General features: G+C 44.5%; 1 protein-coding gene across 1 annotated transcript; it reads right to left on the bottom strand.

Moving 5' to 3' along the window:
• Positions 1 to 15,912: 15,912 nt before the first annotated feature.
• On the bottom strand, positions 15,913 to 42,957 carry N4BP1 (NEDD4 binding protein 1). The gene is made up of 7 exons (XM_081201147.1): positions 42,493 to 42,957; positions 29,537 to 31,218; positions 21,624 to 21,754; positions 20,576 to 20,672; positions 19,440 to 19,547; positions 18,087 to 18,194; positions 15,913 to 17,010 (listed from the first exon to the last, which is right to left on the bottom strand). Exons 1-7 carry the CDS (start codon positions 42,790 to 42,792, stop codon positions 16,677 to 16,679), a joined length of 2,760 nt encoding a protein of 919 aa, XP_081057273.1. The 5' UTR covers positions 42,793 to 42,957; the 3' UTR covers positions 15,913 to 16,676.
• Positions 42,958 to 72,089: the final 29,132 nt, after the last annotated feature.

The raw sequence follows: 72,089 nt of genomic DNA, 5'->3' as shown, positions 1-72,089 counted from the left end.
ATGAGGCATGGCTCTGCCTAGGGAAGCTGCCTTATACTGAGGCAGGCCATTCATCCATCTAAACCAGGGGTCAGCAACCTTTTTTCAGCCATGGGCTGGTCCACCGTCCCTCAGACCATGTGGTGGGCCGGACTATTTTTTTTTTGTGGTGGTGGGGGGAATGAACAAACTCCTATGCCCCACAAATAATCCAGAGATGCATTTTAAATAAAAGGACACATTCTACTCATGTAAAAACACGCTCATTCCCTGACCGTCTGTGGGCTGGACTGAGGCGGCAATTGGCCCCATCCAGCCCACGGGCCTTGGGTTGCCTATCCCTGATCTAAACTGAGGAAAAGCACATCATCTAGGCCAATGAGGGGGTGCAGCCTGGAGAGAAAGGGTGTGGCCTGGGGAGTGGGCATTGCCTGATGAGATACCTGAGGGTCAGATGAAGGGGCCTGGAGTTCCATATTTGGACCTAGGCTCACAACCTCTAGTGTACATAGTTTAAAGGAAGGAAGGAAAATGAAATAAAGGAACAAGTAAGTTGTATGTTGTCAGCTGTCTGGCATCATCTCCTATTTTGAGCTCTGATAACAAAACATCTGATAACAAAAATATTACTTGACAAATGGATTAACAGAGAAATTGATTGACAGAAATTACATGGTAAGCAGGTGGATAATCTATGACAGAGCTGCTGCCGCTTTCCATGCCCTGCTGGGTCCCACTGCCTAGGGAAGGAGGTTGGGAGCCATCTTTTCTCCTAAGCCTGATGAGTCATAACTCAATGGTAGAGCACAGACATGGCATGTATAACGTCCCAGGTTCAATCCCCACAATTTCTGGGTAGGGCTGGGAACGTCCTTTGCCTGGAGAGCCACTACCAGTCAGTATGGACAATACTGAGCTGGGTGGACAAATGGTCTGACTCAGTGCAGTTTCCTGAGTCGATATTTAATTACATCCTTTATTCAGAACCACAAGGACTAGAATAATTTTGAAGGAAGGGCCATCTGCCTTGCATGCAGAGGGTCCCAGGTTTGATCTTTGTCATCTCTAGGTATGGCTGGTAAAGAATCCTGTCTGAACCCCTGGAAAGCTGCTTCTAGTAGATGGACCAGTGATTTTACTCATTAGAACGCAGCTTCCTTTGCTCCTAAAGCAGAGCAAAAAAAAGAGTCTGAAAGCCTGGACATCCAATGCAAACCTGGTGCAGACCTCGTTTACTCATAGATACTAGGGGAGCAACTACCATCCTTGAAATGTATGAAGTGGGTGTTGGATAAAGAGAGTTTGGCAGATTAGTTTGCTGGCTTGTATAACCCTTTTACTCATGCTTGGAATCCCATCCTAGAATAAAGGAAATAGCTACACTCTACTGACTTTCAGATAAGCACAATTGGGACTAATTGGCCTGCCCCAGACTCATTGAGCCCAGACTCTTGGCAGTCTCCATGAAAGGAAGATGAAGGAGGCTGTTGGAAAGCAACTCAACAGCTCTGGCTTCGAGTCCTTTGGCTGGGCCTCAGATATAATCTGTAGCCTAAATTTACTTGCTTTTTGTGATCCTTCGTTCTTCCTTGTCCTGCTCTGAGCCTGCTAATTACCCAGAGTTCCTTCCCAATATCATAGAAACATTAGTCCATCTAGCTCAGGATCATCTGCTCTGACTGGTAGTGGCCCTCCATGAATTCAGATAGGGGACACCCCCTGCCTTACCTGGATATGTTTCTGGGGACTGAATTTGGGACCTTCCGCATTCAAAGCAGATACTCTACCACTGAGTTTTAAGCATTCCCCATCCTCTTCGTTGGGTCATATTGGAAGTAGAACATGAACTTGCTAATCCTCTTCTAAAACCATCCAGGTTGGTGGCTATCACTGCATCTTGGGGAAGCAGATTCCATAGTTTAACTATGTCGTATGTGAAGAAGTACTATATTTTGTCCTAAATCTTCCAACCTTCAGATTCATTAGATGGCCTCAGATTCTAGTATTATGAGAAAAACTTCTCTCTGTCAACTTTCTTCACACTGTGCATCTATCATGTCCCCACTTACTCACCTTTTTCTAAACTTAAAAGCCACAAATATCGTAACCATTTCTTATAGACAACTTGGTAGTATCCCATGAGTTTCAGAAGGGTACTCACTATGTGAGGATAACTTACAGTGGGTCTGCATTAATACCTGGAAACAGCAGGAGTCACAAGAACTTCAGTAGCTGTATTTATGAATCAATAAAAGGTCAACATCTGCATAGATCAGCTAGTGCTTGGTACATGGGTAAGACTAAGAGCTTGTCCACACTTCTGCTTGTCCCATGCTTTCTAGGTGTGAGTTTGGGCAGTTTCTCATTTGTCCCACCATTCTCCTCAGGAAAACCCACTGTTTACCACAAAAATGGGGGGGAAGTAAATCTGCAGAAAAACTGATTGGCATTTGTTCTGATTTAACAATAAACAGTGGGTTTCCCCAGCAGAAAGTGGCAGGACAAATGGAAGTGTGGTCAAGCCCTATGGTTCCAGCTAGTTCCCACTGAGCTACGGAGGGATGTACAAAATCTCTCAATTTCAGTTTCTTTTAGTTTCTCATTTCTGTTCATTTTTCCTGCATTTCCACATCAGTTTGCTAAAAAAAAAAAAAAAAAATTCATGAAAATTCATTAGCGTTTTAGTTCAAATTTAGTTCAAAGTTCTGCAAGAGGGACAGGTGTCTCCAAGCAATTCCTAGCACAGCACCTATTATAGGCTATGACTTCTTTGGCAGAAGCCACAGCTGCTTAAAGTGATACCATACAGCTTTAAATGCATGGTGTGAATGTGGCCTGTATGTGGAAGGGGACATTCCCATTGAAACAAAACAAAGGGCCTTCTCTGAATTTAGAAAATAGAGTGTTAGGTAGTGAGGTATAGGCTGACTTTCTCTCTGAGACCCTCGTTTGCTCTATCAACAAAGCCAGCCTACTCCCTCGGCAAACAAATCCTTATTATTCCATATATACCCTGACTAATGCCTTAATTTTCCCATAGCAGAATCCTAAAAGGGTTTCATTTCTTCATTTTCCCTATGATGCTTAGTGCTTAGACAATTGGAGACAGGGGCGTGTCTTAAACAAATCTCAGCAAAGCTAACTGATAGTAATTTTATCTCCAAAGCATAATGCAAATGGAGCAATCTCATAGTCAGGCACCTACAAGATTGTCTTGGCAAGATGCCAGCTTTGACTCACAAATGTTCCTTGGCTAAATTGGATCCAGATGTTTACATGACATAAAATATTAACAAACATTTCCCAGGGGCAGCCAATAGTTATTGAGCTAGTAAATTAATAAACGAATCCAAAAAAGAAAGAAAAGAAAAATCATTAGGGTGGCACCCAAGTCTTTAGCCAAGCGTCAGCTTTAGTTTATTTATTTTAATAAAAGAAGGATGTGTTATTCTAATTTAATTAATTACAGCCATTTAAAAGTAATGTTTGCCTAGGTTATTACTGAAAGGTTATGCAGGATAACATTTAGGAAAGCAACCCTTATCCTGTTTATGTAAGTGATTAAAATTGTACTGCTTGTTCTTTTCTCAAATGTTTCCATGCCCCCACCCCCACCTCTCATGAAGAAACAGAGCTGAATTAACAATTATATTGAGTATGCTGCAGAGATGAGCCCAACTCATGTGGTTCCTGCCATGGTTAGGTGGAATGTCATTGTTGCAGAGATTGTCTAGAGGCTCATGGAGAAGAATAGCGATGGCATGGTTGGCGGTTCAAATCCCCGCGGCAGGGTGAGCTCCCGTCGTTCGGTCCCAGCTCCTGGCCACCTAGCAGTTCGAAAGCACCCTTAAGTGCAAGTAGATAAATAGGGACCGCTTTATAGCGGGAAGGTAAACGGCGTTCCGTGTGCTGCGCTGGCTCGCCCGAGCAGCTTCGTCACGCTGGCCACGTGACCCGGAAGTGTCTGCGGACAGCGCTGGCTCCCGGCCTCTAGAGTGAGATGAGCGCACAACCCTAGAGTCTGTCAAGACTGGCCCGTACGGGCAGGGGTACCTTTACCTTTACCTTTACTAGACATGATGACTATGCTCTGCTTCAAGGCTCGGAGGCAGTAATACTTCTGAATACTAGTTGCTAGAAACCATAGGAGGGGAGAGTGCTCTTGTGTTCAAGTCCTGCTTGCAAGTTTCCCACCAGCATCAGTCGGCCATAGAATGCTGGTCTAGATGGGTCATTGACCTGACCCAGCAGAGTCCTCTTATGACCTTATGGTCTTCTTGTTCCTATCCTATTCTCCGAAGCAAAGCTGAGAATATAGTGGCAGTCAAGCTGGAGAGGGCTGTGGGGAAAGTTAAATTCTAAGCAGTTTGTCTGGAGGCTATATACAGTTCTGTTTATAAGGAACAAGATCACACCTTTCTTTTAGTACTCATGAGTACAGTCGTACCTTGGAAGTTGAATGGAATCCGTTTCGGAAGTCCGTTCGACTTGCAAAACATTCAGAAACCAAAGTGAGGCTTCTGGTTCGCTGCAGGAAGCTCCTGCAGCCAGTCGTAAGCTGCAGAAGCCCTGTCGGGCGTTCGGCTTCCAAAGAACATTCGTAAAGCGAAACAGTCACTTCCGGGTTTGCGATGTTCAGGAGCCAAAGCGTTCAGGGGCTAGACTGTTTGACTTCCAAGGTATGACTATTATGTCAAGTCAGGACTGTTGCTGGGCAGGGTCAGCCTTGGGCTGCTTGCACACATTTTATTCTAGAATCGATGGAGCCTGAGTACTTGCTTTTCGTACATAGTCCACACACAATCTAGATCTGTTGAATTTCTTCTTCTTGTTGTTGTTGGCATCCGTCTATCGAGAGACAATTGAGCGTGCCTCCTGGGGTGAATCTCTGCAGAGCACAAGCCTGGGCAGTGTATATGGAGGTCCTAGGCTGCCCAGTTGTCAAGGGCCCACCTTGGTCTCACTGATGAGGCCTTAGGGACTCTACTCCGGATTTATGTAAGGTTTACTCCTTATCCTTTCCTTCTCTCAAAGGTGTACCACAAGGGAGAGGGTACAGATTTTCCCTCAGGGTTTACCCCCAAAGCCTTTCTCACAAACGAGTATAACTGCATGATGGGAAATGTAGTTCAACAACATCTGGAGGGCCCAAGGTTCCCTATTCCTGGGATAGAGACACTGTAATCCTTTGCTGCCCAATGCTGTTGTGGTTGGTTCTCCTCCTGGGTAAAAACCTTGATCTTTTTCTTCTGTAATTAGCCTCAAACTGGTACATCCAGTTTAGGCAGGTGTTCCATTTGGTTTCCACTTTTGCAATAACCACAGCAGTCAGTTTGGGATTCAGCATGACTTTGCATCTTAAAAATGCAAGATACAGTTTGCACTATGAGAGTGAGATGTTATTGGGAACTGAGCTTCACTTTTTGTTTTGTTTTTGCTTTTGTTTAAGAAAGTGTGTGTCAGCATTAAGTCACACATCAGTGATGGGAGGAAGAAGGCAATAAATCTAAAGTTTATTGGATCATTTGCTGTAATTTCATAAGACAGGAATACAGGAATATGAGGGTGACTGCTTCAGTGTTGCTAATTTGTGACCTGCGTGTTATCTTTAAAAGCCAGTGCAGGCCTGATTTATATATTAATTTTTTAAACCACCACATTTTAAGCAACACTAGGGGCTCAGCTATACAGCTGCAAATAAAAAGTTTTAAGTGTGTTGCAAAGTGCAACATACAAATGTGACACTAGATGGCAGCAGTGAGCTATGGACAATTCAATGTATTTTTCAAAACTTTTTAAAAACACCATTCTCACAGCATTTTTTAAGGTGTGTAGATTCTACATAGGGTAAAAAAGAATATTAAACTTTCCATATATGGTTTCCCTTGATCTTTCTTTGTTTTGGTACTTTTAATTCTTGTTCCCAGGTTTGAGAATCACTGTACCAAAAGGTGCCACTAGGGGGGAAAAACCCCAAACACCCCAAACCAAGCTAACATGAAGCATGCTATAACTATATCCTCACACATTCAGAAATTTATCCAAAATACCTATGACATAAATGCTTTTCAATTTCAAGCAAAAAGTGGGAGATTAATTTAATCATTCCCTTATTAAAACTGGAATGTAAATAAAAACAATCATATTTGCCATTGTATTAACCAATTACAGTCATTATAGAGAAAAGTAATTAGGTTCCCCTTAATAGAGGAAATATTAAATTGGCTTTTAATGATGCCCCAATTAACTGTTGTTATTGCTGCAATCAAATCAGGATTTTGTGCACTTATTAGTGTAACAGACCTGAGTCTAGCAGACCTAAGAAAAGCAATCTTAGTCGTATCCAGATACTGTCCAGGACAAATCAAGTCTTGGACAGTGTCTGGATAAGACTGTGATTGCTTTTCTTAGGTCTTCTAGAGCAGTGTTTCCCAACCACTGTTCCGTGGCACACTAGTGTGCCGCGAGATGTTGCCTGGTGTGCCGCGAGATGTTGCCTGGAGGGAGGCGGGCGAGTCGGGCGGTGAGAGGCGGGGCGGCGAGGAGAGGCCGCCCAGCGCGGGGCTCTCGCCGTCTGCCTGCCTGGCTGCCTGCGAGCTCGGCGGGCAGCGCCTCCGTCCGCAGCGCCCGCCTCGCGGCTCTCATTCCCTGCCCCTGCCAAAGCTCACCTAGCCAAGCCGCGCTCTCCTTCCTGCCTCGCTTTGCTGCCTCCTCCCCCCCCCCACCCCCAAAGCTTGGAGGTTCCCCGGCAAGGGGGAGGGAAAAAAATTGAAACTTACACTTTCATGCGTCCCTCCCGGCGTGACGTTGCGTGCTGACGTCACGGGGCTGTAATGGTGGTGTGCCTCGAGATTTTTTTCATCAAACAAGTGTGCCTTTGCCCAAAAAAGGTTGGGAAACACTGTTCTAGAGTCACCAGCAGTGTTGCCTGAAAGCCATTTCATCATCATCAGTAGTAGTATACCACCCTTCATCTGAAGATCACAGAGCGGTTCACAATATAAAAATATAAAATAAGAACATAAAATACACAAGAAAACAAAAACAAGCCCAAAAAACCCCTCCCTCCCACATTTTAAAGGCCATAGAATGTTAATCAGCCAAAAGCCTGGTTATAGAGAAACCTTTCCACCTGGTGCCTAAATATAAGGTGCCAGGCAAGCCTCCCCATGGAGAGCATTCCACAAACTGTTGGGTGTGAGCTTTGCTGAGTTCTATGGCCCTAGCAGGTGTGGTGAACCTTTTGCATTCCAGCTGTTGCTGAAATGCAACTCCCACCACCCACAACATGGTCAATGGCTGGGGATGATGGGAGTTGTAGTTCATCAACATCTGGAGGAACAGATGTTCCAAACACTTAGTTTCCAGCAATAGCAGAGATTCTCAAACTCTGGTCTGTGGACATTGGTGGTCAGCGAGCTTCATACAGGTGACTCACAGAACTGTCAAGGCACTTGCTAATTGTTTGTTGCTATCTCTGCAGCTAAGCTATCAATTCATGTACAGTAATCACTTTTAAGGCCTCTCTACCAGTGTCCTCTATTAGCCTGAGAACTTAATGTGGTTGCAAAATAAATTGGCGGGGAGATAAAAAAACACTGATTGACTGCCAATGCAAAATCACATTCTCTCTATCCAGCATTCTGCAAGTTCCTTTACAAAATACTTGGGGGGGAGGTCTGTCTGTTGATCTCTTTTCTTCTTGTTTTTTAACCCATCCTATAAAGGCAATATTCAGATCCTAACCATTTGGAGGGACGGGACAAAAAAAAACAAACATTCCTAATTAACTGGGTTATCTATGCACTCTTTGTGATCTTGACATTTCCCATGATTGCATGGCATGCGGCAAAGCATATCCCAGAAATAGAAATTTCCATTTACTTTCTTCTGTGCTACGCAGGAATATCTTGGCATCAGTTCATAATACATTAGCTTCTCAGTAATGCAATAGCAGAGCTGGCTATCTGGCCTCAGCTAAGGCTATTTCTGAAGCTTATTTGATTTTCTTTTTAGCAATATTATAAATAAAGAAACCACGCAGCTTAACCACTGATAAGCAGATAATCTGCTTGGGCAAGCAACTTGGAATCTTGTTGAAATTGCCTTGTAGCTGAACCTCAGGATCTCAGACTCTTGCTTCACTCCCCACTCCCTAGATTGTAGTGGGGAACCTTTGGACCTCTGATGGGGAGGAGAAATGGGATGAAGAACTCAATCCTGGGGAGGGTTGATGTGGTTTAGGGGGCACTGATCCGGATGCTAAGGAGGGGCTGAGGGATCTGGCAGGGAAAAGTCTTGCCTTGGTCATGTTGGACATTCTGGGAATGGAGGACGAATTGGGTGATGCAGCTGCACCTCTGCCTCCCATCATCAGAGCATTTTGCACCCCCAGGGAGGCATCCGAGGATGGATAGGACAGTGAGCTGATCAACACATCTCCACTTCCAGGTATACAATGCTGGCTGCACCGACTTAAGCAGACCCAACCTACTCACAGGAGGGTTCGTTTGTTTGCTTGCCTGAGGCTCCGGACACCAACCATGTAAATCACTGCACCCACCCTACTCTTCAAAAGATGAGCTCAGGGTGTGTGTCAAGTGTTGGGGACAATATGTTAGATTACGCCTAGCCACATGCCATAGTGCTCTGACTTGCGTACCTTGTAACCTGATTTATGTTTGAGCTGTGTAGTGAATTCTAGAAAGAAAAGCCTTTGACAGTAATTGAGCTGAGAGTACTGCACCTACAAGCGCCTCAGCCTAGCTTGAGGAGCACAGGCCAGGCCACGCTGGACATTTCACCTCTGCCCACTCCCCACCCCTCTGCATGTGCAGCCTGAGGCAGCTGCCTAACTCTGCCTAATGGTAGGGCCAGCCCTCTCACTGCCGCTGAACTCAGCAAAAGGGCTTTAATTAAACAACTTAAATGAAAACAAGAGCACCATGTTCCAATAACCACAGTTCCAAAGGCAAAAGAGTATTTATTTGCTTACCCTAAGGTTACCAGACGTCCCCATTTCCCGGGGACAGTCCCCGGATTTACAAATCAGCCCCCATACAAAATCCATTGAAGTTGAAAAGTGTCCCCAGATTCCTTGGGGGAAAAAATCTGGTAACCTTAGCTTACCCTCTTTCGAGTATCATTCTTGGGATAAGTGGGGGGGGGGTTGTGTGTGTGTGTAACATCTAGAAGCAGGGGGTGGTTTTGTCCCAGGAAAGATCCTGGTGAGCTTGCATAGGAAAGGCTCCATGCCATGTTATGTAAGGGAGATATTCCCAAAGCAGCAGCCCAGGGCCCCATCCCGTAGATTGCATAACAAGTTCAGGGAACGAGCCAAATGTTCTCTCTGATGCAGGAGTGGAATGTTGGTTGGGCGTTTTGACAGCCACCGCTGGCGTTTCTCTTTGGTCTTTTTGGAGTAAACAAGGCTTTCAAGTGCCCTCTGTTAGTTTACACGTGCCAGATGATTGCGGCTGGATGCTTTCCCTCTTCCAATTTCACAGGCTAAATTGAAAAATTAGTAAAACACACGCTTATCAAAAAAAAAAGTGGCGAGGATAGAAAATGTAAAGTGGTTGGGGCGTATTGGGCACAGTCTGTAACCTTGTGGCTTTAGCACTTAAGACAGGGGTGGAGAACTTCTGATTTTGGGGCCAAATGTGGCCCTCCAGACCTCACTGCCTGCCCCCCTCAGGACTCCTCCTAGGCCACACCTCTCACCAGCTCTGCTTTCCATCCTCCTTGAGGGTGAAAACCACCAAACAGTAAAAAACAACAACACAATTAATCATTAGTATGATCTCTCTCTCTCTCATCTATCATCTATCTATCATCTATCTATCTATCTATCTATCTATCTATCTATCATCTATCTATCTATCCATCCATCCATCATTACAATAAAAACATCAAAGTACCAGCCCTTTCCTTAAAAACAATCGGTCCCCTCTATCACATATCTTCTTTATTTTCACCAACTCCATTCCCTGCATCCAGTAGTGTTTGAAAATGGGGGAGCAATTAAGATAAAACAAAATATAGAAGGTTTTGTTTATCAATAACTTGCATGGGTGGCACCAGGGAAGGCAAGTACCTGCCAAACAATGAGCTTGCCCCTCACTGTTGGACCTCTGTCATTAAAATATACTGTTATTTTTATTTCACAGATCTTAACATGCCCACCTAGAAATACAGTGGTACCTTGCAAGACGAAAATAATCCATTCCGCGAGTCTCTTCGTCTTGCGGTTTTTTCGTCTTGTGAAGCAAGCCGCTTAGCGGATTAGCGCTATTAGCAGCTTAGCGGATCAGCTGATAAGCGGTTTAGCGGCTTAGCGGATCAGCTGATAAGCGGCTTAGCGGATCAGCTGTTAAGCGGCTTAGCGGATCAGCTGATAAGCGGCTTAGCGGCTTGGGAAAAAAGGGGGGGAGGAAAAAACCCCCGCAGGAACTCACAAGACATTTTCGTCTTGCGAAGCAAGCCCATAGGAAATTCGTTTTGTGAAGCACCTCCAAAACGGAAAACCCTTTCGTCTAGCGGGTTTTCCGTCTTGCGAGGCATTCGTCTTGCGGGGCACCACTGTAGACTTTGCCTCATCATGTGTGTTCCCTCAGAACTTTTCAGGTGTCATCACTGATAAATTGACAATTAAGTGAGTTAGGATTGCACAGCTGCATTTCATGTTCACTCAATGTTTTAATATAAGGACGATTGTAATACAAACAGGAGGCCAAGCACCCAGCACCCAGAGGCATTTGTTGGGGGCTATGCACACCACTGTGGGTTAAACTACAGAGCCTAGGGCTTGCGGATCAGAAGTTCAGTGGTTTGAATCCCCACAAAAGGGTGAGCTCCCGTTGTTCGGTCCCTGCTCCTGCCAACCTAGCAGTTCGATAGCACGAAGTGCAATTAGATAAATAGGTACCGCTCTGGCGGGAAGGTAAACAGTGTTTCCGTGCGCTGCTCTGGTTCGCCAAAAGTGGCTTAGTCATGCTGGACACATGACCCGGAAGCTGTACGCCGGCTCCCTCGGCCAGTAAAGCGAGATGAGCGTTGTAACCCTAGAGTCATCCGCGACTGGACTTAATGGTCAACGATCCCTTTACCTTTATGTACCCCAGGGCTGATGCCTGGTTTGCCCTCCCAAGCACCTGCTGCTGCTTGACTCACAGAGGCTGCATTGCTGCAGCTTCCAACCTCCTCTTAATGCTTGTGTGAGAACCTAAGAAGAGTCTGTTAGATCAGGCCAATGGCTCATTCATTCCAGCATCCTGTTTTCATAGCAGCCAATCAGGTGCCTGTGTGGAACCTACAAGCAAAATCTGAGTACAAAAGCACTCTCCCTGTTTGTAATTTCCAGCAATTGGCATTCAGAGCCATGTAACCTCCAGCAGTGGAAGTTGAACATAGCCATTGTGGCTATTAGCCATTGATAGCCTTTTCCTAATGTTTGCCTGTGCCATCACCAGGGCACCAAAGTGGCAACAGGCAGGCTGCCGAGGCTACCCCCTTCTGAAATATCTGTAACCAGGCCTGACAATCTGGCGCCTAATGCTTAGTTTAAACTAAAAAGAAACCAGCATTGTCGAGGGTTTATCTCCACCTACTGGTGGAAGGTTACACCTGTTTTTTTCCAAACCCTTCTGCTGTAGGACTTCCAAAGCACGCCTTGTTTCTTGACTGGCTGAGGCACCCTGCAAGTTCACAGCATCTATCTTGATAAAACACTTCCTTTCACACAGGCAGGGAGAGGGTCAGGTCTGTCAAACTGGCCCTTGGAGCTGTCCTAAGGGCGCCTACCCTCCCCAGCCTTGCTTCACACCTTCAGTTTCCCTAAAGAGAGCAAAAGAGTGTGGAGTCCAGAACCAAGATGCTATGGAATGGATTGTATGGGAAGAATTAGGTCATGGGTTGGCATTGTGCAAGGAAATGACTTATTTGCTTGCTTGCTTGCTGCCTTTTTATCTTTCTTTATAGACAGAGTAAGTTTACACAAAAATAGCAGAGACAAGAGACAGAAAGACCAGCCTTACAAACAGGCTTACAAACAGGAAGAGAAGTGGAGGGAAAAGGGAAAGGCAGCTGTGGCTCAGTATTTCACAGCTGGAACAAAGCGCTGAGCTATAAGCATTTATAGCTGATCTTCCCTTAGGAACACAGGAATCAGCCTTACGCCATCAGATAACTGATCACTCTAGCTCAGCCTTGTCAACACTTTGAAGACACTCGAACTCAGGATGAAAGGGAGAAACGTGCTAAGAGGAAGGCACATTTGGCAAATGCTCACCGTGATCAACTGCTGCCTGGAAACCTATGACCTTACTGTGGAAGGATGTGTGGATCCATAATTTGGCCTCCACTCACTTACGGACTCACTGTTAAGACTGTTTTATGGAAGTCAATCTTACTCAGCTATAAGTGATCGCCAAAGAAGTATCAGCAGCAGTAGTTTTCCAGGGTTTGAGGTGTGAGTCCTTCCTAACCCTGTCATGCATTGAACCTGGGGCCTTCTGCATGCACCGCCCACTGAGTATGGCCCTTCCATCCAGTCCTACCTTTGGTACTTGCATTTTAAATAGCCACCTCTGGCTGCTCTGCCTTCCCTGTTCTGCAGTATATCCTTGTTGGGGGACACACTCCTTTATTGGGCTGAGGCTTCACTAAGCAAAGCTTTTAGTCACATTTGTTTGGGGTTGTACAGATGTCTGTCTTTCTTTCATCACTCCATCCTATAACTGAATTACATGCTAAAATGACTCTGGGATAAGGGAATCAGTGGAAATTGTTGCTTCAGATTGATGGTCCACCACTGACAGAACACTCATGATGCAATATAAGCAGCATACAAGCAGTATCACTCAGAACACCATGCCATGAATCTTCATATCTAGGAAGTCCAATGAGGAAGATGCCACATAAACACAGCTAGACTTAAGTGACATTATTACCAGGCTACAGTATTATTTTTGCAGGCCTGGTTTCCAGCAGCTTGAGCTGCTAACCAATTAAGACAGAGTACTTGGAACAAAGCCAGCTGAGTCAATTAGCTTAACCAAAGACCTGGACTTAAGCTGCTCTGTAAATCATCTTGTTCAAGTTTCACAAAATAATGCAGCCCCTTTGTGGTCGCAAGATGCCGGGCCAAGCTTTCAATAGATGAGGTTCATTACCAAAGCACAACAGTACAGGAATGTGAAATGCATGTATGAAGAAAGAGGAAACTCATAGCAGAACCTGCGTTCTCCTTGAGCTGACCTGCCTGAATTCACTGCACTACTTGCTTGGGCCTTAAAGCTCTTCCCTTTCCCTTGCGTATCTTTGAGATGAACTCACAGCACCTCCCAGAATTGTGCTTTCCAACTGCCACCATCTTCTTCCTCTTCTTGTTATGATTTTGCAGCAATCTTGGTTGAAACTGTTTCATAAGCTATTTCCTGTTGATTTGTTTGCTCGAGTATTTTGACCATTTTCATTCAGAGGATCTAGAGCGGATGAAGTACTGGAATGTCAAAACCAGTATTGTTGCCCTCGACAAAAGTTGAGGCGAGGGTGGGGGAAGGCAGGCCTCTAAATTCCTTCCTAGTAGCAATGACAAGATGTCCATTGCCATGCCCCATCTCACTGGCTGCTCAGGGGTGCATGAATAGGGTTGCCAGACCTCCAGGGCTGACATGAAGTCTCTAGGCTTGCCAGGTCCCCTCAAGGCAGCAGAGGGAGGACTTGTGCCTTGCAAGCATCATCCTGGCAGGAGCTGGTTGCAAATTATTGCATTGACTCTCTCATGAGTCTTCCTACCTCCTCTCTCCCAATTAACCTGTCTCCAGGGCTCTGTGGTGTGAGTGCAGAGGAAGGATCACGAGGTACCACTCCCCATGACACCCACAAGGGACACCCCAAAGTCTCAGGGCTGGGCACTGAAATCTCAGGGTCTGGGGTGCTCCTGACCTGGAAGTCCCAACAAGAAGAGGTGTGTACAGAGTTCTGTAAGCACAGCACAGTTGGAAATGAAAGATAACAATCTCATTGGTAGGATGGATACAGTTCTTGTGTAGCAGTTTGTGTTGGGTTATGAGCCAAATAGGAAATAAAACTGGCCTTTTCTCACTTGTATTTTCAGACCAACTACAAGAAAGGGGGGGAAATATGGGTTCTTTCCCCTTCCGCTATGTTGCGGTCACCAGCTCTGGGGAAGTTGTACTGAAATGTCCACTGCAGGATAGCAGCAAGCCATTGTGAGAAATGGAAGTAACCTGCCTCGATCGGAGCAGCACTCCCAGGGTTCGAGAAGCATTTCCCCCACAAGAAGGCCACTACAGCACCCTTATGTGGAGGGCTGACCCCTCAAGCCTGGTGCAGGCCTTTCATGGTATAAGGAATAAAGCCCCATTACTGAGAAATCATGCAGATTGTCACTTGTTTGATTTTTTGCTAAATTCACCATGCTTGCAGCAAACGTTTCAAAGGGCTATTTTGCTGGTGTTATTTGTGGGTTAGAGAGATGGGCATAGGGTGCACCAGAGCTCACCAGCACACTTCCAGTGAACTTGGTTACCACTAACACTTTTTAGGGTTCTGGCAAAGTATGGTGGATTTGGGGACCTTGGCCTTACACAATAAACACAGGGTCTTAAGCAAAAGCATACAGTGTCACTTAACACAGATTTGTTATTCCTTAGGCAAGGGTAGCAAATGTGGAAGGTATGTTGGACTACAACTCCCATCATGCCTAATCATGGGGTCTGAAGGCACAGCAGCCACCACCTTGCTAGGGCCCAGTCAGTGTCTGGAATGGGTGACTGCCTGAGAACCACATGTATACCCTGTTGGGTCCCATGATGGAAATAAGGTAGGGATATGAATGTAATAAAGAAAAACCTGAAGGGTATCATGCTGCCCATCCCTGCCTTAAGGTATGCTGAATATACAGTCTAATTGTAAATTTAAAGCATCAGTGGCAGTTCTAGTAAACAGTCAGCCCATTCCTGCTGTGAATAGCCTCTGTTGACAGCTCACCCCTTAATGACTTTATTTCACGGACCATTAAAGATCAGCTCTTGTATTTCACCATTAGCTGGAGCTTCTTAATTAAATGACTCAATAGCTGTCACACACTCCACAGAATCTCCATGCAGAAGCTTTTGCATTCAGCCCTCAGAAAATTCCAACAAACATTTGTGCTATCTTAACATATTCAGCATGGCTGTTTCTGCAAATTCTTCTTGCTCAGTGGAGGGAAGGTGGGTAAATAAACAGAAGCAGCTGGTAGACATGACTGTGGTTAAACAGACCGGTTTATCATTCTTTCAAGCGGAGGGGAATTCCTGCAAAGCCAAGAACACTTGTCAAGAGGCTTGTTTGACAACTGTTGGTGTGCTAAAATGGGGTGGGGGAGCAATGGAACTGTTCCCTTGACGATTACTTGTGCCATCTTCCTTCCTCCCCCTTAAGTTGAATTGTTAAGAGATGGTGTTCTTTAACAGTGCAAGGCAAAGTTGGTGCCACTCCAAGTTTACTTTGCTCCTTGCATTCCTAAACATGCTTCTACTACTGGAAGCATGTGTGCACAACTACTCATTCTATGAAAGATGCTGAGATACATTTTAAAGGCAGGTTCTCCAACCCTGCTGTAGATGCCCTGGTTTTTCAGTGAGGGCCCATTCTAAGGTGGTTGTACATGTGACTTTCTTTCCCCGCTTTTCCACCCATGAGGTCACGGATATATTCTCTCAGGTCAAGCCAAAGATGTGGTTGCATATTGTACCCCAAACACACTAAATCAGTGTTCAAATGGTACTATGTGAACCCAAGCGTTGAAGCACCTTGTAGCTTCTCACAAAGGAAGGAGGAGCACTCGGCTTGAGCAGAGCCACCTTCAAAAGCTTCCTACCAGTACAAATGCTCTACAACATCTTCATTGATATCAAGTGGTAATGCCATAAAACAATTTGTTTTTATTGCCCACTATAAGAAGTTGGGAAGAAATGTTTCCTTCCAATGTTTTTTTTCCCAAACTGAGAAACAACACATATTGTAATAAAAGCCAGCAAACTAAATTGGACTACAATGGTTTTCAGGAAGTGACAAAATTCTAACATGTTCTTCCTGAGCATTCTCCAGAAGCTTCATTGGCACAGCTATCCCCATTAGCCTGTATTTGGACTGTGTGATATTGTAAAAATTCAGCCAATAGCAAGCCAAGGGCTTGCATGCAGTAGTCAGGAAAGTATTTTGCCTTAAGATGGAGACCTCCAGCACTTGCATGACCAGGATATATGAAATGGCCATAATTTGCTCACTGAAAATTCACCTCTGTCTATTAAATCAGGCAATGAGAGAAGAAATAATGCCCATTAAGAAACCTGCAAATATGAATTCCATTTTAAGCAGAACTTAGATCTGCTGTCAGATCTACTTATTTCCCAAATAACTTGAAGTTTTGTAAACAATTTTCAAGCCAGTCAGAAATAAAGACTTGTTTTCTTTTTTTTTAAAAAAAATGCATCAATACAATTTTGTAAAAGCAACATAACTTAGATGAATAAAAAAGGGGGATCAGTGAATCATCCAAATATTAACAATTTTTTTATACAAAAGGATTAAGTTTTGACTATTCACAGATGGCCTAACACCAGCTCGTATGCATCTTTACATTAACAATCCAAACTGCAGAATCCAAAGCTTTGGGGTTGTGTGCATCAGCCCAAATCAAGCACCATCGCAGACAGGGCATTCATGTCCCTCATGTGGGGATGCTGGGCAAGTATCTCTTCTATCTTCTCCCTCTGCTCGGACGTAGGGAAGATTTTTCTCAAGGCTTCTCTTAAGTGGATTGTTTCTGCAGTAGATCTTGGATGCGGGGGGAGGGCTGGGTTAGCATGAGGTGCTGGTGGAAACATAGTCAAGGCAGGTACGGCACCAGGTAACGGGCTCTTTGGCAACTGTCCACTACCATCAGTTGGCATCAGGAAATGCGATGTCCCAAAAGGAGGTGGGCCGCCACTTCCATGGCCATGTTGGGGTGGAACACCTCTGGAGAACAAAAACAACATTTCAAACTAGGAAGGCAAGAGAACAACCATCTCCCATGTTTCCATGGGGTCTAAAAAGAAAGATGCTCTAAAACAGGCATAGGCAAACTCGGCCCTCCAGATGTTTTGGGACTACAACTCCCATCATCCCTAGCTAACAGGACCACTGGTCAGGGATGATGAGAATTGTAGTCTCAAAACATCTGGAGGGCTGAGGTTGAGGAAGCCTGATTTAAGGTTTAAATTTGTTAAAGAACTCTGGATGACACAGTAATTTATTTTGCTTTCAGTAGAAAGTAACACTGATTTGACATTTCAAGTTGTCTCTTTCCACATTTGTCATTTAAAATAAAATAATCATCATCATCATCATCATCATCATCATCATCATCATCATCTTGATACGGCTGGTGATAAGGGAGATTGCACACATTTAATCATAATAAAATATTCCTCTGCATTTGATGGACTTTTACAAGTCACCAATACAATTACAGAACTTTCTAACCTTGAAGTGCCATAGCATAGAAACAGGAGTTCAGATTAGACCTTGCTTTGCTTATGTATTCAACATTTTATGCAAGTCATTTTTACCTTACCTTTAAACACAATAAAGCACAATAAAGCTTTACATGATAAAGGACAAAGAACTGAGCCCCTCCCAGATGCAGACTGGACACAGGTAACAAAGCATGTGTCCACTGCAACCAAGCAGCAGATCTTCTAACAGCTGATGCAGCAAACCAGCTATTCATGAAAGTGCATCACAGCTCCAACTGCAGTGTGTCCAATGTCGTCATGTGACCCACCACAATCTAACATCAAAGGATGTTACCAGAACACTTGCCTTCCTTTTCTCGGTGTTACAATCCAATGTTATACAAACGTATTTGGCATCACCACACAGAGATAGCTGTGGTAACTGACGACAAGCAATTCCTCCTGCAAAACCACTGCTTCTTCCTATTTAAGGTCTTATGTGGTGTGATTTACATCTCATGACCTTCTCAGTCACACGAAGGGCTTTGATTCAGTGGTGGCATCTGTTTCCCCCTTAAGCCCCACAGGGTACTCTACCTGAAACGGGTTTCCTCCTGAAGGAAACGTTCTATTCCTGGTCCATTTCGTCCCAGAGGATCATCGGGAACCATGAAGAAGTCTCCAACGAAAGTGTACGGCAGCAGCCTGCAACGCCAAAACAGGCAGTGAGGAAAAGTAGTAGGAAGGAAAGCAACATTCAGATTTATAGACAGAAGTAATCTCAACATTCACACACTATACAAACATACAGCTGGTGTTCTTTGCGGGGAGGGCTCTCTGGCAGGACACTATCAAATCATGAAACAGTCCTAAACCTGATGAGACCATAGGTTTAACTAGTCCTCCATTCTTTACCCTTCCCTAATCTGATGCTCTCCAGACAACCGGAATCCAAGCACATAAGCCCTAGCCACTATGGCTAATAAGGATGATGGGAGTTGTAGCCTAACAACATCTGGAGGGCACCAAGTTGGGGAAGGCTGCTATACTCTAACTGGCAGCAATTCTCCAGGATCCTGAGCAGAGGTCTTCCCCAGCTATAGTATCAAAGATCCTTTTAACTATAGAGACACACAGGGGTTTGAGCCTGGGACGTTCTTCATACAACATGTGCACTTTACTACTGAACTTCTATGCTTGTGGGCAGCACAAATTCAGCGGGCGGAATCCAGCCTCACAGAAATCTACTGCAGTTCTAATCCTAGGAGAGCTTTAGTTCAAACACTGCTTTGTTGAATTGGGTCTTTTCCCAATCACCTGTTCCAGATTGTATTGCAAAGATATATGCCATTCACAGTCTCAGAATCTAAAAATCCACAAGAAGTCTCAACAGAGTGATTTCAGGAGTTTGCCTGTGAGACGCTGGGGACACACGATGGCCAAGCTTCCCTCTGCTCTATCCGGAAGTGGCTCACTAAGTATGAGCTCTCTCAGGTTATAAAGCTGGTGAATGTGTGCTGATGGGGTTTTGCCACCAGGGAATTCATGTTCCAGCCATGGAGGAGTGGATTGGAAATTCAATTGCCCTGTGCCCCAAACCCAAAAACAAACCTGAGAAATAAAGACGCAGAATTGGATAGGGAACACCAACCACCTCAAAATAAAACAGGAGCAGGGAACCTGTAGTTCGCAGGGTGTGGCCACACTACAACTCCCATCACCCCTGACCACTGACGGTGCTTGCTGTGGATAATGTGTGTTGGAAGTCTGGAGCCCAAGAACTATAGGGTTACAAGGTTCCCCATCTCTGGCAAAATCAATAAGACTATCCAAATTAAGTGATTAAGCCAAAGCAACCTTTATCAGTCCCCGCCCCCCAAATATTGTAACCGATCACTTGTCCACCTGCCCACTGCACATTTTTGTAACTGAACAAAACTAACACATTACCTCTTTTGAATAATCTCCCTCCAGGATGTGGACTCATCCACAAATTCTCTGAGATTATCATTGGTGACAATAACTCCTCCAGTCTTTTCAGCGAGATGTAGCAAAAACCTACAACAACATTTGTTGGAAGAATCAGCATCCTTGCACTGAATAAATTTCTGGGCAACAAAGCAGCCATGTGCTACTGTGGATCGAGTAATCCTGGTTTTGTGACCCGCAGGAAGTCACACAGGAAAGCAGCTGCTGTGCTTCCTAGGTGGCTGATGATTTGGCCACCTTACTAAAGCTAAACAGGTCTGGGTATGGTCAGGGCCTGGATGGGAAATGAGGATGATATTATTACTACTATTATTATTACAGTGCTGCAGACCATATATTGTTTTGGGGATGCCTAAATCTAAGCTGGCCAGCATACAAAAGAACCAAGCCTCTGTTGTTTCACAGAAGGCTTGGGACTAAACGATATGCAAAGTAAATCTTTGGATCCTGTTCCAGGCATTATATCCATTAGGAAACTTGGGCTATAGGTTTATAATTAAATTCATTATTAATTCTTAAATTAAGGCAAGATAACAATGAATGTGTTCCAGAAAAGGTTTCTAAATAATGCAAATGCATCATGTATGAAATAACTCAAACATTAAAAAAATAAAATAAAGAGGGTGATCAGCAACATTTTGTACCAACTTAGAACTGGACACACACAGGGACAGTGCTCAGTCTGCAGAACAACAGGGCAAGTCTACACTACACAGTTTTCCTTGAGGGTGAGCTGAATCAGATGTGCATGAATGACGTGTGGCTGTTCAACACTTCAGCATATGCAGGAAAAAGAGGTAACAAAACTGTGAGATGGTCAAGTGGATTGAAGAAGGGAGCACAGCTCAGTGGCAGAGCCCACTCTTAGTATGAAGAAGTCCCTAGAATAGCTTCTTCATACATTCACATTCAGAACCTGGAGACTTATATTAAGTGGAACACATCTCACAAAGGTATGCTATCTTAAAAGCAACACAGAATAATATGTTAACAGGACAAAACAGATGTGTATCCCATTTCCCAACTCAATAAATGGCTCCTCTTGAGAAGAACTAGGAGTCGCATAACTGTCCATCAGGTACACAAACTCTTTTTACCTGTCATCATGAGATGCAATCCTGGCTCCAAATACAACCCTTGCAGGGGTGAGTGCCAAAATACCAACATCCTGGAGCTGGGTTAAGAAATGCTGTTCTATTAAAACGAAAACAAAAAAGAACACATTGAAAAGAACTGAGTTTAGAAAGAACAGATGTTTTGTGCAGGATTTTATTTTGGCAGAAAAGTAACTATTGCAATGTACTATTATATCAAGTGAATCAGAGCATTCAAAGAGTGCCCATTATACTAACTTTTACAAAGGTCTGTTTTGTTATCCCTGAGTTGGGGATGGGGGGGAGGGGAGGGGAGGGGAGGGGAGAGAGAAAGGAAGGAAAGACGGAAGGAAGGAAGGAAGGTAGGAAGGAAAAGAGGCTGAAAGAACAGCAAGCCGTTGGAGCTCCTCACTAAAATGGTACAGCCCCATTCATTCATTCATTCATTCATTCATTCATTCATTTGTACAACCTCCCCAGAATCCAGTTTTTTGGTCATGCTCATATAGGACAGAATGTTAGGAAGATGTGCCATTTTATATATAAAAGGTAAAGGGACCCCTGACCATTAGGTCCAGTCGTGACCGACTCTGGGGTTGCGCACTCATCTCGCTCTATAGGCTGAGGGAGCCGGCTTTTGTCCGCAGACAGCTTCGGGGTCATGTGGCCAGCATGACTAAGCCACTTTTGGCGAACCAGAGCAGCACATGGAAACGCCGTTTACCTTCCCGCCGGAGCAGTACATATTTATCTACTTGCACTGTGCTTTCAAACTGCTAGGTTGGCAGCAGCAGGGACCGAACAATGGGAGCTCACCCCGCCGCGGGGATTCGAACCGCCGACCTTCTGATCGGCAAGCCCTGGGGCTCTGTGGTTTAACCCACAGCGCCACCTGTGTCCCTTTTTATTTTATATATAAAATTAAACAAATCCAAATTGTTTACTAGGTACCAGCTTACTTCCAGTAGTGTCATTTTGTAAATAAAAATTGAACACAGGAGATGGGAATTGTGAAACTCCAAAGCAAGCACAACCCCATTAGATCTTTTACCTGTAATGTTAGAATCTCTCCTTGTTCGCCACTGTGGGACAAACACAGTGATCTTTCTGTGGCCACGTTTCCAAAAGTGATCAACAGCAATTGCAATTCCCCGACATGAGAAGATCTTCTGTAGACCATGGCTGCAGAAAGGAAAGAAAGGAGCAGAGTAATGTTTGCTAATCATCAGAGTCTGCTTTACAAAAAATCAACTGCTAAACATACAAGATGAAAAAGCATGTAAAGGTAAGAAGTGAACTGTTTGTACAAATGAAATGATGCAGTCCACCAATGGTACTCCTCGCTGATTTATTGGTGGGGGGGGGGGGGTAGCCAATCTAAAGGTCTATGGAATTTGGATGCTGGAAGGACATTATATCAAAGTCATTTATATCAAAGTCAGTTGGGAAACATAAGTAGAAAAATTCTGTAGGACCGCGCCTCCCTCGGGCACCACGTCTTGCTTCTCCATGTTCAGTCATGAAGGCTTCCCATGCAATTAAGGACAACCATCTTCCAAGGTCCTTGATCACGCAAGAAACCCCCATGAGTAGAAAAGGCTCCCTGCTGCAGCAGCTACATGGGAAAGCTCAAAAGAGCCATGGAAAACTGCCCTCTTTTCTACTTGTCTTGCCCCTTAATAATTTTTCTCCTCCCCTTGTTTGTCCTGCTGCCGCTAACCTGTGACAGAGAAACATTTAGGCTTATGTAACCAGTCATGTTTGTGCAGGAACTCCCTTGGCAAAGCTAATACTATGTTATGCCGCTCAGTGCTACATAAAAACAGAGTTGTTTTCTCTTGTATTGTCTTACTTCAAGGTTTTTAAAGCAGGGTTCCCACAGGCCCATTGGTGTCTCATTCCCACCATCTTATTTACTTTCCTTGTGGCACACCAAAACTGAACAACTTACTTGCAACAGCAACCCCTTCTGACCCCATAGAGAAAACATTCTCCCTCCCATGGGGCCAAACAGCAGTCAGAGAAGTTGCTCTGGAGGTGGAAAACTGTCCAAAACCACCCCCTACACACACCAACCTTGCATTAGAGATTGCAGCCTGACCAGCAGTTGTTTTTTTTTAAGGGAGTTTTACAAGGAAAAAGAACCCCACGTGACTATTATCTTGTAGTTTTAGCCTTATAGTCAACCACAACATTTCAAGATCTCTAAGAGGGTTGTAATAACTCTTCGTTAAAATGTTTATTGCACACTCATGTCCTTGCAACAGAAGAGGGACTGCAAGCTTAGTAACTGGGAGGAACAAAATAAACCAGCTGTACGTGCTTCACTCTTGGTAGTTTTGTTTATTTAGACTTCCTTCCTGGTATGCTTCAAAGCTAGTTACAATCAGCAAGCAACAAGGGGCAGATTAGGTGAGAGAAGGAGAAGCTTGCCCAAGGCCAGGTCAAGATATAGAGAAAGAAACAGCAAAACAGGCCCCATGTTGTACTAAATGTGGGCTTTGTCCAGTGTGGATGCAGTCTAAGAAAACAGGGCACTGAAGCTTCAGAGTTGCTGTCATGTACTTTGCAGCAATTTATGAACTGTCTTGCTAGACAATCCAAAGAAGAACACCTGCCACCACCTATTTCTTTTATTTCCTCTTTCCTCCTTGGGAAAAAACCCTGGAATATTCGCTCAGGTATAATTTCCAAACCCTGCACCAGGACACACTTGTGCAATGGGAGAAATTATGTGAGCCCAAATGATCAATCCACAGAGGAGGCTGCCTTCAGAAACTCTGGAAGAGACAGTACTTCAGGCCTGACCCCTTACAAATCAACATTCCACTGCAAAGGTGCATTTAACCACATCTCTGTCCTGGATGTAGCAAAATGAGCCAATCAATGCAGCGTTGCAATAGAAATATCTGTCCTCAGACGAGGCTGCCTGTTGCTTCTCAGCAGGAGTTGCAACTCATGCTAGGTGGGTTGGAGGATTGGCAAAGTATGATGGGCAAGGAGGACTGGATGAAGCGTCATGACTGACATACCAACACACAATATTTTAATCATGACTTTTTGGAACAGAATTTTCTACACTTTACCAGCCTGGAGCCTATCCCTCTACATTCAAAGACCATAAGGGCAAGCAATGCTTGAGCAGGTCAAGTCCAATCTAGTTCAGCTTTCCGGGACCTGCAGTGGCCAATCAGATGCCCCATGAAGTCCACAGGAGAATGAGGCAATGTTGCTCCCCAGCAAGTGATAATCAGTGGCCCTTTTAACCTGGAAATAACTTCTAGGTATAATTATCTCAAGGAGTAATACCAAGTTCATTCAACAAGTGTGGGCCCATATATAGCCAAAATAGCATGACTCCCTGCAAAGAGATTCAGCAGACTTGGAGGGCCACCAAGGTCTGCGGAAGTACACCCAAATAAAATTTTTATTATTATATTTCTAAAGCAGGAATCTGAAGAACAGTCCACCAAGAACCAAGCATGATCGGGGACATGGAATGTGAACTCTGTGTTGAGAGGTGAAAAGGAGAAAATAAGGGAGATGGCATGGCATCCTGACACTACACTGCAACGTTTTGTCGCAGATCCTATTTGTTTGGCTACCAGCCACTGACTTCTCTATACAATATCCTGAGTTACAGGAGGGGGTCTATCAGATGGGTGTTTATTCTATTTATGTGCATATGGGAGAAGGATAAATAAACAGAAATTGAGGGTGCAAATAATCACCTCACTATATACAGAAATAGTTACAGGTAGGTGGCCGTGTTGGTCTGCCGTAGTCGAAACAAAACAAAACAAAATAAATAAATAAATAAATAATTCCTTCCAGTAGCACCTTAGAAAAGCTCATACCAATATACCAATAACAAACTTAGTTGGTCTCTAAGGTGCTACTGGAAGGATTTTATTATTACTACTATTATTATTATTTTATATATAGATTTAGAATTTTGGAAAAAATAAATCATGAGCTAATGGCAGAGGCAAAACCACACCATAACTTTGCTTGGTTTACACATTGCATGATATCCACCCTTCAGTGATCATTGCAAAAGTCTCAAATTACCCAATGAAGGCCACACACTTCCTTTAATAAGTTCACAGTTAAAACATGATGCATAGAATTATTACACAGTGTCAACTATTTGCATACCCTTCCCCATTAGTCCCAGTCTGGGCAAAAACTGGAATTTAAGATGAATCATAGTTGTGACTTTCATTTTACATCACTATTTTCTGAGCTTTTTGAAGAACTAAGAAATTGTTCACATCAGCGGATTTTTAATGCACCCCCTCCCCCTTTGTAATAGCAGTTTATTCTGGAGTCCAGTGATTTCACAATGGTGCATTTTCCACACCCCCATATTACAGACTGCCCCCTCCCTGCAGTATCACAACTGAAAATTGCTCCCCCTGTTCAGCTTAAAAAGCAGTATGGTGAGGCACTACAGCCTTGGCAACATGTGCTGACAACACACAGGCTACCTTATTTAGTCCAAGAGTGGCCAGCAGACTAACTCCCATCAGCCCCAGCCAGCATGGCCAAGGATTGTGGGAGCTGGAATCCAACAACATTGGAAGAGCCTCATATTTACTACCCTAACTTGGCCCTTTAGCTTTTTGGATAGTGAACTTGGTGGTGTTAATATCCTATCAACTATTCCACACCACACTGACAAATTTACACTTGCACAGTTCAGGGAGATTGCCTTGATCTTTGTAGGGAATGAAGAAGAGCACCATGGATGTAACCCCTGAGAAACCTGGCCCTTCAGGGATAACCCAGGCCCTGGTTGAATTCTCGTCTTTCAACTATGGGTATACTCTGTCCATTGATCTCAATGAATCTACTCAATCATGATGAACTTAAGTCAACTAATTTCAGCGAGTCTCGTCCCTGCAATACAAACCATGGCCACTACCCAGCAGAGTTTTGTGGAGGGGCAGGGCCATGGCCCCATTTGCAGCCCTGCACAGCAGCAAGCCGGGGGGAGGAGACGTAGAGGGGGAGAAGAAAAGGATGATGGCTGCTACAATCAGGAGCTGGCATAGCAATCAGGCCTGATGCCACCATGGGCTGGCAGTGTGACTGGCATCAGATTCAACAGACCCTGGGCCAGACCAGCCTTTCCTTCATCTAAACACTTCCACTGGCTGCCACCGGCACTTTTGCCTGCCTCTTTGGTGGGCTGAAAGGGAAGCTCCACATCATTGGCAGTGGACAGTTTGACTGGCTGGGCAGAAGGACATGTCCACCCAAGCCACTGGCCCTGCCCTCAGATACAGCCCTATGGCTCCAAACCTCTTTTCTGGTCCTGAAAACATGGAGGCAAAAGTCTACCCAATTACACGCTAACAAGTAAATTTGTTCTAGTCGATTACTACAGGGGCTTGGAATAACAGACAAGTATTGATTCTTTCCTTTTCTTTTCCTTTTACAAACTCTAGTCTATATTGATATTTAATACAGATTTAAACATATTGGGCTACCTGTATTTAGGTTTCATCAGTTCTACAATACCTCCCCTATCCGGCTTCCTCAGCACATTTCTAACTACAGACCTGAGGAATACTATGGGCATCTTCCTAATGTGGAGATCATCCAGAGAGGCCTTGATCCAAAGGCCTAACAACAGATACGTGTAACAAAACCCCAACTACTGCTTCCCCTACAGTAGGATAAAGCCACAGCATCATCTTCATCACAAAAGCACAGCAGCAGAGACAAGTGTGCTAGCTTTGCTCACCCCATTGCTGTTCCAGGTGCATTCCATGAGGTGGAGGGTGATCTTCTGAAATGCAAAGCCTACTCTTCTCAATGAGAGGCCACAGAAATCCCCACTTCAGAACTTCATCCTCCACCTTGTGAAAGGCAATCACACTAGCTGTGGGGGAGAGGGATTTGCAAAAGAAAAACAAAACTAGGGAATAGGGTACTTAATTTCTCCTCTCTCTCGTGTTCCAAGCATTTGCTTGGTTCTCTCCAAATGAATCCCTGGAATGAAGAAACAAGCCTCTGGAAGTTCTCTGGAATGAGGAAAGGCAGCTTGCGTTGGGAAAACAATTTGGTGTTGAAGGTATAGACAGGATTCAGGATGTACACCCAAAATTTCTCTACTCAAAATTTCCCTTCCCTAGGAAATTCAGCAATCAGGGTGGGTTTTTTTGTTACACATATATTCATGCAATGGGTAGTTCCACCCTGAAGGCCACTGCCTTCAGGGGTGAGGTTGACATCTAGTGAGGTCACAGTGAACTCATGTAACACCTTCCTTCTGAAATTACCTGCCTGTTAGTCTGGATGTAAAAGGTCTGTTGTGGTTTTCTGGTGTAGTCAATACCTCTCTCTTTCTCTCAGGAAGCTTTTGGGCTGCAAGTTAGCGGCTAGATATCTCTGCTAAGATGCTCATAGATTCTTAATTTTGGAATTACTGCATGGCTTAGTTTTAATTTTAACTCTGTAATTTCACTGAAAGATGATGCAGGGATCCTACAGTTAAAAAGGAGCTCCTTGGGGAGGAAGGGCGGAATATAAATATAATAAAGGATAATAATTCTGCTGCATCATTTCCTTGTGCCAACACAATCAAAAGAAATAGGTTTGCCCAACAGTAAGTGTGGTGTTGTGTAACATCTATTTGTTTCAATAGCCAATGGCTTGGGTCAAAATTTGGAGCAACTGTTATAGTGAACCTAAAAGAGGCTCTCCAGTGTTAACCAAAGATTATTTACATTCTGTGTTTTGGTAGGTAAGCAAATCCCCACTGCTATGATTTACGAACAAAACAAAACTGTCCTGCAATAACCTGTTCTAAAGTCAGTGGCATACAGTAGAAGAGAAAATTAGGTCTTACAAGTGCTGCAATATTCTGATTAAATTAGACCAGGAATGTGTAATTAGTTAAGTAGCAGCTTCTGCATGTATTCATATAACTAGGATAATATGGAAGCTTATACCATCATCAATTTGCTAGTCTTTAGGGCGCTACAAGACTCTTTAAAAACAACAACGTATATTATTGAACACAAGTACTGTACTTATAAAAAACTACTAACCATAAACAAAAGAAGTAGTCCCACATTTCCATTGAACAAAATGGAATGGCTCTAAGGTGGCGTCCATGACACATGCTTGCATCATCTATACATGCACTGTGTTTTAGAATTATTATTTTTTTACTAGCTGAACAGAAATTGAATCCACCAATCAACTAAAACCCATCTAATTAATATGTCTTTAACTGGATAACAACCCTAGTTTTAAGAGGGAGGGGCAAGTGTGTACATGATCTTGATTTATTATTATAGACTATTGTTGGCATTGCTTGGTGGAGTGCTTAGTTTTACTTCATGCCTTTAGTTCAATACTACAGGTAAGAGGAAAGAAGGCTCCACACTACAAAAGAAGCTGCTACAGGATGGCATGTGTTGAGGTGGAGACAGTATTTTCTTTCTCTCCTGTAAAACTAGAACTCAAGGTCATGAAATGCAAGCAAATGACAGTAGACTCAGCAATTCAAGGTCAAAGAGCCCTAAGAGCAGCAGAGGATATCTGCCAAGCCCCAAGACCAATAGTGCCCACTCTTTCATTCACACAGCAATCCTCACTTTGTACAGGACAGCTAGAAAGGTGGGAACACTGAGGGGGAATTTTCTGCCTCGTCTTGTTTAACAGTTGGCAATTGAAGGTGTCTTGCTCAAAGTCCCCCCAAAATCTTGAAGCCGGGATGCGGAGAAGGGCTCTCAATTGTAAGACAGCCCTTATCATATGGGGCCTTAAATAAATGTAACATGTAAAAAAACCAAAAGAAATCCAGCTCCAAAATGCTGGCCACAAACATTTCAGGTTTTCCCAGCCATGTCTAAAATGCCTCCGATAACCCTTCCTCTTCACACTTATCACAAAAGACAAATAGTCTGACAATTTATATTTACCCTGCTACTGGATTCCACCCTTCCTACAAGGAACTCTTCATGCAGGTAAGGCTGAGAGATGGTGACTTTTCAGAGGTTAATCAGAAAGCTTCAGAAATATGAACACGTATCACAAATATGACAGAGCCCATGAAGCATAGCAACAATGAATGTAAGCTGTTTGCTTGGAAGTCCCCAGCGCAAATCTTGTTTCAAAGGTGAACTTACTGGGTGGCCTCAGCAATCTACTCACACCCTCACCTGAGCTGTGACGAATAAAATTATGACCTTCCTTATAGTGCTGTTGTAAGGATGATTAAGCTAACATATATGAAGCACAAGGAACAATCTCAATCGTTATGTAGCTTTCATTCACACAAGTGGGATGATTTGAACCTGCAGTATATTCCTCAGTGAAGCTTAAGCACGCATGATGGTTGTGAAAAGAGGCAAGTCCAAAACAGGGCAAAGAACTGGCTGAGGACACATAACTCAAGCACCATAAAGAAAGCACGAGTGACAACCGAAGTGCATGTCTTAAGAGTGTGCTACAGCTGGCTTGCTCAGAAATCAAACAGGATATTCCAGACTGGCACATGCTGAGGGAACTGTTGGTTACATTGCCAATGCTTTTCTGGTTAAGAAATTCATGTCTGGCCATCACATTGGCCAATCTTCATTTAACTATTGGAGTACAAAACAAGAGGTTTTCTTTACTTTAGATATCTGGATATTATTCATTGCTACAGAACATTTAAATGGTCCAACATGTCAAAAGGAGAGAGAATAGAGTCTGATCTAAATTTCCCACACCTCTCACCAGGAAAAGCTATGCGTTCATATTTTGCACAATTTGTATACGGTGTCTGTTTGAGAATGTGTGGTTTGCTATGCCTAATAAAGGATCTTGATAAAATCCTGGTAAAATCTGCTTCCCCACCCCACCCCGGCTCTAAATACATGCACTTTTTTGTAATTCGGCCCCCCTCCCACACCTGGTTTCACTCTGAAATGCTACTGAAACCCAACAGTCATCAATACTCACGCAATTGCAACATTGCTGCCATCTATTACTATGTACTTTAAGTGGTCTCTCCCTGGCTCATTTTTCAATTCCAACTTGTATGGTGTTTTCAAAGATTCTTTAAACCTCTGAATCCCAGTGACTGAAGGGTCAGCATGATGACTGTATGACCCTCCTTTTCTCCTTTCTGAGGAAGGGGCAGTCATTTGCAGATGCTCTAGGAGATGATTTGTTTTTGGGGGTGGGAACTGCCTGGCTCCAAGCTGCAAAGGATTACATCGTCCATGCTGATCATGCTTCGCAGATGAGGGGTCTGGACATGCCTGAAGAACCATAGTTTCTTTCTCAACTGGTGGGTGTGGAGTCTCCGAGCCACCCCTTGCTACCAAGCCGGGCTCTTTCGGTTTCCTGCCTTTCACTACCCTTTGCATACTATCACAAGCATTCACATGACCGTCACTTTCTATATCATTTGTTTGGGAAATACGAGACTGTTCATAATAATAGTTTGAGACTGCTTTACTGCAGCCTTTGTATTGTGGATTTTGGCTTCCAGAAAGAGGAGTCTGGTTTTCACTGTTTGATATATGCGGTTTGCCTTCAACTTTGCACTGTGCTCGTGGAGCAGGGGTCATGTTTTGTTCTGCATTCTTTGGCTGCTTTAATTTCAGACCTCGGTCCTGCTGGCCTTTGATGCTGGAGCTACCTTTATCTTTCTCTGCCCAAGTCCCAGCAGTCCAATGTGGGTCATCAACCTGGTCTTTCTCTTCTGGGACCTTTTTGCTCTCTCTTTCAATTTCTTCCAAAAGCAGTAGAGGCTCAGCCAACTGTCCGAGGTCTCCAATCACCTTCTCCACAATCTGTTGTGAGTAGCCCATGCTTTTGAAGAAGTTCACCAAAATGTTGTATTCCATTTCCTCACTTATCTCATCGCCTTCTTTAGCGTTCAAACCCGGACCATCCATCTCGCTGCTTTCATCAGTGACCAGATCAACCACTACTACATTGTTTTCTAAAGAAAACTGTTTCTTTGGTAGCCTTTCCTCAGCATCTGATGACCTCCTTTTACATGACTGTCTCTCTTTGCACGCAGACGTCTCTAAGGAATTCAGTCCATTTATAGGTAAGAAATGTCTTTCTGGAGCATCAGGGAAAAGAGTGTCCATTTGCTTTGCTAACTCAGTGACTGGGGTACCTGCATTGTTTCTTGCTTCCTCGTGACCTGTTCTGCAGTCATTGTTCATTGCAGACCGTTTCTGTATTTCATTGGGAAGAAGTTCTGGAGTCCCATCAGGGTCTACATTTTTACCTTCTGCTTTCTGGCTTTCGCTCTGTGCAAGGCTAAGTAGTTCTCTCTTCAGTGAGCTTGGTAAGATCAACAAGTCCATCGTATATTTATCCGCATGGGCTTCAACAAGTTGTTTGAACTGTTTTTTCACTTCTGACTCTCTGCTGTTCAGCAGACTTGTGTTGTTTCTGAAGAGACTCACAAACTGTTGAACGTGGCTTCTGGCCATGACAACAGGTTCAGCACCACCCTTAATGTTCAGGGTCCCTATTTCCACAACAGTAATATCAGCACAGGTCCCCTGAATAAGGCAGTTCAAGAAGAGGCTCTGGGCTCCTACAAAAATACAGTGCATGTCTTTGGGATAATGCTCCCTCTCTTCTAATTCAGGTTCACAAATTCCTTTAATATATTCCTACAACAAAAAGGAAAGAAAAATTAGAGAAACTGGCATCTTTTAATTCAGATATCTACTTGCAACACAATTCACTTCCCTCACTCCTTGAAATGAACATCACTCAAAGCAAATCTGTCAATCAAGGATCTGAAGGGTCACCTAATATACTAGAATCACTGGCAGTCACCTCCTGGTTATATACACATATGCACCATCACCATTTTATTTTATTTGTTATTTAAAGATAAGAAAGGGAGAAAAATGAAGTAGGCAAGCAGAAATTCAGAAACTGGAAGTGTGTCCTGGATCTAAAAGGTTGACAGCTCCTGTTCTAAGGTTAACTTCACCACATTGGTTAGAACAAGCCTGTCAGAGATGAGGATTGAACTCAAAGGATGCACTTCCTCCAAATCTAATTATAATCACCCACCAACAAGTGAATTTCAGGGTCCCAATGAGTACACATGTAATTCCTGACTGTGACATGCAACGGCAGCCTTGCAAGGGCCTTCCCTCTTGCTTATTATTATGCACCAGCTTCCTGGCCCTGAAGATGGATGAGTTTACACATTTTTACAAAATGATGCAGGGGTGCATTAGGCCACACTGGAACCCTTAAAGGGCCCTTTATGTTGGGTCAACCCTGATTCACCACCAGCAAATAGAAAAGGGCCAGAAAAGCAGAAACTGCTCAACAGCAGCAATGACGCTGCCACGTTCTGCCACCAATTTAAGAACAGCAACATTACACAATGAGCCAGCTGGGGTCTTGTGAATAAGAATTTGTTACTGGCACAATGTTCAGTTATTTCCCCATCTTTTTGCTCTGCACAGGAGCTACTGCTGGGCCTGAGGAACATGAACTATTTTCCAAGACACTCTGAAACCTGTGCTCCAGCTCCCTGGAGGGTACAGTGAACTAAAGCACCACAGCAACTTGGTGCCTTCTCACACTAAAGCACCTGCAGAGACACCAAAACACACTGCAGAGGAATCTGGGTGACACTGTTCACATTGGGAACTTGTGAGGCCTTGAACACTCTGGGAACTGTACAAGGCTGCACACTGCATGGAAAGACTGATAATGCGAGACAAGTTCTATTTACGGAAGCTTGTACTGTATATCATTACAGATCTCTGTTAGTAACATTTTCTCATGGTCCACTCCTACACTTTGTTCTAACCCCCAGCCCCCCAAAAACACACGACAAAGGGTAAGCTGAGAGAAAAAGTGACTAACCAATGAGCTTCCTGGGTGAGCAGAGATTTGAAACCATGTCCCCCCTTAGCATTGGCTAAGAATGTATTTATCATCTGAATAAACGATACTTATGTTAACAAACAAGTTAATTTTATGGCAAACCAAGTTATGCATTTTAAGTTCTGAAAGTAACAAAGTGACTTTCCATTTGTAAAGTGTGATGAAAAGGAAAAGTTTTGCATATTTTCCCATTCCCCCAAAAGCTTCATGCCCCCGAAAAAAAAAGCCAATTCCCATCATGTCTTCAAAATTCTTGGAAATTTTACATTGCTACTGATAGCCTTATCCTTCAAGAATATATCTCATCCCCCCAATTTAGAGCTGTTCAGCTCTGAAATCACTTAGAACATTACACAACCTGCAAGATATGAACTACTCATTGAGAAATCCCCATGACCTTTTTGGTCTTCCTGAAACAGGTGGAAAACAGGTATTCCATGGAAGATCTCAGTATATGTCCACTTTTTAAGAGAGCTTTTCCTCTTTCTTAAAAAAGCAGCCCTGTCGTGACCACTTTATTGAGGAAGGTGCAAGAGACTTATTAAAACAAACAAACCAAAAAACCCAAGGGCATTTCCATTCAGGAACCGAACTTTCTTTGCACATGCAATCTCCAAGAGCACATACCCTACCAACAGAAGCATAGGAAGCTACCTTATATCAAGTCAAACCATAGGCCTGTCTGTTAGTACTTAAAACTCACTAGTACTCCATAGTTTCCAATAGGAGTCTTTTCCAGTCCTACCAGAAGATGCCAGGGACTGAACCTGGCAAAACATGTGCTCTGCCACTGAGCTAAGGCCCTCAGCCTCTACAGAATTCCTAACTCTAACATATGAACATGTTTAGAAGAACATATGTAAGACTCATTCTCCCTCCCTCTCCCAAAGAAGTCTAATGACACGTTACCAAATATGCCATTTTCTCCTTGTCACACCTATCCCTAGTTTGCAACTATGGGTCCTAGGAGAGAGAGAGAGAGAGAGAGAGAGAGAAGAAGAAGAAGAAGAAGAAGAAGAAGAAGAAGAAGAAGAAGAAGAGGAGGAGGAGGAGGAGCATGCCCTAATACCATTTCAACATAAGTGTATTTCAGATTATGAGAACAAAAAGTTTAATATAAACTTCAGAAATAAAGTCCAGCAGCATATATTCAAATCATGAGCATATATTACTGCATTGCATTGCATTCAGACAGAGTTGTACGGCGTGAGTCTTTTAAAAAAGGCTTCATGGAACATGTGTACAGTCATACCTCGGGTTACAGACGCTTCAGGTTGTGTTTTTTTGGGTTACAGACTGCCGAAACCCGGAAGTATTGGAACTTGTTACTTCCGGGTTTTGGCGGTCGCGCACGCTGCGGGTTGCAAACATGCACCCCACATAGATCACATTCGCAACCTGAGTGTCCACTGTACTTTGTATCCACGGGGCATCTTTTAAAGGACTCATCCTGTACTTCTCGTACTAATATCCCCAACACAAATTTTCACAGCTTTGAAGAGGCTACTTATAAACAACGGAAACAATTGCAACATTCTGGCTTTAAAAAAATAGCATGGTATATTTCTTAGTAATAAACCCACAATTGGGCAACTGCTTGAGGCAAAAAGAAAAGATCCCGTGCTCTTTTGCATTGCTGTTCTTGTGCCTACATCCAAGAGAGTACTGAGAAGGGAAACCAGAAATGTGTGTTTTACTGTAAGGTAACTTGCACACAGAAATGTGAGTGTTACTGCAATGCATCATACAAACAACTGTATTTGATGACTGTCTATTCAGAAACTTTGTTTGGTTCAGAATGCTGTGGTGAGGTCATAAATGAGGTCTTGCCAGATGATCATGATATGCTGGCATTTCAGGATCTTTCACAAGCCCCCAGTTCATTTCTGGATGCAATTCAGAAAGCTGCTTTTTAAACATACAGTTGTACCTTGGAAGTCGAAAAGCCTAGTTCTTGAACGTTCTGGCTCCTGAACGATCAAAACCCGGAAGTGACTGTTCTGGTTTTCAAATGTTCTTTTGGAAGCAGAACGTCTGACTGGGCTTCTGCAACTGCGCTTTTTTTTTATATATATATAATTTTTTATTGGTTTTACAACATTTTTTTAGACAATACAAACAAATAAAAAGACATACAAACATGTATAATTTCATAACCTTTTTTCATATCCCTTACTTCTTGGACTCCCCCATACCTCCCCTTTCTGCATCCCAATTTCCAAAATTATTTCAGCAGCTTCTAAATAATTTTACCAAATATATGTCCTCATAATCTTTTCTTCAACTTAATTTTATATTTTATATTTAACATTAAAACTGCAACTGCGCTTTGGTTTTCAAACATTTTGGAAATTGAACGGACTTCTGGAACGGCTTCCGTTCGACTTCCAAGGTACGGCTGTATAAAGTTTTAAGCGGCTGAGGCATCTGAAGGACAGTATCCTTGCATAAATCTGTTAGAGCTTAAAACTTAATTCGTCTGAGTACTCTAATGCTTCTGCCTTTGGGTACTAGATTGGTGCATATTGATAGAAAGAGGACCCTTTTTTTTTTTTTTTGCAACAATACCTCATTTTCAGAATACCCTGTAAATAACCTCCCTAACTATATTCAACTGTGCCAACTGAACCTAATCACCCTGTCAGCAAAATATGTCAGGGAGACTGTCATGGCCATCTTCACAGCTGCTGCTCCACCATCTCCCTTCTGTCACAGACACCATTACAACCATAAGGAGGAGCCACCAGCAAGGCAACTGTCAGCACCTCCACCTCTTCAGATGGGCTATTTAAATACCACACACAAGCTTTACTGCTCTTAAATGACCTTAGGTTGGGATTGCCAAATGGTGCCTGCGGGCACCATGCATCCTCGAGTACTTTCCTGGTGCCCACAAAACCTCAGTGCCTCCTGCATTCACCAGCCTCTTTATGATGAGGTGGCAAGGAACCTTTCCTTCAAAGCACAAAAAGGTGCCAGAGGAAGTAGGGTAAGCAATACTATTTGCCACTTCCTCTTTTAGCTCTGTGTGCTTCTCAAGGCTCAGATAGGCACCTGAGAAACTGAGCAGAAAGGGGAGTGGCTGAAAGGATAAGAGGGAAATAGGAGCTGAAGGAAAAAGGGAATAATCAGGGAGGAGTGGAATGCTTGCTGGATTCAAAAGGGAGAGTGCAAGAATAATAATGTAGTGCCGGAGAGAAAGAAATGTGACTCTGAGAGAAAGGAGGGGGGTGAATCCAGATCTAGTAAAACAGATTATATTGAAATTACATCGTTTTTTCACAGTCCCCTCACTCCACTCCAAATCACAGATCTCATTAACTGAACCATAAAAGTCACAGATCCAGTTCTTTTCAGTTCTGTCATGGTGCTTCCTTATAATTTTACAAGGAATTCTCTCAAACCACAGGTCACCTTTGTGTTTATATATGCATTTTTTAGTTTGCCATTGGTTTGTTGTCATCTTCTCTAAAAACCACGACGATCCATGTTGTAGTGGTGCTAGCGAGCAGTGAATCTGTGGGTTGTTTTTTTACAGTGTAGTCTACTAATGTGAGCTTTAATTTGATGGTGGTGAGGGCCCTGTGTAAAATCATGCATATTCAAGTGAAAATGTTTTAATTCTACTGGATGAAGAAGAGTTTGGATTTGATATCCCGCCTTTCACTCCCTTTAAGGAGTCTCAAAGCGGCTAACATTCTCCTTTCCCTTCCTCCCCCACAACACACACTCTGTGAGGTGAGTGGGGCTGAGAGACTTCAGAGAAGTGTGACTGGCCCAAGGTCACCCAGCAGCTGCATGTGGAGGAGCGGAGACGTGAACCCGGTTACCCAGATTACGAGACTACCGCTCTTAACCACTACACCACACTTTTACCCAACCTCCATGGAAACACAAATAATGTATATATTCATTCGAGCGGGGCTGGGAGAAGCTATCACAGCAGTCGCTCAAAATGCCAAATGTACCCATGGGTCTCAAAAGGTTAGTGATCCAAAACATTATGTATGCTGTTCTGCGTGCCTTATTAGCTTGAGTGTGGGGTTAACATAATTAAAACCAACTTATTTTCCATTGCATTTGATTTTATTGTTACCTCTTCTAATGGTGCTATTTAGTTATCAGTTTTATGTTTTAATATTGCTAATGAGGATTTTATTGTCTAAGTGTTTTGTCTTGTAAGCTACCTTGGGGGCTGAAATCAGAAAGGCAGGGTAGAGATATTTCGAAACAAACCATCCAATAACCTAACTCTTTAGAATTTTTCATATTACCACAGAACAACCTACACGTGAGCAAAAATTCCTTTGAACATGCAGTGAATCTCTCCCCAATCCAGTCTTAAGGCCATTTCCTGTAACACATTTATGTTGATTTACAAACTAACCGTGTAAAGTGTAAGCATGAAAAACTGCTTGTAAATTTGTACTACACAGCTATGCTTACCAACACATTAAGGTATATTTCTGTGGCATTCCTGTGTTTGCCTCTCCTTAATGTGTGAAACGGCCTCTTCCTGAAGATCTGAGCAGCTCTTCTGCTGATCTAGAATGAGTCTGGGTTTGAACTCAAACTTGCATACAGTTGTACCTTGGTTTTTGAACAGCTTAGTTCTTGAATGTTTTGGCTCCCGGACCCTGCAAACCCGGAAGTAACTGTTCTGGTTTGCAAACTATTTTTGGAAGCCAAATGTTTGATGGGGCTTCCATGGCTTCCGATTGGCTGCAGGAGCTTCCTGCAGCCAATCAGAAGCCACACTTTGGTTTTCAAACGTTTTGGAAGTTGAACGGACTTCCAGAACGGATTCCGTTCGACTTCCAAGGTACAGCTGTAACTGGCAAAAACAGCACAAGCCTCAGACACATTGAATATTTTTAAGGAGTAAAGCAAGTTATCATTCTGTGGGTTTTGAAAGAAGTTGCATGTGACTATAAATATATCCTGTGTAAAACTTATTTGTGGTTTAGCCATGTCATTACTTTGTGGGCTGATCACCTTTCCTATTTCCCACAATGTCTCTAGACATTACAATAGCTCACACTGAAAGACAATTGCTTAACTCTGTGGTAGCAAAGCAATTCTCATACTTTGGTCCAGGGCTGGAAAAGTATTTCCAAACTAAGAATGGACAGTTATGTAGCCAGGCCTGAGGATTATAAATTCAAACTTATGGAGTCTACCTGCCTCCCCGTCCCTCCATCTGAACAATAAAACACATGTCAAAAAGTATTTTTTAATCCTCCCTTGACACAAGGAAGGGGAGAAATATTCATGTCACCTTATTTTTGGTAGGTAGAAGGATTGTAGTTCAGTGATTTTGCATGCAGAAAGCCCAGGTTCAATCACCTGCCTGAAACCCCAGGAAGCCACTGGAGTCAGTGCAGAACAACCTTCAGCAACCTAGAGCCCCCCAGATGACTTAGACACCTGCTGTTCTTGACTACTGACTATGCTTGTCTATGCTTTGTGCCTATGCTAAGTGGTAGAGGGTGTGTGTGTGTGTGTGTGTGTGTGTGTGTGTGTGTGTGTGTAGAAAACTGCTGTTTAGGGAAACAGATTCCCATTTCAGGGTACATGCAACTATTTTTATAATGCTTTGTATGCCAAATGCTTAGGCTCTTAGGCAAACCAGGGGTCTAACAATTGTCAAAACCTGATCACAAAGGCAAACACGAATGGGTTTTTTTGGCGGGGCGGAGAGGAAGGAGTGGAAGGTATACTTCCTACCCAGAAAATGTACACTTCCCCCACTGCTAAAAGTCCTAAGGCAACTCCCCCATTATGTTAGTTCCAAACACTTAAATAAGTTGTATGAAGGGAAAGGAATTTACCGTATTTTTCGCCCTATAGGATGCACCATCCCATAAGGCGCACCTAGTTTTTTGGGGGGGAAATAAAGGGAAAAGAATTTATTTCCCCCCCAGGCGCGGGGCTGGGGCTGGGGCTGGGGCTGGGGAAGCCCGAGCTTCCCCCGACCCCAGCCGCCAGAACAGGCAACTCTCCGCAAGCCGTGGGAGCCCAGTGCCGGGCTCCCGCGCCTTGCGGAGAGCTGCGCGAAGTCTGGGCGCACTGAGCTCAGCGCGCCCAGGCTTCAGCATGCAGGCAACTCTCCGCAAGCCGCGGGAGCCCGGCGCCGGGCTCCCGCGCTTTGCGGAGAGCTGTGTGAAGTCTCCGGAAGCCCAGCGCGGGCTCCCATGGCTTGTGGAGAGCTGCGCGAAGCCTGGAAAGCAAGAGGGGTCGGTGCGCACCGACCCCTCTCGCTCTCCAGGCTTCAGCGAAAGCCTGCATTCACCCCATAGGACGCACACACATTTCCCCTTCATTTTTGGAGGGGAAAAAGTGCATCCTATAGGGCGAAAAATACGGTACTTGCCTGATAGGAAAGCAAGACACACTCATAAGGATGTATGGCCAAGTATGTCCCCTATATAAAGCACTAAGCGGCTTCTCTATAATTCTTTTATTTTTTAAAGGGATATATAAGCATATCTCTTTCCATACATTCAAGAACAGTACCATTTAAGGAAAATCTTTTATTTGGCTGAAGCAAAAAAAAAAAAAAAAAAAAAAATCTTATTCCATGCATAAAAACATATAAATAACAATTTTGCAAACCGATGGGTGGCCCAAATTTCAAGCCCCTCCAACCTAACAACTGGCAATCACTCCAAAGCTTTTCCTGTCTCCCTCGCCTCCTTCATTTTGGGCACTGTGTGTTGGCAGTTCTCTCTTTTCTTATTGGGCTGGCACCATTTCCACAACCCACAAATTGCTCCTAACAAGGTTCTACAACTAATTGGCAAGTGCTGGCCCCATATCTTTGGAAATTCATAATGGGCCAGGATTTGCCAGTTAATTGTGGAACTAGAAATGACTATACAATACTGCTGAAGGGCAGCACCATCAAGGCCACATGTTTCTCTCCTTCCATCTGTCACCCACATGCTTATTTTTTGTGATAGTGGCACCCTAAGTACTTGCTGGCCAGCCACCAGCTCAGGCTCCTGTTCCACTGCATTTTTTATTTTATTTTTAGAAATCTCTTCCTCCTCCCTCTACACAGTATACTCAAATATTTGTGTAACTGAGAACTACAAACAGGTATCAAGAAACGTACACTGAGTCCCCAGATTGATGGTCAGCGTCTTGCTAGTATCAGCACATCATATGCCCAGAGGGAAACAGTCCTGGTTGAGGGCAACCTTATAAATCTCAAAAAATCTAGCAGAAGAAAACAGTATTTTGCTGATTTTGAAGATTACAATAGAGAAGGATTGGCAGTTCCCCTGAAAGCAACTCCCATTACAGCAAGCTTTAGTTCAGGTGGCAGCAGCACCTGAATTTGTAGATCATGCTGTTGAGGACCCCAGAAAAGGAGATAAGTTAACATGGTGCCAACTGTATTAACATTTAAAAATTGTTAAAATTGATGGGATGCTGCCAAGGCAGATTCATGACCTTTGTTCATTACAAAATTTTACATAGCAACAGCTCATCCTGAAACAGCAGGCTTCTCACACTTGTTGAGTGGCTCTAACTCACCCTGAGAATAAGGCATGCTATAAAGCAAATATATCCCTCTTGTGCTTATTTTCTACACACCCAAATACATATAGTTCACCTTAACTAAAGAGCCACGTTTTGCGTGGGGATCATGCTCCTGACCACCTTGCATGTCAGCAGAGCATGCATCAGTCCATCCCGTCACCACGCATATTGGATAAACATAAAACAGTAGTTGCCTGTATTTTTAGATACACACATTAAGATGCATGTGCATTTTGTTGACACACATTGTACACAAGAGAAATACTCTATCTCAAGGCCTTAAGGCCACTGAGTTGTAATCATGTTCTATTGTACCTGAAGCTATTAACCTTCTTGAGCCCTTATGGTAAGGGTGGGCAAAAACCATTCTCTTGTCAGGTGTAAAATATATACACCTCACCCGGGTACTTAAGATGGGGTGTTCTATAAATCCCTTTTCCGCATGTCTATATGTGCAAGCACGTATGCACAAACATACTTGAATGAGGAAGAAGGAAACTCATTTACACCCCACCCTATCTCATGGACTCAAAATGAGTAATATATACATACACACTAAATTCTATTATTTGTGTGTGCACAGACAGACAGATCTGGATGTGTATGCTATATGAATGGAAATGAATGACCCAATGAAGATTGGCTTGTTAAACCTTACTTTCATATATTGTAAACCACTGTAAGATAGTATCCCCCTAGGACAGGCATAGGCAAACTTGGTCCTCCAGATGTTTTGGGACTACAACTCCCATCATCCCTAGCTAACAGGACCAGTGGTCAGGGATGATAGGAGCTGTAGTCCCAAAACATCTGAAGGGCTGAGTTTGCCTATGCCAGCACTGGGATCATAATCTACTTGTTAGCAGAGCTGTTTGGTTGCTTTAATGCTATGATATAATAACAGGTGTTACATCACACACACACAGTAAGGCTATCAACAACTACTAGTCAAAATGGCTATGTGTAGCCTCCAGGTTCAGATATCATAATGTCTCTTTTTTTCCAGGAAACTTTTGGATCATCCCCCTATACTATACCTTAATGTAACTAAGCCAAAGCACATGCTGTTGAAATATCACAATCTTCCCCGGCCTTCATTCCTCCCTATCCTCCATTCCCTGTGTATAGTTTAGATTTTAAGCCCCCAGGAGAGGAAGCTGTCATATCCGTTTTTTATAAAGAGAACCATTTACACACATGGTGCCATAACAATATCAATTGCTGGGAAGCAACACCAGGAAAGGGTTCCTGCCTTCATCTAAAAGGAGAAGGGATGTAGCTCAGTGGTACACCATCTGCTTTGCACGCAGAAGGTCCTAAGTCCTCCTTGTAGGCTTCTCAGAGACAAGGCGGGGAATACTGGACTACAGAGACATTTGGTCTTACCCAGCATGGCTTGCGCTTTCTCTCTCTCATATTTCACACACAATATACCAAGGACGGGGGAGCCTGTGACTGTCCATAGGTTGTTGGACTCCAACTCCCATCAGCCTAGTCAACAAGGACAACAGCCAGGGATTGTGGGAGCTGTAGTGCAACAAGGCTACAGCCTCTCTACCTCAGCTATATACAAATACACAAATACAGGAAGCTGCCTTATACTGAGTCAGATCATTCATCCATCTGGTTCTGTATTGTCAACACTGACTGTTAGTACCATGGTTTCAGTTGGAGGTCTTTCCCACCCCTGCTTTGTGATGAAAGGGTTTGAAGATGGGCGCTTTTACATGAAGGCAAATGTTCTGCCACTGAATCAAAATAATTTCCCTATATACACAAATATATCACAGCCTTATTAAAACAGAAGCCGTCCAGAGTTGTTGTGGTGCAGTGCTGGACTAAGAGCTGGGAGGCCAATTTTCCCACTCAGTTATGAAGCTCTCACTAAGTGACCTCCCGCGAGTCACTCACTCTCAGCCCAACCTAACTCACAGGATTATTGGGGAGGAAGTAAAGTGTATTTGCCACCTTTAGCTCCTTGGAGGAAAGGTGGGATATTCATGTAAAATTTAAATACACATACACCCTCCCTTGCCTGCTTACTACTATGCGCTGCGTGAAGAAGCCCTTTATTTCATCTGCCCTGAACCCTCGACATTCCTCTGCACTGGATGTCCTCTGCTTCTACAACCTCACAGGGTTGTGGTGAGGACAAAGAGCAGGAGGTGCAGTGGTGTGTCAGGCAGAAGCCTGGAAGAGACCAGGATTCAAACCCCCCGACTGGGCCATGAAGCTCACTGGGTGACTTGGGGACACGGTCACTTCCTCTCAGCCTAACCTACCTCCCGGGGTTGTTGCTATGGGGATTAGAGGGGGGGGGAGAAGAACAACTGAGCTCCTTGGGAGTAGAAAAAGGTGGTCTGTAAAGGAAATAAACAAACTAACGAACAATGGATAAGCTATCTTGAACTGCTTTGGAGAGATGATAAGGTATGAATGCATTAAAACAAATAAGATATTAACATCCCCCCTCCCCAACATACCTTGGCGGCCCGAACGTCCTCCCGCTGGCCTCGGAGGCTCAGCCAGATCCTGCGCCCGGCGGCGGCGCTTTGCTGCTGCCCGAGATCTAGAGCGGCCCAACCGCCGCTGCTAAGCGACCCCAGGATGGCCAGGCGGACCCGGAACAGGCGCTCGATGCTGGCGCGGCTCCGCTCCAGGGAGCCGCTCTTCTCCGCCGGGGCCGTGAACTCGTCCAGCACCGGCTCGGCTCCGAGACCTTCTGGCGGCAGCGCGCCTGCGGCAGCAGCGGCTTCGTTGCTGGTCGTAGTGAAGGCCGCCATTACAGCGGCGAGGAGCGGTCGGAGGAGCGGAGGCGGCGGCGTGAGCGTTGCTGGCGGCGGCCGCCCCTGCCGCTTCCCATCGCTTCGGGCCTTGCGAGGGAGTCAGGACAACAACCCCATCGGGGAAACTCCCCCCGCCGCCCTGCCCCACACCCCGGAAGCGCTAATGCCTCATCGCTATGCAACGGCGACGTCACCATGAGGCGCCGGCGCGACACACAGAGCTGTGGCGCGCGGGGGGGGAGGGGGGAAGGAGGCGGCGGTGCGTGTTTCTCAGTTACTCCTCTGTGATGGCTAAGGGCTGGCTGGGTGCAGCGGGGCTCCGTCGCTCTGCCCATACGCGATGCCTCCGGCCGCCATTTTGGGTGTGGGCGAAGTGACTCTTGGGAGAGCCGCAATCTGGCGCCCTGTTTGAAGTAATAATAATAATAATAATTTATTATTTATACCCCGCCCATCTGGCTGGGCCTCCCCAGCCACTCTGGGCGGCTTCCATAAAAACCAAAAATACAGTAAAAACCAAAAATACAGTAAGTAGGCGGTATTATTTGGGTGGATGAGAATGGTGGCGGTGATTAAGTTTAAAGTAATCTAATATGCTACAGCTATTTCTTCCCCAGCCCTGTTCACCATTTTCCATATATTTACTTTGTTATTTTTATCTATCTATCTATCTATTTCTATCCCTACTTTGTTGTTTCGTGGTGTCCGACTCTTCGTGACCCCATGGACCAGAGCACGCCAGGCACTCCTGTCTTCCTACTACTATTTATTAAATTTGAATACCACCTGCTGGTTGGGGGCGGTTACAACATAAAACCACAACATAAAACCACAAAATACATAATAAAAACAAGAACAACCCAAGAACTCCTGCTTAACACATTTTAAACTGGATATCAATCAGCCCAAGGCATGCTTAAAGAGTAACGTTTTTGCCTGGCACCTAAAGGTGTGTAATGAAGGCGCCCGCCGAACCTACCCGGGAAGAGCATTCCACAAATGGAGCCACTGCAGAAAAGGCCCATTTTTTTATTATTATTATTCATTATCCACCCTTCCCCCAAGGTATTCTTTTGATTTATTATTATTATCATTGATATGGAGCCATTGTTGTAAACGTCAGCTTTGTACAGTAGGCTAGTTGACGCACCCCTCTGTATCTTCCATCCAGGCAAGCAAGAAACATCAGAATTTCAAGGCACCTTGCATCCAGGTAAAAACATTCAAGATGGGGGCAAACCACAGTTGGTGAGAGCGCAGCCTGCGAAGAAAAAGTGGCATCTTGGGGAGAAAGAGTGAGGGCTAAGTAGAGAGACCTGAAGGGCTGTGTTTCAGCCCAATGCTGCAGTTCCTCAGCCACTAATTTCCTGTTGTAAAAGTAAGCACCAGCACTTTGGACTGAGCCAGGAAATGAATAGACAGGCAATCATGCTTTGTGCATGCGCAGAAGCGCTGAATCGCATCATGCGCAGACGCAGCACTGCGGGTTGCGAATGTGCCTCCTGCACGGATCACGTTCGCAACCCGAGGTTCTACTGTATTGGCATACAACAATGGTTCCCAATGGCATACACCAATGGTACTGCTGCCCCTGGCAGGGGGGTAATCTGGGGGGGGGGGAGGCCCTAAGAGGCAAGGGGGCGGCGGGAGGGGGGAATGGAGGTGCATATAACTACCAGACTTTGAAAAGCTGGTTTCACTGGATCAAGTTCATCAGCTTTGTTGACTTAATTGAACTGACTAGTTTTAATTGGATTTTGAATCCGATAATTAATGAATTGTTACTGTTTTCAATTTTATTGTGTTATTATCTTCCTTAGTGAGTTGTGCAAACTGCTATTCCGAGTAGTGCTTTTTATAGGGTGGGGTAAGGTGCACTGGGGATGAGCTTATGCAACCATGGTGGTCCAAACGTGTGGTTTTTTTTTTGGGGGGGGGGAACCACTAGTATACACAATCTCTTGCTTCCTCAGCAATGCACAATTGTTTGTAAATAAGCAGGTAAATGGCACGACTCTTATTTCTTGATTGTTTTAAAGTCCACGTGCATCTGCCTTTAAAAACAAAACCCTACACACTTTCCCTTGTTGGATATCTTGAGGTTATTGGTGCCATCAGCTGGTTGAATGAAGCCAGTGCAACTTTTAGAAGTAAAACAGAGCCACGCTATACAATACGTTAAAAACATACTCAATTCATGTTTAAAGCACATGGTTCCCCTCCCTTGCCCAAAAAGAATCATGGGGACGGTAGTTTGTTAAGGGTGTTGGAAATGGTAGCTCTGTGAGTGGGAAACCACAGGCCCCAGGATTGGGGGGGGGGGAGTCATATGCTGTAAATGTGCTTTGAGCATGCTTTAAATGTATAGTGTGGGAAATAACATGCTTTTTAGTGTGAGGGTGATTCCTGACGGGAGCTTAAGATAGTGAATGGGCCATTCAGATATCACCAATGAGTCACTGGCAACAGGTTTTTGTTAAATTATTGTATTTTTCCTAGAAAGGAGAAATTCAGATTAAGCAGGTGGGAAATGAGCTGGCATTTTGATGCCATTGACCATGTGTGGATGCTGTTGACCCAAAATACACACCCATGTGGAAGCAATCAGAGACTGTAGCACAGTAAGAATCAGAAACCACACATTTAGGGATTTAGACACACAGTTTGTGTTCTGGAGAATAACTACTTTCTCAAATTAGGGACATTATAAGCGCATGTATTTTTCTGCGGTGTATTAATTCCAAGCATCACATTGTTATAAACTTTTCTGTTATAAATCCTTCACCCTTCAGAATTTAGGAAATACTCCCTCAGAAAATTGCACTTTATTTTAGCACATGGAACAATCCCAAAAGGCACATTGGCTCTCCTAATGATTAAGCCACTTCTGGCCTGCCCAGGAGGTGGGGTTGCGGGCTTCACACCCACCCCCCACGTGAGCGGGGGCTGGTTTCTGCCCCCCTCCGCGAGAGCAGGGGAATCCCGGCCGCGTCTGCCCCCCCAGCCAGCCAATTGCAACTCCAGTTGTGGCCTAATTCGCCCATTTAACCTTAAACTATGGTGTCTCGTGTCTTTATTTATCCTGGTGGGGGGCGGGAACTCGCCAAGCAAAATATTTCCTCTGCAGAAGGGAATATCTTGGAGAAACTTTTCTCACTAGTTCTTTTCACTTGCAAATCCTACAAATCCTGTCTTAAGGATATATTTTGTGTATGAATAGGGTAGGCCTGTGACCTGAATTCAAGAACTAAGATATTTACCATCTCAAAAGACTGGCCCAGATTGATGCAATCAGTGCAATCAATGACCATTAATAGGTATCTTATCAGACAGGAGACAACCCAAGCTCTCAAATTTCTGCTTCAGACTGCCTCATTCTGTGCTGGGTATGATGTTTTTTGGGTGGTCTTTGGCTAAGAGGCTGGGTAGTTTCTAAAGTTTCTTTAAAGTTCTTGCACACCTTTGTTCTGGGTCCTCACCTCCTTGCAGAGGTGGGAGGTGAACTCTGTTGCAACAGGAAATTAAATATACTCCTTGCTTTCCTTCTACTGGTCCCTGGCTCCATCCATTCTCCTCTGACATGGACTTAGGGAACTCAGAGTCCCTTGGCGAGTTGGGCTACAAAAGCAAACTCTTTTTTTTTTTTTACAACATCTACTAACATCTAAAAACATACAAAATTGGGATGCCAGCCCTCCCTCCTGCCTCTGGACTCCCCCCACTCTATATTGGGTTGCCAACTGTTTTTTCTGACTGGCACCCTGTGCCTTCAACAGCTGCCAATCAAACTGAAATTCAGCAGGGGAAGTTTTTTTCTAGCAGGAGGATAAGCTGATGGGAAATGCTTCACTGCCAATTTTTTGCCCATTGAGAATTGGTTAAAGGTGGAGGAGCCCCACCAGCAAAAGGATTAGTTGGCAACCCTCACATAGAAAGTCCCTAAACTTTTAGTCTCACTGCTTGACTCATGCTGTACAGTAAAGCCGATACTTAGAAATTTCAGAAAACTGAACAGTTTTGGAGCATCACATATGTGCCACATTTGTGTGTACAATTTAAAAGCGATATGGAACTAAAAACCCTTGCAGGGTTGTAGTTTCTCATCCTGCAGTTTGAATCTTTGCTCAGCTTGTGCTCTGATTCATTTAGTATATGTGAGCCCTCTTCAGGCTATACCATGAGCAGAAAGTATAAAAAGGATGGTGGCTGAGTCACACTGCCTCATAGTAGGCTTGATGCTGATCTAAGTAAAAAAATGGGGCTGGTGGGGTGGTGAGATACTTTTATGCTCTGATTTCCCAATATTATACTGCCAATTTATTACACTGCATTTATCCGTTTTTATTGTGCTTTATTGCCCTGAGGCCATTTTATAGCAAAAAGGTGGTGCAGAATTTTTATCAAAAGAACCACTTTTTATTGGGGGGTGGGTTTAATTTTGGATTGGAGAAGCAGGGAAGGACAAGTGCTTTAACCTTTGGATCCCTGCCATTCCTCTGCCCTCACCTATCCACAAGATCTCAAAAGCATGATTGCCTTGTGGCTGAGAGATGCACCTAACTTCGCTGGACTAAAATAGGCGAGATGGGGTGCAGCCTAACAGTGGAACCCACACCCCAATAAATTCAGTGGCAGTGCTTCATTTGTTATTACATTTGTAGACCATATTTTCCTCATAAGGAGGAGCTCAAGGAGGATTAAGACCACCGAACCCAGTGGGACACACACCTTTTTCATATGCTCAAAAGAGCAGCCCTGAGCATAAAGTATTAAAATGGTTGGTTGGTTGGTAAAATCAAAAACATATTGGGAGATACTTTGGGAGAGATTATGACTGCCAAGGGGCCTCCTCAGGGTTTAATCTGGCACTGGGGCTAGTTTCTGCACACACAGAGACACCCTTCTCTATGCTCCATCCAAACCACCGAGAGTAGAGAACGGTATTCTCCAGCTACCAAATGCTTAGGTAACCATGAATGTCTTCAAATTCCTCCTCACCATGGTGGGCATTCCACAACTGGGGAACCCACCACTGAAAAGCCATTTGCCAACCCGTGGCGACACCACCAAGCCCTCATCAAGATGGTTGGCAGTGAGGAAGGTGCTCTTTTAAGTACAGTGGTACCTCGGGTTACATACCCTTCAGGTTACAGACGCTTCAGGTTACAGACTCCGCTAACCCAGAAATAGTACCTCGGGTTAAGAACTTTGCTTCAGGATGAGAACAGAAATCGTGCAGTGGTGGTGCAGTGGCAGCAGGAGGCCCCATTAGCTAAAGTGGTGCTTCAGGTTAAGAACAGTTTCAGGTTAAGAATGGACCTCCGGAACAAATTAAGTACATAACCAGAGGTACCACTGTACTTGGGTTCCAAGCCATTTAGGGCTTTATATGCAAGTACTAAGACTTGGAATGTGGGCCGGTAGCTGACTGGCAGCCAAAGCAGTGCTTTCAGGGCCAGTGTTACATGGTCCCATCGGGCTGCCCCACTTATCAACCTAGCAGCCACGTTCTACAATAGCTGCAGTCCCCAGAGCATCTTCAAGGGCAGCCCCACATAGAGAATAGTCCAAGCAGAAGGTCACTAGATTGTGGATAACTGAGGCTAGGATAACTTGGTCCAGGAATGGTCATACCTGGTGAACCTGCCTAAGCTAGGCATAAGCACTCCTAGCCACAGAAGCAACCTGGGACTCCAGTTGGACAAGTTGGAGTCCAGAAATCCTCCCAAGGTATGAACCTGATCCTTGGCAGAATCTTTCATCCCCATCCCTTCTGGCAGGACTACCTTTGCTTCTACCCCGTTGCTAATAAAGCATTCTTTTTTTTAAAAAAAGTACAAAATATAACTGAAACAAGACAGAAGCCAGACATTTCTCAATTACAGTCTCAGTGGCCACAGAAGCCGGGTGCTTTGAATTTTAATTAATGGGCTCTGCATTTGTTTTTGAAGCCCCCATTTTGAGTGTTTGCTAGAATTCCTTAATTAGTTCCAAAAAACCCGCAGGTGTACTGGCATGGGTTTGTTTGGCTGTGAGAGAGTCAAGCAGAGATTTTTTTTTTTTTAAAAAAAGAGAATATCAATATTTTGTTGTACGATAATGAGCCGTATTCAATTTCCCGGCGTTCGTATTTGCAGTGAAAACGTTCTGGCTTCCAAATGGAACGAAGACACAGAAGGGGGATTGCTTCCATTAGGAGAGAGAGAGAGAGTTTTAAACACTGTTAGAGTACTAGCATGAACGACAACTGGTGGTGCCATTGTAAAGCAGATACAGTTGCCCCAAATACAGCTGAAACCGTTGCATGCAAAATGTGCCGGGTTCTTAATTGCTGCACTCCAAACAGAGATGAAAAGAGAGTTGCATGGTTCAGAAACTCTGCCAGGAAAGAAAATAGCCTTGGATGTGTGGATGGTGGAGGAAATGTTGGCCGGGATCCAAAGAGATGTTTAGACTTCTCCAAGGGACTTGAGCAAGGCTGGGGAATTTTTTTGACTTTTGTCCTTTTGAACAGCTAAGCTCCCTCCCCTATTCATTGCAAATGGCTTTCCCAAACTTAATAATAATAATAATAATAATAATAATAATAATAATAATAATAATAATAAACAGTTTGCCACATGGCTTTTTTTTTAAAAAAAGTAGATTATATAGGGAGAGGTTCAGTGGATAAAGCATTACCCAAATGGAGTCACTGGCAGCAGCGGAGCAAGCCGATTGGGTGCCTGGGGTGGCATGCACGCCCTGCACTCAGGGGTGGGGCTAGCTGCCCGCAGGGAAGGGCAAGCCGGGGCTGGACGCTCCTCAGGGCCTCTGAGGAGTCTGCCTGCCTCCTCCCACTCAGCCGCCCTAAAGCTGAGGGGAAGGAGGCGGACAGACCGTATGGGGCAGCACGGAGCCTGCAGGCGCCCAAGCCACTGCGTCACTCCCAGGAGAGATGCATGGTTTGGGCATGCTGCAGGCCCCGCGGTGAGTGCCGCCTGGCACTTTGTTACCCCCCCTCAGTGGTGACACCTGGGGTGGCTCGCCCCGACCGGACCCCCTTCCTCTGCCCCTGGCCACTGGCCAAATGGAGGAGCCTAAAATGCCTCCTTCTTGATAATACCTCTTGCTTGTGTGGCTGGAGGATGTTAGGGATACAGTTGTACCTTGGTTCTCAAATGGAATCCGTTCAGGAAGTCCGCTCAACTTCCGAAAACGTTCGATAACCAAGGTGCAGCTTCTGATTGGCTGTAGGAGCTTCCTGCACTCAATCGGAAGTCTCAGAAGCTGCACCGGACATACGGCTTCCAAAGAACGTTTGCAAACCAGAACACTCACTTCCAGGTTTGCGGCATTCGGGAGCCAAAACGGGCGAATACCAAGGCACTCGACAACCAAGGCACGACTGTATGTGTGCAGAAACCTAAGGCTTTTTTGAGGCTCATTGTGGCTTTTGGGTAAAGGTAAAGGTAAAGGGACCCCTGATCATTAGGTCCAGTCATGGCCGACTCTGGGGTTGCGGCGCTCATCTCGCTTTATTGGCCGAGGGAGCCGGCGTACAGCTTCCAGGTCATGTGGCCAGCATGACTAAGCCGCTTCTGGCGAACCAGAGCAGCACATGGAAACGCCGTTTACCTTCCCACTGGAGCGGTACCTATTTATCTACTTGCACTTTGACGTGCTTTCGAACTGCTAGGTTGGCAGGAGCAGGGACCGAGCAATGGGAGCTCACCCCATTGTGGGGATTCGTACCGCCGACCTTCTGATTGGCAAGTCCTAGGCTCTGTGGTTTAACCCACAGCTCCACCCGCGTCCCTGGCTTTTGTGTGGAGCGGCGTTATTGCTATATTTTATTCTTCTCTTTGTCAACAACTTGCACAGCACTTGGAGAACTGTACCACTGGGCAGTAAATCAATGGTAGAACATCTGCTTTGAATGAAGAAGGTCCTAGGACCTGGTTCAATCCCTGACATCTCAAAGTAGGGCTGGGAGAGATCCCTGTTTGAAACCCTATAGAGCCACTGCCGGTACAATCCTGAGCTAGGTGGGCCAACAGTCTGACTCAGTATAAGGCAGATTCCTGTGTGAATTTATGAGGAACCTCAAAAACAGGGTAACATTAAGTAAATAAAAACCTAGAATAAAGCACTTCCTTGTCTTCTTCTGGCCTATGTTAGGTTCCGAGATTCAGCAAGCTTGGCACACAGGAAGCTGTCTTATACTGACTCAGCTTATTGGCCCATCTAGCTCAGTATTGCATACACTGACTGGCAGTGATTTCTAGGGTTTGAGGCAGAGAACATTCCCAGCCCTTCCTGGAAATTCCAGGGAACCTGAGACCTGCCTTATGCAAAACTGATGCTCTGCCAGCCACTGAGCTACAGCCTTTCCTTACATTTAAGATGACATCACCCAGAGCGCTGATGGGAACGGAGGAAGTTCCGGTATCTAGCTCAGTATTGTCTGCACAGACTGGCAGCAGCTCTCCAGTGTTTCAGACAGAGACTTTTCTCCTTCCCAGCCCTGCCCTGCCTGGAGATGCCGGGATTGAACCTGGGACCTTCTGCATGCAAAGCAGATTCTTCACCACTGAGCTGCGGTCCTTCCCCCTAATTAGGATTCGCAGCGGTTGACATAATTGCTTTGTTCACACTATGATTAGCGACGTTCCTGTAATTAAGGCAGGAGTTCACAACATCCACAGTTTAGAAAAGGAGAGCGTCGCTTTCAAAATGACAAGTCCTCTTAATCCCACATTAGTGAGCGTGCAGAACCTTTCAAAGCATTGAAGGAGGGAAAGCATGCTCTGCTTCACGTATTCCTGCTTCAGATAACTTTGCAAAATCACATTTTGTTTAGAAAAAGGAATGGAGAACTAGATCTTTGGGACAAATAACAAACATGGACAGATTAGGAAATGGTTTGGGTGTTTTGATGCATGGATTTTAGTTTTTTAAAAGATCAATCGAACTGATAGAGTGTAAAGGGGAAAAAATACCATTAGGGGGCATCCTTTCACTTTTGTAATCCTTTGGAGACATTTTGTATTGTGGCTTCAACCTGCATTTCTTTTTCTGTTTACGGCATTAATTCTGAGGTTAAGGTTGGCCTGCGGTGGGCAATAATAAGTTTAACCTTTGACTTAATACAATAAGACGTAATTTATCATTTCTTGGCTCTTTTGTAAGTGTGTTGCTACCCTCAACTCCACTTACGATAAATAAAGGGACACGACCACGTGATATTTGGAGCAGTGTGTGTGTGTTTGTGTGTGTGCGTGTGCAAAACAAAATCTAGATTGAGAAGGCTCTTAAAAATCCTTACGTATTTTAAGATATCCAAACATTCTGCTTTTGCTACAAAAATGAAACAATGCATTAGTTCAGTAAAAAACATAGGCCTTGCTCCTAGGATGCCAGCAATCAAATGAATATTAAAATAAGAATTCAGTTTAGAGGTAAGTTTGTCAAAAACACAAGGCAACTAGATCAGCGTTTTTGGCTAGGAAGCAGGAAAGGGCAAGAAAACATTTCTGTGGTGTTCCCCACCCCCACTTTAGTCTTTATCTTTTTAAAAGAAAATAATGGTACACCTTACATAAATATTTATTTATACTTGTATCCTACTTTTCCTCTAAGGAACTCTTGGCAGCATAAGTTCCCTGCCCTCAATTTGGTTTTCACAACAGCCCTGTAAGGTCAGTCTGGCCAAGAGATGAGCGCAACGTGACTGTGAGGATCCCTACCTTTCCTCCTTGGGGATCCCAAGTGCCTTCAGAGATCCAGCGGATCTCTTCTCTATTCACTCATCTATTGCATTTGCATCCCAACTTTTTCTCCAAGGAGCTCAAAGTGGTGTACATGGTAAATGTGAATTGGCTGCAACCCATAATAGATATTATCCCTTATTGACAGAGGATGCCATCCTCTTCAACCTCAATAATACCTGCATTGTCCCCCCGACCCCATTTTCTTCTGTGTTAATTCTCTTTCAGATTTAAGCCTCTCTTCTTTTGCGGAAGAAAATATGTCTCCTGGAGGTGGGGTGTTGACAAGGAACGGGAGCTCAAATGGAAACAGCCAGGTCATTACATAAGAGGCAGATTAATGCAAGCTCCAGGAAGTGTACACCATAACAAATATCACAAAAGTTTGGATATTCCTTCAAGATATAAATAGGATTTTTCAGGGGTGGGTGGTCATTGGTCATTTCCTCTTTAAGCTTTTCAAGGATACTTCAGCTAAATGAGCCATCATTCCGACTTCTTATGGCAGTTCTTAAGTCCTTACAGAATCCAACCCTGCAGCCGTGCTGTCTTTTCAAAGATCCTGTATCCTTCCTTTAAATCTTTGTGGGTGTCCGAATGACATCTGGATGTTTTAAGCCACTCTGGGGTCATTTGAGGGTAACTGTTACAACTTCAAGTGTCGGGGAGATTCTGATCACGCTGTCCTAGTCTCTCTTTCCATTCTTGGGGAAAGGCACACCCAAACCCCACCCTTCCAATGGATTTTGCAGAGTTCAGGACGGATTGCAAGAGTAAAACGAAACCACCCCTTAAAAGTGGTAAAAGCAAGGCAGAAATGATGGGGAATCCCCGGCATGTACCGTAAGCCTGGGAACGTCCCATTCCTGAAACCCTGGAAAGACTTTGTTGGTCAGTGCAGACAATACCGAACTAAATGGAACAACAGCCTAGCATCCTGGGATAACTGTCCTAAGCCAAGGTGCCTACAGAATAGGTGTGACCGTGGAGCTACCTATAAAAGGCATAAGAAGGGAAGGAGGGCCATAGCTCAGTGACAGAGTACATGCTTTGCATGCAGAAGGTCCCAGGTTCAATCCCCGATGACATCTCCAGGTAGAATTGGGAACATCCCCTGCCTCAAACCCTGGAGAGCTTCTGTAAGTCAGTGTTAACAATATTGAGCTCAATGGACCAATGGTCTGGCTTGGGAGAAGGCAGCTTCTGATGTTCCTGTTTTCTTGCCTAGTAGACAAACACACTCTCTCTTTCACACACACACACACTCTCTCTCTCCATATATATATGGATTTTAAAAATCCCCTCTCTTGATATTTGCCAGGAACACAGCCCATCTCTTTCTCAGCTGTCAATAGAGCTGACAGCATACGGCTGTGCCGTGAATAAATTATTCAGAGGCTCACACCTAAAACAAAAGCAGCTTTGCTTGGTGTGTGTGTGTGTGTGTGTGTGTGTGTGTGTGTGTGTGTGTTTAAAGCTGACATTTTACATTTATATTGAGGCTAATATCACCTTGATGCACACCATGAAGAAGCAGACTGCTCAGAATAAATTATTAACTTTCAGCGATTACCCTTTCTCTAGATATCCTGAAATTGCTGGATAGGCTAGCGGGAGGATAGCATCGGATGGAGTGTGTGCCTACTATAGCCACAAGATCCAACATAAATCTATCTGTAGTTTTGGGAAGCAGTTCAGTCTCTTTAGGAGATGCTCCAGCCCAGCTGGTCATTCAGGACCAAATGAGATGTCTTATAAACAAATCTTTGTGCTCCCCATCCCCATTCACTATAATGGTGAATCTAAAAACAGCAATAGCTTCCCCCCTCTTTTTTCACAGAAGTGGATGAAATCTGCAGGTGTAGCTGTGGATAAGCTTACAAAAATGTGGGCCGATACACCCTGGGGTTTTCGTGCGAGGAATATTTAAATTTTGGTTTTTGATTTTTTTAAAAGTGTATTTCATTTTGTACCAGAATTGGATGTGATTTGCCAGCATGGTCAAATCCTGACAGATTTCAGAATGATAGCTGTGGCAGTTCTCCTGCAAAGGCAGGCCTTACTGCTTTAGGGTGGGTAAAAGAGGAATCATAGAGGGGTTGGATAGTGGTGGGGAAAGCAGCAACAGAGACCCAGGAAAGACTGGGGTGAAGAAAATGTCAGTCCCCAGCAAGTACCTTGCTACCCCAAGCATTAAAGATGGAATGGACTTCTACCACAGCTATGATTTTTTTCTTTAGATAATAGCTTTTTCTCCCAGAGGGATATCTATCTATCTATCTATCTATCTATCTATCTATCTATCTATCTATCTATATCTAATTTATCTTTTACTGACTTGAATAGGGGAAGGGGTAGTACTGGAAAAAATAACATGGTTCCACAGGAACCCTGCACCCCACCCCCAGTTTGTAAGATTTACCTCAATATCTGGCTCCCAGATTACCACGATTGGAGTAACCTAGGAAAATAATGAACTGCAATTGAAACCTGGACTTGTCATCAAATTGAAAGTTCCTCTGCACCTCTTTAGCCCCTCTGAACTTGAGTTCAGGGTGTTTCCCAAGTCAGCCTATGTGTTTTATATTTAAAAATAAATAGCTATTTCAGCAGTTCCCTAAAACAGTGTTTCCCAACCTTTTTTGGGCAACGGCACACCTGTTTAATGAAAAAAATCTCGCGGCACACCACCATTACAGCCCCGTGACATCAGCGCGCAGCGTCACGCCGGGAGGGACGCACGAAAGTGAAAGTTTTTAATTTTTTCCCCTCCCCCTTGCCGGGGAACCTCCAAGCTTTGGGGGTGGGGGGGGGGAGGAGGCAGCAGAGCGAGGGACTGAGGGACGGCGGCAGCTGAGGCGGCGGCGGCTGTTGTGGTGGTGGCGGCGATAGCGGGCGGAGGAGGGGGCGGCGGCGGGAGTTGCTGCTGCTGTTGTTGCTGCTGCTGCCCGGACATGCCGGCCTCCTCCTCCTCCGCTGTCTCGCGCTCCTCCCTTTTGCACGCGCTGCCCCGCCGCTCGGCACCACCACCGCGGAGCCGCCCCCAGCTCGACGCGGATCCTCGCCGCCGCCGCCTCTCACCGCTCGACTCGCCCGCCTCCCTCCCACGGCACACCAGCCGATGTCTCACGGCACACTAGTGTGCCGCGGAACACCGGTTGGGAAACACTGCCCTAAAAAATGCAGGACTGAGGGGCAGCTGAGTTGACAGAGTGGCTCAGAACTTCATGGAGTCCCTTGGCCAACTCGAGATACTTAGTTAAAAGTGTGCTCTGACTCCAGCATGTGGAAACCTCATCCAAAACACCTAGATCTGTATGTAATTTGGGAAGAGCACAGAGGTGATGTACAACCCTAGGATTTACTGAGGCCTGTTTAGTCATCTTAAATAAAGGGTTGTATCTGACTAATGGTCCTACTCAAATCAGACTTACAGCTTCATTAATTTCATTGATCTACCTTGATTATGATGTAGGTCATAGCCATACCATGCATTTAAAGTACAATGATCCCACTTAAAACCATCACAGCTTCCCCAAAATTATTCTGGGAACTGTAGTTTGTTAAGGGTGCTGCGAGTTGTTAGGAGACCCCCAATTCCCTTACAGGGCTACAGTTCACAGAGTGGTTTAACAGTCTTCCCGGGGAACTCTGAGAATTGTAGTTTTGTGAGGGGAATAGGTGCCCCCTAACAACTCTCTCAGCACCCTTAACAAACTACAGCTCCTAGAACACTGTGAGGGGAGCCATTACTGTTTAAAATGGCATGAGAGTGTTTTAAATGTATAGTGTGAATGTGGCCTTAGATACAACTATGAGCCATTATTGATAAAAAGTAGCAAATACATGCAGTAAATAATAACCACCATCCTAATCATCAATAAAATTATCTGGAGTGTTGCTTGAATTAAAGGCCATTTTTTTTCTTTCGTCTCCATGTCTGAGATGCCCCTCAGGCAGCAGGAAGAATCTTGATCCCACCCCCACCGCCTTCCAGTTTTTACATAGCAGATTGGTTCATCGCTATACTTGCCATCCATAACTTGTTATTTCAATAAAAAACAGCCCTTCCCCCAATCTCTGGCTTGAAAGGCTGGCTTGCTATGACATCCCACCACCAAATATGCAAAATTATTTTTAGAATACCCCCCAAATCCGGGGCTGTTCTAACCTTTTGGGCGTTTGAAGTACCCATCATTCACAATGCTCCATTTCCAACAGTCAAGTGCATATCATTTGAAAGGGGTGGGTGTGGTTAGAGCGATGAAAATATACCACTCCACAAGCTTCCAAGGACATGGACATTCGGAAGAACAATGCAAAACCACAGCTGCTGCAGGAACCTTTTAGGGATGAAATATGGCTAGGTCCTCCTTTTTTTTTTTAGATGCTTCTGTAAATGAGCCCTTAGTTGGTCAGGATGGCAGTTTGGCACACTGCATGTGATCCTGAAAGCCTGCCAGAGTTGTGATTTGCTTCTCGCAATGTTGGTGGTGGGAAAACTGGCTGCTGCTTTCCCCAGTTATATAAATGTACGAGAAGCGACTGACACAGAACTGCCTCTCCAAGATTTTTCCACCTGCATTCCTTTTTCTTTTGGCTTTCAAGGAAATGCAATCTGTGTCATGCACAATATCCACATGTGCTTTAAGGGATGTACCAATATGCTTTCCGTTTGTATTCTCATGGAGATGTTCGTGGTGCTCTGTTTGTTATCTGTGGTTCATAATTCCACATGTAATTGTGGCCAGTGAGAAATGGGTTATTAAAGATAGTTAAGGGGAGCTGTAGTCGCTTACTTCTGCTGTCCAACCATAAATAAATTATATCTGCAGCCACCTATATTTCTGATCAGTTTGCTGGTTCTACATAACTACCAACAACTAACAACTGGTGTGTGTCTACTATATATTGTGTGTGTTTGTATGCATGTGTGTGTGTGTGCTCAATGCCACCCACTTCACCAATGAAAAGCCATAGCTAAGGCAAAAAAGGCCTACATTTCCCAGAGTGGGTTAGCAATCAATCCTTCTTCCCAGGGAACTCTGGGAATTGTAGCTCTGTGAGGGAAAAAGGGGTCTCCTAACAACTCTCTGCATCCTTAATGAACTACAACTCCCAGGATTCTTTGTGGGAAGCCATGACTATTAAAGTGATATAAGAGTGTTTTAAATGTCAGGTGCGGATGTGACCTAAATAATCTTTAGCTAAGGGCTAGCTTGTTCTCACATCCTGTTTGTGGGCTATGAAGTGGTACATTAATACTTCTAAAATGCACAGCACAAATGGAGCCTAGATTTCTGAAGCCCAAACGATGTTGATGCTTGGAGTAGACTTTGGACCACATTGGTTCAAATCCAACGTTTATTTCTTTTATGTTCAAGGCATATATGCTGATTATTTGCTTATGTTACAAATAATAATTTAAAAATAGGGATCAGGCTTTGAAACAACAGATCTAACTATAAAGTGTTCACACACACACACACACACACACAGTAGAGAACATGCTGGAACAGAGATCCAAGAATTTCCCCATGTTACCTCTCCATTTTCATATTATTGCCAGTTCCACATTTTCAAGTACTTATTATAGCACATCTTTGTTTATTTTCCCTGGCTCAATTAGGTTCTCCCTGGATTGTGAAACTGGCAAATGCTAAGAGAGAGAGAGAGAGTGTGTTTTTGTGTGTGTTTGTGTATTCACTCTCTCACACACTTTTTTGTCTGCCAAGCTGGTTTCCTCCAAGTTTGCTTAGATCTGTCTTTATTTACTTTCGAAAGGACAAAGGCCATGGGTGTGTGGTAGCCTCAGGAGCGATCAAAAGGCAGGATCTGACACCTCTAGCTAATTAAGGGAAGGGATGGAGGAGATTCACCAGGGATATTGGGGAGGGAGGGGTGCCAAGACGCTGCTGTCAGATATTGATTGGATGCTGAACAGATGCTTCATCTTGGCATCCCACGAAGCCTCTTGTCGGTGTGACTTTTCAAAAGGATGGTTTGCTAAATATTACTTGTGTTTTCATAAATAGCTGAAGAGCGCGGCTTGTTCTGTGGAGTGTGGGCAGAAAGCCTTGCCGTAAATCTTACTGGAGAGAGGGAAAGGGTAGGTTTGCTGTTTCAACTGGGGATTCCTTTAAGTCAAAACCCACCCCATTATAGGAATAGAAGAGAAAAATCGTCAAGTGTGAGATTGGGCATTCATAGGAAGTTTCAGCTGCTTGCTTTTGGATATGCTCAGTATTACCGTATTTTCCGCCCATAGGGCGCACCGACCCATAGGGCGCACCTAGTGTTTTTTTGGGGGGGGGGAAATAAAGGAAAAAAATTATTTCCCCCCCCCAGGCGCGGGGCTGGGGCGGGGGAAGCCTGAGCTTCCCCCGACCCCAGCCCCCAGAACAGGCTGCTATCCGCAAGCCTGGGGAGACCGGCACGACTTCCTGCCGGGCTCCCCAGGCTTGCGGATATCTGCCCGAAGCCCGGGGCTCGCTGCTCAGCCTGCCCCAGGCTTTGGGATGCAGGCTGCTATCCGCAAGCCTAGGGAGCCCAGCGGGAACTTCCACTGGGCTCCCCAGGCTTGCGGAGAGCTGCCCAAAGCCCGGGGTGCGCTCCGCTGCGCTCCCCAGGTTTTGGGCTGAAGGCTGCTGTCCGCAAGCCTTGGGAGCCCCGCGGGAGTTCCCGCTAGGCTCCCAAGCCTTGCGGATAGCTTCCTGAAGCCTGGAGAGCGAGAGAGATCGGTGCGCACCGACCCCTCCCGCTCTCCAGGCTTCAGCGAAAGCCTGCATTTGCCCCATAGGACGCACACACATTTCCCTTTCACTTTTGGAGGGGGAAAAGTGCGTCCTATGGGGCGAAAAATACGGTAAATGGAGGGAAACACAGAATGCCATACATGCCAAACATGCTTAAAAGTCCCCTTTCTGACCGTGGAGGTAGGTCGAGGAAGGAGTGGGCTTCAGCAGCAGGCATGGGGATGTTGAGGATGGGGGCAGTGTGCATGTGCCTGCTCCCCTTCCCCATTTATACTCAGGAATAGGGCTAATGCATCCCTAGAAATGATGCAAGGTAAGCAAGAAACCCACTTTCCCAGAGAAAGCCACAGCCAAGGCAAAGAGAGCTACAATTCACAGAGTGGTTCAACAACCACTCCTTCTTCCTAGAGAATCCTGGAGATGGTCCTACTGAGGGAGGGATCTCCTTCAGCTCGTCCCACTAGTCCCTGTAGCATGAGGCATGGGTTCCATTTCTGTTACCAGAGTTGCTGGATGATTTTTCTGGCACATCCCCTTTGCCTGTTGTGTCATCAACTCTACCTCAAGAATTTGGTCAAGTTGCAGGATTTAAGCTGAATAAGTCAAAGACCAAGGTTTTAGAGAAAAATTTAACACCAATGGAGAGAGAGAGATTTCAGAACGAGACAGGTTTAACAGTGGTTAAGAAAGTTAAATATTTGGGGATCAACATGACAGCAAAAAATGGGAATTTATTCAAAGACAACTATGAAAAATGCTGGGTTGAAGTGAAAAAAGATTTAGAAATTTGGTCAAATTTGAAGCTTTCACTGCTGGGCCATATTGCTGCGGTAAAAATGAATGTATTGCCTGGAATGTTGTTTTTGTTTCAAACATTGCAAATTGTGGACAAAATGGACTGTTTCAAGAGGTGGCAGAGAGATATTTCTAAATTTTTCTGGCAGGGCAAGAAGCCTAGAATAAAATTTAAAATACTGACAGATGCAAAGGAAAGAGGTGGAGTTGCCCTGCCAGACTTTAAACTTTACTATGAATCAGCAGCTTTTTGCTGGTTGAAAGAATGGTTGCTTCTTGAAAACACTGACATTTTGGATTTAGAAGGTTTTAACAATGTATTTGGATGGCATGCATATCTGTGGTATGATAAGGTCAAAGCACATAAAGCATTTAAAAATCACATTGTCAGGAAAGCATTGTTTAATGTCTGGATAAGATACAAGGACTTATTGGAAAATAAAACTCCAAGGTGGTTGTCACCGATGGAAGCAAAAGCTCTGAAAAAGCTCAATATGGAGGCCAAATGGCCGAAATTGGGAAATTTTGGAACAAGATGGAGATAGATTGAAATTGTAGAGTTTTGAGAAATTAAAAAACAAAGTGCAAGACTGGCTTCATTATTATCAGATAATGGAGACATATAATTTGGATAAGAAAATTGGTTTCTAGGTGGAAAAATCAAAATTAGAAACAGAACTGTTAGAACCTAAAACTAAGATTTTGTCAAAAATGTATAACTTGCTGTTGAAATGGAATACTCAGGATGAAGCGGTGAAATCTGCTATGATTAAATGGGCACAAGGTGTTGGACATAACATTATGTTTGCTGACTGGGAACTGTTGTGGACCACAGGTATGAAGTTTACGGCATGTAATGCCTTGAGAGAGAATATTATGAAAATGATTTACAGGTGGTACATGACCCCAGTCAAGCTTGCAAAAATCTATCATTTGCCCGATAATAAATGTTGGAAATGTAAAGAAACTGAAGGTACATTCTTTCACCTTTGGTGGATGTGCCCAAGGATTAAGACTTTCTGGGAAATGATATATAATGAACTGAAAAAGGTATTTAAATATACCTTCTTGAAGAAACCAGAGGCCTTCCTCCTGGGCATAGTCGGCCAATTGGTGCCAAAGAAGGATAGAACTTTTTTATGTACGCTACAACAGCAGCAAGAATACTCATTGCAAAGTATTGGAAGACACAAGATTTACCCACTCTGGAAGAATGGCAGATGAAGCTGATGGACTATATGGAACTGGCAGAAATGACTAGCAGAATCCGAGACCAGGGAGAAGAGTCGGTGGAAGAAGATTGGAAGAAATTTAAAGACTATCTACAGAAATATTGTAAAATTAATGAACGTTAGAATGATGTTGGATAGAAATTAAGTGGTTTCCAGCTGTAATGCTTTAAGGGAATATGAAAAATGGGTTGTTAATAGGGAAAAATCTAATGTTACTATTTTAAGACCAAAGATTAGGATAAACAAAGAGGGTAAGGATTTGCTGAGCCAACAAATTGAACTGGAATACAAAAAAGGGAGGTATGAGGAGGTCCGGGAAACAAGCTAAGGAAAATAAGTAATAGAAAAATGGAGTGGTTTTTAATCATTTTTATTTTGTATTTTTTTTTCTTTTTCATTTTGTATTGTAATATCTTAAAAAAAATCTTAATAAATATCTTATATAAAAAAACAACAGAAAACAAATCCAGTCCCACCTGGGGGGGGGGGGGTTGGGTGTTGCTATCCTGCCCGTCCCAGCTGCCTCTGAGGAGGCAGTAATGCCTCCTCTGTAACCCAGTTTAGAGAGATGTTAATGCAGGTGTGAGCAAATGGGATGGGCTCAGCCTTCTCGGAGAAGTACCAAGTTGCTTGCCCAGTCATAAGGATTGGAACTGTGGCCTGCGCTAAGTTGTTGTTAAGGATAATGGTTTAAATTCCTGAAAAGGGAATGTTTACTTAAGTTAATTTCCTGTGTATTTCTTAACATGAGGGTTTTCCTTTGGCAGTAGCTCTCATGTGATTGGGTGACTGTGAGTCACATAACAGAGGCATTTCATTCTGTTGTGATTGTTATTCCAGTAACTGTTGTTTTTAATTGCTTTCTGCTTCTCTCTCTCTCTCTCTCTCTCTCTGTGTGTGTGTGTGTGTGTGTGAGTGAGTGAGTGAGTGAGTGTGAGAGAGAGAGTGAGTGAGTGAGTGAGTGAGTGAGAGAGAGAGGCTTCTCAGGATACAGCTGTGGACAGTGTATGTCAGTGTGATCTGTCTGAAGTGAAACAGACAGAGGAAGATCCCTAAACATTAATAGGGAGAAACTCTCTATAAAGAACAGAGAGAATACTGCTGAAGTGAAAGTAAAAACCTTTTATAAGACCTATTCAAGTGAGAATGTACCCATGCTTGAATAAGCATGAGATTCTAAATACATTCTTCTTAGTTATATGTTTATGACATCACCTTGCCTTCTGCTGAAACAGACCATTGGTCCATGTCACCAAGAACTGCCTGACTGGCTGTGGCTCTTCCCCAGTTCCGCTGATCCTTTTAACTGGAGGTGCTTGGGCTGAACCGGAAACTTTATGCTTGCAAACCATGCGTTCTGTTGCAGGGTTTTGCATCCATTAAGGGCAGTTAACCATTCCCCCCGCCTCTGCCAAACACAGAGCTTATGGTTCGTTAAAATATATATATATTAAATAAGAATCACCACAGAGAGGAAGGGGGAATAAGCTCATCTCTCCTCTTTTTGCTTCTGTTGCTTTATATTTAGATTACAGTAGCTAGGAGTTAATTATCCTAACTTGCCTTTTTCTTTCAGGCTAATTAGGAAGAAAAGTGAATATAAAGAAAGCTGCAGCTATTTCAAGATGGGGAGGGTGAGGCAGGGGGGAGCGAAGGTCTGTAATATTTTTCTGCATTAACAGCCCCTTTGGAGGATATTATCTCCATAATGACCATAAGGCCCTTTTTCCCTTTTGGAGAGTATGCAGTTCTGCTGTCTGGGGCCTCAATTAAGCCCCATCGAAGGCAACAACACGCTCAGGACTAGCTACTCTTGCGGCAGCCAGATGAAGCCACCTGATGCACTGTTTAATTATGCAGCGATCGGCAGCCTTTTACGTTTTAATTAGGGCGCCGCGTAAAATGGCGCTCACCCACTCCTCGTGTGCTGGAGGGGGAAAAGGGCTGAAAGGTTGTCCGTATTAATTGGTTGTTTGGAAATGCTGAGCAAGATGTAGCTATGAAGGCGGTTAGCTTCCTCCACAACACATTTGCTGGTCTTTTTGTTGTTGTTGATCTGGCTAATTAGCGCAAATGATTTAAAAGCTGCACATCAATCCGTAGCTCCTGCTGTTTGCTATACATATTGCCGTTTCATTAATGGATCTAAAGTGCCTCCGTTACGGGGTGATGTACTGTTCACAACTGGCCACATTCATCATCCCTATGACCGCCACCACTGCCACCAAATCAGGAGAGGGCCATATCAATTATTCCTGCATTTCTCCATCAAGTCACATGAACAAAAATGGAGTAAAACATCATCAAAGCAGAGAGAAAACATGGATGCAACATTCATGGATTGGGGCTCAGGGGGTTTGTTGTGCCCATTCTTCTTTGGAGGCAGCAGAGGGGTGTTAATGGGTGTCCTTCCTTTCATTAACAAAATTATCTCAATGGTTTCTGGTACTCTGCAGCCTCCCTGGGTGCCTGTGCTCCAGTTAAAGCTCAAGGGAAGATAACTTTAGGTAACCTCTCCTATGGGACTTTATCAGGTTAGGGTATGAGGGATATTGAGTTCGTTTTCCTTATTACAGTGCTAGCACTTCTGTCCCATTTTCTAATCTTTCACACAGCAGGACCTGTTGCTCAAGGCAAGTGTGGTTCGTTGACCAATATACTGGCATATCACGCTACATTTCATTCACACCGGTGGGCATGGTGTGACACAACAGCGTCAATGTCATTGGACAGCATTACTACTTCCTTTCCCTTTCTGCACATGGATGCTACTGTTCCCGCATGAAAACGGCAGGGAAGAACCGTATGCCATCATACTGCCCCAAAGTTCATTACTTTACTCCCACGATTTACCAGGTTAAGGGAAACAGATTTTTTCCTGGGATCCAATAACATGGAAATGGATGTTAAACATGCAGCATATTCCATTAGTTGTCTGGAAGTGGATTTTATGTCACGTGAAAGCTCAAATAAAATGTGGAAACTAACACTTAGGGAAATGTTGGGGAAACTGAATACAATGTTGTGTGAATGCAGCCCTGGACTGGGCTTAGGAGGTGTCTTGCTGCAGTGGTTCTGGTGCTTCCTGGAGGGTCGCACCCAGAGGTGGTGCTGGGGGGATGTTTGCTCTCCTCCATGGTCATTGGCTGTGCGGTTCCACAGGGATCTGTTTTCTTCCCTATGGTGTTCAGCGTTTACATGAAACCTATGGAATAATTCATCTGAAAGCTTGGGAGACAATGTCATCAGTATGCCAATGGTGCTCCATCTTTGCCATTCAGCTCCATCCTCAGATGCCAGGGTATTAATAACAGAGGACCGCCCACCTTGATGAACTAGGGGTTGGGCACACCAGGCAAGCATCCAAAGGCAATCTTAAGGTGTGGGCACAGATAGTCCAATAAAGGGCTTCTTATGTCTATCACACAGGTCAGCAGTGCATTTTGGACATAGTTCAAAGGGCCGATTTTGACCTTTAAAGCCCTGCATTTTATTTATTTACTCAACAGAATCTATATACCACTTCATTGACACAAACCACTAAGCAGTTTAACCCTCCTTTCCTGGGTGTAAACCCCATTGAACTCAATGGGATTTGCTTCTGAGTAGACGTGTAGGACTGCACTGTTCCTCCACCCATTTTTAGGCTGAGCTGCTTGACTAGTTTAATTTACCGTATTGTTTTCTTGATATTTAGCTGTTTCTCGTTTCTCTCAGCTATAATACGCAACAGTGCACTTTAGGTAATTTTAGACTGTAGACTTAATGCTCTCCGCACAACCGTCCTCTTTAGACAGTAATGTGCATTACTTCACTTACTCCAAATGTGTGTTTTTTTTGTGGGCCCCTCTCTTCAGCCAATGCATATGACCTCACTTATTCCACAATGTGCTGAGTCAGCTCTGCTTGCTTTGTTGAGTGGTGCCCTGGACTTCTGCCCTGAAGTCCTGCATTGGTGGCAGCACTGGTAGCAAGCCCCGCCTACCCGCTCTCCCATGGGACTGAAAAGCATGAGCATGAAATAATGACGACCATTGAATCAATAAAACGGATGAACATCCCTCTCCAGAGTGTGCTGATACTCCTCTCAATAGGCGATATATTGATATATTGTTCAAAACAGGTTTGAAGTCCATACAGTGGTACTTCAGGTTACATATGTTTCAGGTTACATATGCTTCAGGTTACAGACTCCGCTAACCCAGAAATAGTGCTTCAGGTTAAGAACTTTGCTTCAGGATGAGAACAGAAATCGTGCTCCGGTGGCGCGGCGGCAGCAGGAGGCCCCATTAGCTAAAGTGGTGCTTCAGGTTAAGAACAGTTTCAGGTTAAGAACAGACCTCCAGAACGAATTAAGTACTTAACCTGAGGTACCACTGTATTGTGATATCAGTTTATAATTTTTTTGACCTGGCAATATATCACAAATCATGATGCGTGTGTGCCATGCAAAAATCACAATGTGGGGAAAACTGTGAAGCCAGCCAATGCTTCTCTCGATTCCTGCAGCCCCTGATAACTCTGCCAGCTCAGCTCTCTCCCCGCCTCCTGCAGGGGGCAGCAAATCACAAGAGCAGGTGCCGGCAAAAAGCACGATTCAGGAATATAGGTGTCTGATTATATAGGTATATTGCAATGTTTAGCTGGTGATGTTGAAAACCCAACATTGCTCAATGTGTGAAGAGGGCAGAGGAACAGGATCGCCTGCATTGTTTGTGCGATTGAGCTCCAGGGGTTCGTTCCCATATCTGCACTGTACCCCATGCACAGACTCCTATGCATGATGAAGGATAAGGCTGTGTCAGCATAGGGAACAGGGCTAATGGTGCCTTCCAGCCATGAGGGCTATGTTCTACCTCCACTGACGGAGGCAGTATAACCCTAAAAAACAATGGGTGGGAATTGCAAGCAGTAAGAGGGCTGTTGCATTCAGGTTCCACTTGCAGGCTTCCCATGGACTAGATGAGCCACTGGCCTGATCCAGCAGGGATCTTCCCATATTCTTTCTGCAGGTGACCAAAAGGCAGCCCTACGTAGGGATGTCTGAGAATTCTGATGGAACTGGGGAAGGAAGTGGAAATTGCTGCAGTTTGCATGTTTGTCTGTGGTCAGGAATGGAAATCAGTCAAAGGAATGCAATTGGTATTTGTTCACATTATTGTTGGGTTTTTATTGTAGGTTTGCAACTTTTGTGGGATTATTCCTTTTCTGCATTGCTTTGATGTTTCATTTTCGTTGACATGAATGTAAGTTACATAAATAGTTCTACAACTCACTCATTAAATTGCAGACGGTGAGACAAATAGCATAGTATTTGGTGGGAACCGAAATGCAGAAGAGCGGAAGCAGCGCTGATTGTGAAGAATGCAGGACAGAATAGATATTGCTACTTTTTTCTATTCCTTGTCTAACATGCATATAATTATGCAGTCATAGGATTCTATGTAGATCGTAAATGGACCTATTGTTGGAAAATTCCATTCCACCTTAAGTTGCAGACGTGTGAGATTGTTACATGTCACATGTCTGTTTACGTTCCAGCACCGTTTGCTGGGAACTTCCGGTGTGTATAACTTTTGCTTTTGACTGTCTCTCTGAGGAGACGGAAAGAGAGAAAACATGTTTCTTTTGTCCTGATTTATGCTTAATAAATCGGTAGCTTGTTAGTATGTTTCCACAAGCCTCACGCCTCTTCTGTTTGTGCAGTATGCTCTGCTGATATAGTGTGCTCAGGCTTTGAAGCCTGAGTCGCTGATTTACGTCGCACCAGAGGTCGAGGGATCGCGTCACGGCTAGAAGGGCATGATCCAGCTGGAGGCTAGCCAGCTGGCTTCTCGACCCCCGAAAGGATGCCGACACCTATCAGGAGAGGGGAAAGTGCATGTAATCCTGATCCCTCTCCATTCAATCCCATTTCCTTCTAATTCCAATGCTCAGGCTGTGAGTGGACACTTATATTGTCAAAAAGCATCATGCATGCAAAAGAGGGAGGTTCTCAACAGGTTCTGGGGAACTCCAAGTTTTGCAGAAGTACAAAAACAGAAACCCAAGTTTTTTTGGGGGAGGGAGACACACCTCAACCCAGCTTAATGTGGACTGCTTATGCTCAATAGTCACAAGACAGTGACTGGGTGTGAACAGGATGGTGGTAGAAAAACTGGGAGGAAGGAGAATGGAGCGATGCCATGGAAGATGGGAGGGCTGTGGTTCAGGGGTAGAGCATCTGCTTCACATGCAGAAGGTCCCATGTCCAATCCTCAGTGGCATAAGAACGTAAGGATCAATAGCCCTCTCCTCCATGGCTGGGAGAGACCCCTGACTGAAATCTTGAAGAGCCTCTGCTTGTCAGTGTATACAATGATGATCAGTTTAAGTACAAGGCATTTTCCTATGTTCCTAAGATAGCATGATTGGCTGACTGGAACTCTGAACAGGAGCACTCCACACTGCAAGATTTTGTGTGTTCAGAAACCACATATTTGCACTCCTCTTCAGTCATTGTATCAAGGACTCTTTAGTCCAAGGGAAGCTCATACCGCAAGCGAGCCATTTAGTCCTCAGTGCCATGAAACATCTCTGCTTTCTGATCCACATGCAAGACCTTTCAGAATGCTGACTATTAATAACCATTTGTGACCCTCTTTTTGTCATGTCAGCACCGAAAAGAGCTCTGTTTATTTTTGCACTTAAGGTTTCTCCATGATTAATTCATGAACTGAACCACAAAGTATACCAAGGTCCCCCCTTTTAATGAAAACCTATCCTTTGGTGCTCGCTGTCTGTTTTTAACATTTTGCATCAAAGCTATCTGTCTTGTTTAAAGTGGGGAGGGGGGAAGAATTAGACTGTTCCTTCCTCTAGAATCTTGATAGCACTTTGACAAGTAAACAAGTTAATTTGCATCTAGCCAGCCAACTAGAGAAGCATTCCATTTTTCTTCTCTGCTCTGCGATGATTTCAAAGGCAACCAACCGGTCTTATATGAACCTCGTCCACATGTTATGTAGGCATCAAATTCTCTCTTTTTTCATAAGTTCAATCCCTTCTGCTCCATTTCTTCTGTACTGTCATTGGAAACTGAATGGACTATTTATTAGGGGCGTTTTGGGGGTATAATACAGATACAATGCTGGGCTTGGAGATGAGAGGTTCAGATCCCCATGTAAAGATCTTGGCTTGCCTTTGAGCATGTGTCTCCCTCCGTCAGTCATAAGAACTTAAGAAGAGTCTGCTGGATCAAGCCCATCTAGTCCAGCATCCTGTTCTCACAGTGGCTGAAGGGTTGCCTCTGGGAAACCAGCATGCAGGATTTGAGCATAGGAGCCCTCTCCCCTCCTGCAGTTTTCAGCAACTGGTATTCAGAGCCATTGCTGGCTCCAATTGTGGAGGTGCAGGATAGCCATCACACCTAGTAGCCATTGATTTCCACTGCTCTTTTAAAGCCATCTAGGTTGGTAGCCATCTCTTCCTCCCGTGGGAGCAAGTTTTATAGTTTAGCTTTTAAAAAAATCCATCCTGAACCTTCCAAGGCTCAAATTCATCGGATGGCCAATAGTTCTCGTGTTAGGAAAGAGGGAGAATTTTGTTGTTTGTCCTTACTAGTAATTTCTCCACAATATTAAACACACACACACACAGAGAGAGAGAGAGAGAGAGAGAGAGAGAGAGAGAGAGAGTCATCCATGAACTCTTCATTTAAATGAATGGAAGGGCACTGCCTTAGTTTCAAAGGGATCAAACAAGTCTTGAAGAAACCTCATGTCTTTAAGCAGCTGAGCTTGGCCATGGAAGCCGAGCCTGACAACGTCCTTGTCAAGACAAAAGCTTTGTGCAAAGGGGAAGAACATGGCGAGATGTCGTTGGTATGTGATAAGTGCTTCGCGTGCTGCAGATGTTGCTTATTGGTGTGCTATTGTTCACCGGTACCGCGTCAAACATCATAAGCTGTTGCCTTGGATCTCCTGCCCTCAAATCCTTGACTGTTTCCAAGGTACCCCTCTTCTCTCGCTTTCCACTGGGAGCACATCCCTCAGCACGGCAGCAGCTACATACTCAACTTCTCATTGTCTCTGGACCCACACTGAGCAAATCACTCCAGCATATTTCACATTTCGAACACTAAGGAGAAGTGGGCCTTTTCCCACATCCCTGTTAATATTGCCATTGGTATAAAACTGATGGCTTCCTTATTTATCTGTAGATGTGGTCACCAACAACATTTTAGGGCTGGAGTTTAATACCTGGAGCTAAAGGAGCCAGCCTAAGATCATACTATTTGAGGGGTTTCCCCACCCCCTTAAAAAAACACTATATTGTTTTATATGTGAATGCGTATTTTATTTCACCAGAATGTTTGATATTAGATAGATAGATAGATAGATGATAGATAGATAGATAGATAGATAGATAGATAGATAGATAGATAGATAGATATAGATCTATCTATTAGGTTGGATCCAAACACTGATTTCCTCTGTAGGAAATATTTTTTTTTCCAGGTCAAGGGTCACGTCCCCTTCTGGCCAGGACCACCCCACCCACCCATGTGGTGCGATGAGGCAGTTGCCTCAGGTAGCAGAGCTGAGGACACTGGGAAGAGCAGCAGACCCACACCCTAAGGAGCTCGCTGCTTGCCACCTCCTGCACTTGTCCTCCTCTTCTTACTCCACTGCCCCCCTCCACTCTCCCCCGCTCCACTCTGGCCTCCATCAGCACCCCAGGACTTCTCAGAGCAATCCCAACCTCCTTCACCACCACCTGAAGTGGCTGAAGGAGGCTGGAGAGGAGCAGGTGGCAGTGGGAGTAGCAGCAGGGTGCCATTTTCTGTTTTGCCTCAAGCAGCAAAACATCATGGGCTGGCCCTGCTTCTGGGCAACCTTCCAGGGGCCACATGCCAGTCACGGGTGGGTAGAACAATGTATGTAAATGTTATGTACTGAGTTGAATAGGATTCAGAATGCAGCAGTCTGATTGGTCCTAGAACAATAGGATCCAGAATGCAGCAGTCTGATTGGTCCACAGGAGCCACCCTACCCATCTCCAGGTGGAAGTGAATCCACAACCTGATTAGCCTACAGGAGAATCCCAGATTTAGGCAATCGCGCAGGGCCCATTGTGTAAATAATGTTGGGAAACTGCCAGGGAGATATTGTCCATCATGGCCCCAAGCCGGCTGCCGGACGTCCATCGATCTCCCGCAGACAGGCAGATCCAGCAGTTAGCGACACGAAGCCTCAGAAATAGATAGCCACATTCCAGGCTTGTGCACAATGTTTATCAGCAGAAATCACAGCCAGAAAGCTTGCACCGCAGAAGAGCATAATTTACAGACTTTATTTAGCGTTGAACAGAACAAAAGAAAACATGACCGTTCTGTGTCAGTGGCTCTGACCGACTGAAATCGAAAGGAATAGCAAACATAAACATCCTGTGAACAGGACATGCGCATACTCTGTTACTTACAAAGCCTGCTCCCTTTTAAGGTGGAACGGAAATATCCTAACAAATAATGTATATAAAGCAGACATTCTGGGGAAACTTCCATTCCTCCTCACCACTATGAGCTGAATAAAGAGCATTAAATCCATTCTCGACTCTGAGTATATTTCAGTAAATTTTAACTTTTAACCCTCAGGAGGTGGTGGGTTGGAGGGCCATTTGTCATGGATGCTTTAGCTGAGATTCCTGCAGTGCACAGGGGTTGGGCTAGATGACCCTTGGGGTCTCGTCCAACTCTATGATTCTAGATTCCACACACATGCACCCCTTTCTATCCTCCATCCAGGCAAGAAAAAAGTCACCATCAAATCTCAAGGACAAATCCCAGCCAGGCAAAAACACTCAAGGAGAATGTGAAGCAGTGAGGGGTGGGGCCTGGGGGAGGGTCTCAGCCCTGCCCCCCTCCAACATGTATCCACCGGATGTCCAAAATGGGTCTGTGTGCAGAATGTCCAACTGGAACGGAACACCAATCGTAATGGAAAAGCGTGGGAAGATCTTTTACTGCTTTCAAAAAACGCAGGATCTGAACCCAGCCATAGGAAGGATGGCTTGAATGATTGCACCATTTATTTATTTAAAGAACCTTTCCAGTTCTCTCTCAAAGTGTTTTTATTTTTATTTTTTTAAGCATTAACATGAGAATCTGGCATCGTTTTGTTTGCATGGAATGCTGAATGCCAGACATAAATAATAGCTGCATCTCTTAGTAATGGAAGTTCTGTGGAGAGTGACCTTTGGAGCACGGAGTAGTCTTTGCAGAAGTGCCCTCAAGGTCTTTGGAAATGGTAGGAGGCAGTCATTTGTGTTAGGGAGAGAAGGCCATTCTAATCAGAATCCTATCAGCTTTGTGCCACCTCACAGAGGAGCAGCGAATGGGGAGCGCATCTCTTTCCAAAGAGGAAATGCTGAAGGAAGATATTCGTGAAGGAGAAGGCTATCCATGGCTGCATTCTACCTCCAGTGTCAGAGGTAGTACACCTCTGAGTGCCAGTTTCTGGGATTCAAAAGTGAGGAAAGTTGGTGTTGTGCTCAGGACCTGCTTGTGGGCTTCCCCGAAGATACACCTGGTCGGACACTGCGATAGCAGGATGCTTTACTAGGTGGGCATTTGCTTGATCCACCAGGGTTATTCTTGTGCTCTTACGGGTATGTATAGCCTGAGAAGGGAAGACTGAGAGGGGGCATCATAGCACTCTTAAGAGCATAAGAATTGCCATGTGTGAGGCACATGGTGTGGAGGCCTGGGAAACGGCCTTTTTAGT

This window comes from Podarcis bocagei (genome assembly GCF_964188305.1).
Source record: "Podarcis bocagei genome assembly, chromosome: 7".
Lineage (NCBI taxonomy): Eukaryota > Metazoa > Chordata > Lepidosauria > Squamata > Lacertidae > Podarcis > Podarcis bocagei.
This window is presented reverse-complemented; position numbering and strand designations above follow the sequence as displayed.

Coding starts and splice junctions, on each gene's coding strand:
- N4BP1 (XM_081201147.1), bottom strand. CDS start 42,792: ATGGCGGCCTTCACTACGACCAGCAACGAAGCCGCTGCTGCCGCAGGC. Junction 31,219..42,492: donor AGGACGTTCGGGCCGCCAAG/GTATGTTGGGGA, acceptor TTTTTGTTGTAG/GAATATATTAAAGGAATTTG. Junction 18,195..19,439: donor AGGGAGATTATTCAAAAGAG/GTAATGTGTTAG, acceptor TTGGCGTTGCAG/GCTGCTGCCGTACACTTTCG.